We start from the raw sequence: 53,041 nt of genomic DNA on the forward strand, positions 1-53,041 counted from the left end.
CCAACAGGACTCCACTGGCCATCCCATACAGTCCCCAGCTAAAACCCCTCCAACGCATCATCAGGGATCTAAAACCCATCCTGGACAATGATCCCACACTTTCACAGGCCTTGGGTGGCAGGCCAGTCCTTGCCCACAGACAACCTGCCAACCTGAAACATATCCTCACCAGTAACTGCACACCGCACCATAGTAACTCTAGCTCAGGAACCAATCCATGCAACAAACCTCAATGCCAATTCTGCCCACATATCTACACCAGGGACACCACCACAGGACCTAACCAGATCAGCCACACCATCACTGGTTCATTCACCTGCACGTCCACCAATGTAATATACACCCTCACATGCCAGCAATGCCCCTCTGCTATGTACATCGCCCAAACTGGACAGTCTCTATGGAAAAGGATAAATGGATACAAATCAGATATTAGGAATGGCAATATACAAAAACCTGTAGGAGAACACTTCAACCTCCCTGGCCACACTATAGCAGATCTTAAGGTGACCATCCTGCAGCAAAAAAACTTCAGGACCAGACTTCAAAGTGAAACTGCTGAGCTTCAGTTCATCTGCAAATTTGACACCATTAGCCCAGGATTAAACAAAGCCTGTGAATGGCATGCCAACTACAAAACCAGTTTCTCCTCCCTTGGTTTTCACACCTCAACTGCTAGAACAGGGCCTCATCCTCCCTGATTGAACTAACCTCATTATCTCTAGCTTGCTTGCATATATGTACTTGCCTCTGGAAATTTCCACTACATGCATCTGACGAAGTGGGTATTCACCCATGAAAGTTAATGCTCCAAAACATCTGTTAGTCTATAAGGTGCCACAGGATTCTTTGCTGCTTTTACAGATCCAAACTAACACGGCTACCCCTCTGATACATAACAATATCACACTGTGTTTTGCTGTCCTGTGCCAAATAGCCTGTCATCTCTGCATATCCCTCCTTGCATCAGCAGCTGACCTGAGCACTTCCTTTTATAGGCCTTTTCTTCCTGTTGCCTGGTTTGCAAGCAAACAACGTTGTCATTATTGTAGCAGCATCCCTTTAGCAACATAATTAAGGTTGTCTCACTGTGTTGAAGATACTATTTGAAGTGATGTAGAACTTCCAATGTACATAAAGTCACAAGATTTGGATTGGAGCTGACTGAAAACATTTCTAGAAAACTTCACATAGAATTTTTGACCAACTGGTATGGTAATGGGGACCTCATAGTCTCATGATTTTTTCCAGCATTCAAAATTTCACACTGAAATACCATGGCAGCCATTACAACACTGGTGAATTATGAAACATCACTGTATCGTCATCCCAGTCTAATCATGACTGAGGCTATGTCTGTACCTGGAGCTGGAGGTGTAATGGCTTATGTAGCGGTGGGCAGCAGCACAAAGCATCTGACCTGAGTATGTACCCATGGGGTCTGGGTGAGTTTGTACTCGAGGCAGCTAGCGCATACGGCTGCTCATCACTGCCCTTGCTACCTCAGTGACACTACTATTTTTATCACACTAGCTCTCATCAAGCTAGTGTGAGTACCTTCTTCAAGCTGGGAGTGAGACCCTGAGCACCAGGTGTAGACATAGCCTAAGGATACATCTACACTACCCGCCCGGATCAGCGAGTAGCGATCGATCTATCGGGGATGAATTTATTGCGTGTAGTGTAGACGCAATAAATTGATCCCTTATTGCTCTCCCATCGACTGCTGAACTCCAACAGTGTAAGAGGTGGAAGAAAAGTCAACAGGGGAGCCATAGCCATCAATCCAGTGCTACGAGGATGCGAAGTAAGTAATTTTAATTCAATCTAAGATACGTTGACTTCAGCTACGCTATTCTCATAGCTGAAGTTGCGTATCTTAGATCGATTCCAGCCCCCCCAGTGTATACCAGGAGTCTGTCAAGCAGTCCTGGGTTGTATGCCCATAACAGGTATTTTACTGTTTTGGTTCAGTTTTCTTAATACTTTTCCTGGCCCATTTACAGGGAGGAACGTTGTCTGACAACTTATTTATGTCACTTATGAGGAACACATTTCTTTATAGCTATGAATGATATTATGTGAACAATAAATTATAGTGTCTTTCCAAAATGTGTGACACCGATGAGGTTGTTTTAAGTGAAGGGATTGTTTACTAAAATATCTGGGTGTAACCCAGAAGGAATGGCAATGTCTTGCAAGCAAATTATGTGAATCTGGTTCTTTTGGAAAACTGACAAAAAATTCTCTTTAACAGCAGATCAGCAGTATGAATTCCACGGCTCTCCAGCATGATGATGGTCCTTATCTCTGTAGGGATAAATCATGGACCTCAAAGCACCTGCAGAAGATTGAAGTGTTCACCAGGAAGGCCGAACCCTCTAATGTACCCTGGGTAGAGCATGCCATATGAAAGCATGGCTTCCACAAGTTCACACCATCAGTTCATCCCTGTCTGCAGCTTACTCCAAACTCTCCTCTGAGGCAGTGTGAATGCATAGAAATGAATGCTGAAAACTACTGATTTTCCCACTTCACTTCTACAGTTCTGCACCATTTACCCTCAACTATATCCCCATGCCCCAAGGAGCTCCAGCCATGCATAGTTTATATGGAAGATTTTCCAAAGGGTCGGAGAAAAGATAGATATAACTCCACTTAAGGCAGCCTCTTTTTCCATGGATAGATTTGTAAACAGTGGGTTTTCCTACTCATGCTATCAGCTTTTGAAAAAAAAGTCAGCATTGCACATGTGCAGTACAATATTTCCACTAAATTCAGTTACCGTGCAGGACTGCTTACTGCAGAATAATATAATTTACTCAGAGAAGTGAGAGAAGTCTCACTGCCATTAAAACGACTTGCTGCATGAGAAGTAAGAATTATTCATGTAAGTAATGGTGCAGGACTGGGAATTAGCTATATAAGTGTAGTTTTGCAATGCTAGAGTTTTAATACTGGAGCTAAATAGCTATGTATATTTTGACTACACAGCTGTAGAAGTAGAATGTTCAAGCATTTATAACTTTTTAATTTGTAAATGGTAATTTTCAAAACTTATCTTAGCAAAAGAAACAAACAAACAAAAAACCAGTGCTCATTAAGGCCTAATTACTGTAGTGTATAGGATATCCTTTTAAATAGCCTGTGAGTCCACAGTTGGCCTACCAGTCTTTTGTATGTTTACAAACAGCTAACAAACATGGTTATTTGGAACCCAGCTGTGTCCATGAGGTTTCCTCACTCAGTATTGTGTAGAAAGCAAAGACCCAACATAGCCATTTTTTAAGTTATCAGATTTTAAAACCCAACAGAACCTAAGTATTATTCATATGATGCAATTTCTACTAACCAGTGGAAATCTGACTCTATGACCTCAAAAGCCAAGCTACAAACAATCTGTGGCCTCAATTTAGGCACGCTAAGCACTTAAGCATATATCATGATTAAGTGCTTAGCTGAATAAGGTTGGATTTAAGCACATGCTTGAAAGTAAACATATGCTTATATCCTTTGCTGAATTGGGGCCTATAAAAGGGGGAAATATCTTGCTATATGACACACTTTATAGGACATACAACCAGGGCACACTGAGTAAGCAGAAAATGAAACAACAAATTTGCCCTAACAATGCTCTCTGTAGTACTCATCTAAGCATAATTGTGTTTTCCCTTGTTTTATAATTTTTACTCTTGTTACAATATTATCACTGGGAGGTGTTTGTTATTTGGGACAGTTACTGACTGGTGCAGCGGGAGAGGAAAAAGTTAATGGATTTTCAAGGAGAACTAGCAGAGCAATAGATAACTGCCTGGATTCCAGGCTATGGGCACAGACACGATGGTAATTCTGTACCATTCAACAAATTTTGGACTTATGATGAACTGTGAATTCATAATGTAACCCTTCTGCCCCTCTGAGTTGGCAGAAACAAGGGCCGGGTTCAGTATCCAGGGGTTCTGTTTCAATAACACAATGTATAACCAGCTCGAGCCCCCACCCAGGGACCTGGAACACTTACATACCACACACCCCTGGGCGCCTCTAGGAGGCAATACTTCCCCTCTCTCAAGCACGGAGTCTGAGTGTAGCAAAATCCTTTTAATAAAGGAAGGAAACAATGCGGCATCCCACTGGAGAAACACCACAAACAGGATTATAACACAAACCATAAGCAAAAACCCACCTCCAAGTACTTTTGGTAATGTCCTTTCTCCCTTAGGGTCTTAAGCCCACGTCCAACAACCCGAAAGTCTCTGGTCAGTGCTACCCCAGAATTCAAAAGTTTATCTGCAGAGTTTTACCCCTCCCAGCCTGGGTGGAAATGGGGGGGAGTCCACACAAGGTGTTAAGGGGCACCTTACGTGGGCCAGGGCCAACTGCTCTGCCTCTCCGTGGAGTTCTGCTGCAGCCTTCACCACGACCAGCTCCACTACACCAGCTGTGCCGCTCCTCCAGCCATCCCTGCAAACCGCTTCACTCCGCTCACTGTTCCATAGGCTGCTCCAACATGTTGCAAACTGCTCTGCTCTGCCAGCCACTTAGCAATAGGTCTTCAGGCTCCCCCACTCGTTAACACAGCACTCAGTGATCTCAGTTCAGCTCTTCCAGTGATTTCAGCTCTTAGTAGGGGAGCCCCGGTGCTGGTGCACCATTGGCACAACATGAATTTAGCTCAGCAGTCTCTAGATGGACTCCTAGTGGAATCAAAATTAGCTCTGCTCTTCAACAGTGGAGAGAGGAGGCCGTGCAATTGGTGTTCCAGGCCCTCAAAAGGGGCCCATACCATCAGACACACACACACACCAATCCCCAACCTCTCTCAATTCACTGGGTTTTGGAACCCATGTCCCTTGTCTAGCAAGTGTCACTTAATTTATATTGAGACATCTCTGTCATAAAGCAGTCTCATAGTTCCTCATTCACATAATCAGGTGGCAACACTTTATTTATCCTGCCTCAATAACAAAGAAATTGGAGATCCCAGAGCTGTCAAAATAACCATCCCAGGCTGCCTTGGGCTATGCTGGGCATGCCCATGCAAATATCTGAGATGTCACACTTCCTGAAATTCTTTCCACACTTCCCATAATTCACCACCAGATGTCAGGGTAGAGCTAATCCTGACTTTGCTTACATCAATGACCTATGAGTTAGAAGGCGGTATTAGAAATATGCCTGTGGAATTCCATAGTGTGGAGTTCCATAAAAGATTTTAAATAACATGAGACTGGGATGGACGCCTGGCTCCAACACAAGGTTAGTTAAAATCTTTACGCTATATCACAACATATTCCAACATGCCTCAAATGTAATAGAGATAGTCCGACAAGTACTGAGAAATCAAGTAAAAGCTGATTGGTAAATTGTATATTATTGTGTGAATTCAGGTATCATCATGGAATAGCTACCATAGCTAGCATAATAAAAGCAAATGAGTTAAGGGTTTGTATAGATCCAGGAGATTTGAATGAAGTCCTCAAATATTTGCACTATCCCATGAGAACAGCTGAGGAGGTCATGTCTAAACCTCAAGATAGCAAAGTATTTGCACCTCTGGATTCAAGCCAAGGCTTGTGAGAGCTCTGACTCAATACAGAGAGTGCAACGCTCTACAGGGGAAATCCTGATTATATTGAAGTCGGTGGCAAAACTCCCACTGACTTCAACTAGGCCAGGTTTTCACCCTACACTAACTCCCCTTTTTGTCAATATATACTTAAGTATCTTCCTTTCAGGATGGCCTCAGCACTTGAGGTGGACCTAAGCATCAAATCCTGGATCTTCGGAGACCTGGCTGGGGTGGATATAATTATAGATGATCTGCTGATTTGTGATGAAAATGATAAACAACACAATTAGGAGTTGTGTTGTGTTCTGTGACATCAAATGAAAGGACCTGACACTGAATGGAATCAAAAGACCAGATCGATCTGAATGAAATTAGTTATGTGGGGACACACTTAGAGTAGGTCTACGCTTACTGTGGATTGACATTGCAGCAATTGATCCACCGGGGGTTGATTTAGCGGGTCCAGTGAAGACCCGCTAAATCGACCGCAGATCGCTCACCTGTCAATTCCAGCACTCCATCAGAATAAGAAGCATAAGCTAATTTGACCGGAGAGTTTCTCCCATTGACCCAGCGCGGTGTAACCACAACAGTAAGTCGACCTAAGCTACGTTGACTCCAGCTAGTGAATAACGTAGCTGGAGTGGTATAACGTAGGTCGACTTAACCCCGTAGTGTAGAGCTGTCCTCAGTGATAACAGAGTTCAAGTGAACACACCAAGAAACAAAAACAGAACGAGCTCATAAGCAAATGTATAAATGGAAATGCCCTGAAATAAGGAAGCTTTACTAACGCATCTCAGCAAATTCATTCCTAATTTATCCCAAGTGCACCACTTAGAGAATTATTTATTGTTTTATTACAGTAATGCCTAAAGGAGTCAACTTAGCTCAAGTCTCTTAGTGCTAGGAGCTGCACAAATACTTAGTAAAGAGCTCCTAATCTAAACAGATAAGACAGACAGAGGGTGAGAAGGAAAACTGAGGATCAGAATGCTGACGTGACTTTCCTGTGCACAGCTGGTGATCAGCACAGCTAGGAATAAAACCTGAATCTCATTACTCCCAGGCCCGTGCTATTACCCATTACCCTACACTTCCTGTCCTAGAAGACTACTTGAAGATATTCCAGTCCCACTGTGCACAGGTAAGGGGAAAAAGAAAAGTCTTGGAGAATTAAAAAAAGTTTTGTCACAGCACCACCTTTACTGACATATTTTTAAATTAACAAAGAGACTAAGATCTCAGCTGATGCAAGATCACATGAGTTGCTGGCTGTCCTTCTGCAAAATGATCTGATGATGGCATAAGCTTCTGCTTCATTGACTGAATAATAACAGAAGAAGGATAAAGAAAAAATAGTAATGGAATCTGATTGCAAATGGTTTTGTGAATGATTTTATGGGCAGAAAACAGTAGAAGCAGAGATCATAAAACTTTGGAAGCTACGTTACTAGAAACCTTTGTGCAAATCACTGGGTAACTTTCATATGATAACATTGATATTGCAAAAGCACTTGTTAAAAACAATATACAGGCCTGGAAAGAAATTTGTTATAGCAGGGATGCTTTCAAAGATGCCTATAAATAGTGAATGCGAGATGCTGCAGAACAGGAGGATGCTGTCAATTGGCACATCTGGCCTACAGCGCCCCCTTCTGCCTTGGTGTTGCTTTATAGCAACCTGCTTCAGTTCCCTTTTTTGTGTTCCATTAATAAACTACACCCAGACTTTATTTTTGTCCAATAATGCCCCTCCTGTTTCTCTAGGGTGAACAGCTGTCCCAATTTTATAGAGACAGTCCTGATTTTTGGGTCTTTTTCTTCTAGAGGCTCCTATTAACACCCCCCCTCCCACACACACACACACTTGTCCTGATTTTTCACACTTGCTGTCTGGTCACCCTATAGACTCATAGACTCATAGACTTTAGGGTCAGAAGAGACCAACATGATCATCTAGTCTGACCTTCTGCACAAAGCAGGCCACAGAACCCTATCCATCCACTTCTATAACAAACCCCTAACCTATGTCCGAGTTATTGAAGTCTTCAAATTGTGGTTTGAAGACCTCAAGCTGCAGAGAATCCACCAGCAAGTGACCCATGCCCCACGCTGCAGAGGAAGGCAAAAAACCTCCAGGGCCTCTGCCAATCTGCCCCAGAGGAAAATTCCTTCCCGACCCCAAATATGGCAATCGGCTAAACCCTGAGCATGTGGGCAAGACTCACCAGCCAGCACTCAGGAAAGAATTCTCTGCAGCAACTCAGATCCCATCCCATCCAACATCCCATCACAGACCACTGGGCATACTTATCTGCTGATAATCAAAGATCAATTGCCAAAATTAAGCTATCCCATCATATCATCCCTTCCATAAACTTATCAAGCTTAGTCTTAAAGCCAGATATGTCTTTTGCCCCCACTACTCCCTCTGGAAGGCTGTTCCAGAACTTCACTCCTCTAATGGTTAGAAACCTTCGTCTAATTTCAAGTCTAAACTTCCTAGTGTCCAGTTTATACCCATTTGTTCTTGTGTCTACATTGGTACTAAGCTTAAATAATTCCTCTCCCTCCCTAATATTAATCCTTCTGATATATTTATAAAGAGCAAGCATATCCCCCCTCAGCCTTCTTTTGGCTAGGCTAAACAAGCCAAGCTCTTTGAGTCTCCTTTCATAAGGCAGGTTTTCAATTCCTCGGATCATCCTAGTAGCCCATCTCTCAACATGTTCCAGTTTGAATTCATCCTTCTTAAACATGGAAGACCAGAACTGCACACAGTATTCCAGATGAGGTCTCACCAGTGCCTTATATAACAGTACTAACACCTCCTTATCTTTGCTGGAAATACCTCGCCTGATGCATCCTAAAACTGCATTCGCTTTTTTAATGGCCATATCACGTTTCTCCCAGAGTCTAATTTATTGGTATAAAACACAAAACAAAGCTCAGTCCCTGTCCTCTCTTCTCCCACCTCAAGTCTGCTCTCTGCGGCTCTTCTCTGCCTTGGCAGGCCACCCTCAGGAAGTTTTTCCTACTTCCCTGGAGTCTGCTTTTCCTGGCCCTCAGCCTTCTTCAGCCCTTTCTCTTTCACACCCAAATCTCTTCCCTTACCTCGCTGAGCTGAGAGAGAAGTCCACAGGTAGCAACTTCTTGAATCCTGCAGGGATCTTTCTCAGTGTCTGCACCTTTCTGCCGTATTCCCTCTTTCATAAGGCCCAGGTGCCTCCCCTTAAATCTCAATTGGACAGCATGTAATCAGTCCAGCTTCTTCTTAAAGGAGTTAGTCATTCTGTGATAGATGTATAAACAACGCAAAGATTACCCCATTCCCGAAACAACATTTTCCCAAGCTCAACTGAGAAACACAGAATGACTTAACCTTACAAGAGCTTGAAAAACTAGCTCATGATGAAACTAATGTAAAAGCACAGATACCTCCAACCACCAAATCCTGTTGGGATTATCAAGATAAAATTGCTGCATGTGATGGAAACATGTCATAATATCACACAGCCTGAGCTCAGAAATGCAACGCATAATCCACAGTGGGTATTGGGATGTGTAAGAACAGATCTCAAGATGTCCTGTTCTACCCAGTTTTCCATGTTGTCAGCAAATATAATGCAGCCAAGGGTGATAATCTGCAATAAATACTGGAAACAGAATGTTTAAGAAACACTGACATCAAGATTCCTGATCACTCTTGGAAGGAATGAGGTTTTGGAAGGAATGAGGGGCTCCAGGAGCAGGATGACTTTCCACCCTGTAACAAATTGCCCAGCAGACCCACTATGTTCTCATCCTGCAAAGAGTTAATGCAATTTAGCATTACTAAGCAGCTGCCGCGGGAACCCAACTATAGCAGCATGGGTCCGAAGCAATGGAACTATGGAGCAATGTTACTAGGGTAAGGGGTCTAGGCAAGAAGCCTATTTCAGCAAAGAGTGAAAGGCCTCCCTGATTCCCCCCTACCGAATTCTACAGAGCAAACAAGCTGGTAAGCAGAACACTCAGGGTGTGTCTACCCTACAGGATTATTCTGATTTTACAGAAACCGGTTTTTTAAAACAGATTATATAAAGTCGAGTGCACACGGCCACACTAAGCACATTAATTCGGCAGTGTGCATCCATGTACTGAGGCTAGCGTCGATTTTCTGAGCGTTGCACTGTGGGTAGTTACCCCATAGCTATCTCATAGTTCCCGCAGTCTCCCCTGCACATTGGAATGCTGGATTGAGATCCCAGTGCCTGTTGGGGTAAAAAACATTGCCGCTGGTGCTTCTGGGTACAGTCTCACCCCTCCCTCCATGAAAGCAGCAGCAGCCAACTGTTTCGCGCCTTGTTTCCTGGGTGAACTGTATAGGCGCCATTCCATGGCAAGCATGGACCCTGCTGAGCTCAAGACAGCAATCATGGACATTTTAAACACCTCACGCATTCTCGTGCAGTCAATGCTGAACCAGGACCTGCAAAGCCAGGCGTGGAGGCAGCGGCTACGGCAGAGCGGCAACGAGAGTGATGAGGACATGAACACAGAATTCTGTCAAACTGCGAGCCACTGCGCTTTGGAGATCCTGCTAGTAATGGGGCAGGTTCTAGCCACTGAATGCCGATTTTGGGCCTGGGAAACAAGCACAGACTGGTGCGACCGCATAGTGTTGCAGGTGTGGGACGATTCCCAGTGGCTGCAAAACTTTCACATGCGTAAGGGCACTTTCATGGAACTTTGTGACTTGCTTTCCCCTGTCCTGAAATGCCAGAATACCATGATGAGAGCAGCCCTCACAGTTGAGAAGCGAGTGGCAATAGCCCTCTGGAAGCTTGCAACGCCAGACAGCTACCGGTCAGTCGGGAATCAATTTGGAGTGGGCAAATCTACTGTGGGGGCTGCTGTGATGCAAGTAGCCAAAGCAATCACTAAGCTGCTGCTACGAAAGATTGTGACTCTGGGAAATGTGCAGGTCATATTGGATGGCTTTGCTGCAATGGGATTCCCTAACTGAGGTGGGGCGATAGATGGAACTCATATCCCTATCTTGGCACCGGAGCACCAGGGCACCCAGTACATTAACCGCAAGGGGTACTTTTCTATGGTCTGCAAGCACTGGTGGATCACAAGGGACATTTCACCAACATCCACGTGGGATGGCTGGGAAGGGTTCATGACACTCACGTCTTCAGGAACACTACTCTGTTTAAACGGCTCCAGCAATGGAATTACTTCCCAGACCAGAAAATAACAGCTGGAGATGTTGAAATGCCTGTAGTTATCCTGGGGGACCGAGCCTACCCCTTGATGCCATGCCTCATGAAGCCATACACAGGCAGCCTGGACAGTGGTCAGGAGCTGTTCAACTACAGGCTGAGCAAGTGCAGGATGGTGGTAGAATGTGCATTTGGCCGTTTAAAGTCGTGCTGGTGCACATTACTGACTCGCTCAGACCTCAGCCAAACCAAAGTCCTGATTGTTATTGCTGCTTGCTGTGTGCTCCACAATCTCTGTGAAAGCAAGGGGGAGACCTTTATGGCAGGGTGGAAGGCTGAGACAAAACACCTGACCGCTGATTACGCACAGCCAGATACCAGGACGATTAGAAGAGCACACCAGGAAGCTCTGCACATTAGAGAAGCTTTGAAAACCAGTTTCATCATTAGCCAGGGTACAGTGTGACTGTTGTGTTTGTTTCTCCTTGATGAAACCCACCCCCCCTTGATTGACTCATTCCCTGTAAGGCACCCACCCCCTTCGATCACAGCTTGCTTTCTAAGGAAATAAAGTCACTCTCATTGAAAAAGCATGTATTCCTTATTACTTAATTATAAAAAGAAGGAGCGAACTGACAAGGTAGCCTGGGTGGGGTTTGGGAGGAAGATAGTAGGGAAGGAAAAGGCCACTAAAAAAATTTCATAATAATGAGAGCCTTTTGGTTGGGCTGTCCACTGGGGTAGAGTGGGCAGGTGCACGGAGCCTATCCCCACGAATTCTTACTCATCTGGCTGGTGAGGAGGCTAAGGAACATGGTGAGGGGGGAGGGTGGTTATATAGGGGCTGCAGCAGCACTCTGTGATCCTGCTGCCATTCCTGAAGCTCCACCATACGCCAGAGCATGTCAGTTTGATCACGCAGCAGCCCCAGAGTTACATCCCGCCGCTGCTGATCTTCCTGCTGCCACCTCTCATCTCGAGCATCTCTCCTCTCATCTCGAACGTCTCTCCTGTCCTCACGTTGGTCCCTCCTGTCCTCACATTGGTCCCTCCTGTCCTCATGGTCACTGGCATCTTTCCTGTACTTTGCTACCAGGTCCTTCCACTCATTCAGTAGCGCTCTTTCATTGCGGGTCACTTCCATGATTTCCGAGAACATTTCTTCTCACGTCTTTTTTTTCCACTGCCTTATCTGAGAGAGCCTTTGGGACGGAGTAGGGAGGCTTGAAAAATTTACAGCTGCATGAGGGAGGGAAAAAAGGGAGAGAAGTATTTAAAAAGATACATTTTAGAGAACAATGGTCATACTCTTTCACGGTGAACAACACTATTCACCTTACATAGCTCATGTGTTTTCACTACAAGGTCGCATTTTGCATCTTAATATTGAGTGCCTGCGGCTTTGGTGTTACAGATCACAGACGCAGGTCTGGGCAGCAGAATTTGGCTTGCATGCAGCCATGGTAAGCCATTGTCTTTCGTCTTCTGCAGCCTTCATCTATCCAGCACCCTTCTTTCTCAAATAGCAAGCAAAGCCCGTTGAGTGCTGTTTCTTTCCTGTTAACGTGCAGCAGCAGAAACCACCCCGTGGCTGGTATCATGGAAGATCACTGCTAAACACCCCCTTTTCCTTCCTCCCAACCGCGTGCTGGTAGCAGGAAAAATCCCTGTTAGCCAAACATGGAAAAGCTCAGCGCCAATCGCCCCCACCTTCCCCCTACTTGGCTTTAGGGAAGGATTTATTTTAAGCCACAGGCAAACAGCCCAGTACGAATGACCATCTCTGTTTCCTGAATTTCAACCAGGTTGCCATGAACGATATCACTCTCCTGAGGATAACACAGCGTGATAAAGAACGGATGTTGCTTGAATGCCAGCAATCACCGGGACCATACGCAGCTAGGCTTTGTCATGCAATGATACCAGATGACTTGCTACATGCATGGCGTGGTCAAGTGTTCTACCATGGAGGACGGAATAAAACAGCACTGCCCAGAAACCTTCTGCAAAGGCTTTTGGAGTACCTCCAGGAGAGTTTCATGGAGATGTCCCTGGAGGATTTCTGCTCCATTCCCAGACATTTTTTTACACATTTTTCCAGTAATTGTACTGGCCGCGAATGCATCCCAAGTCCTCGGGGCAAATTAATCATTAAAAAACACTTGCATTTAAACTATGTCTTATATTTACAAGGTACACTCACCAGAGGTCCCTTCCATAGCTTCATTGTCTGGGATGGTTGCTTGGGAGGGCTGGGAGGGTAATTCCATCAGGGTGAGAAAAACCTCCTGGCTGTTGGGGAGAACGGAGTGCTGTGTGCTCTCTACAAGCTTGTCCTTCTCTTCCTCCTCATCTTCCCCGTCCGCAGAATCCTCAGCCATGGCTGCGATTACCACTCCCACCTCGGAATCCACGGACAGGGGTGGGGTAGTGGTGGCAGCCCCCCCTAGAATTACATGCAGCTCAGCATAGAAGCTGCATGTTTCCGGCCCTGCCCCGGACTTTCTGTTTGCTTCTTTGGTTTTCTGATAGGCTTGTCAAGCTCTTTAACTTTCACACGGCACTGCACTGAGTCCCTGGTGTGGCCTCTCTGCATCATGGCCTTGGAAATTTTTTCAAATGTTTTTTCATTTCGTCTTTTGGAAAGGAGTTCTGTTAGCATGGAATCCTCTCCCCATACAGCGATCAAATCCAGTACCTCCCGTGCAGTCCATGTGGAGCTCTTTTTCGATTCTCAGGAGACTGCATTGTTACCTGATGAGCTCTGCGGGTTAACCTGTGCTGATGATCTCTCGACGCTGGCCAAACAGGAAATGAAATTCAAAAGTTCACGGGGCTTTTCCTGTCTACCTGGCCAGTGCATCCGACTCCAGATTGCTGTCCAGAGAGGTCAAAATGGTGCACTGTGGGATAGCTCCCGGAGGCCAATACCATCGAATTGCGGCCACACTAACCCTAATTTCACATGGCAATACCGATTTGAGCGCTACTCCCCTCGTAGGGGAGGAGTACAGAAATCGGTTTAAAGAGTCCTTTATATCGATATAAAGGCCTTCGTCGTGTGGATGGGTGCAGGGTAAATCAGTTTAATGTTGCTAAATTCAGTTTAAACGCATAGTGTAGACCAGGCCTTAGAGAAGGGAATCAGCGTGGCTAAACCTGAGACTACACACATATCGGTAGATGCATTGTGCAGCTGTGTAAAATTCTGAAATGACACCCAGTTAAATGGTGTGGATCAAATGGAGGCATTACCTGTCATATTTTGTTTGTTTTTTGAATTGCCTGTAACAGTATTATAATTACACTGTTACTTTTATAAGTGGTTATAGAACAAGTTTCATAGAAATGACTTACACTTCAAACTTGAAACAAGGGCACCAGTACCTCCTAATGAGGACATGTCACTGGTTAAGTTTGTAAACAGGAAGGGGAAAAAAAGGAGGGGAGGATTATAACCAATTAAATATTTCATTTATAGCTTGCACCGTATTAAGTCTATTAATTTTTGAGGTGCGTAGTCTCTGATGGGGACCTACGGTGATGTAATTGTGATGGTTCTCAGGGTACCCAGGACTGTGAGTCACCTTATTACTCCCTGCCTTCACTGTGAGGGAGATTTGTTTGCTTAGCTGGGTGTCAGCTTCTTAACACCCCTAGCTTGGTTAGCCACTCAAGCACCCCCTTCTGGGTAATGGGCTTACTTTGCTTTGCAGGTTAACAACAGGTGCACTCCGGTCCCCAAGTACCTTTCCCTGTGATATCCAGCCCCCACATGGACTACTCACAGAACTACTAGGTCTGCTGTTCTCAAAGGAATAGTATACACACCAGCTTGTAAGATTCAGTTCAGGACCAGCATTTTGCTTAGCAACAGCACAGCTGTATTTATCAAAGGCTAGAGATCCAGGAGATAGTGAGTAAGGATATTGAAAACAAATGGTTACACATAAAACAACCATTATGTGCTTTCTAGAGACTAAACTTAACTATCAGGTTAGCCACCTGTCTAAAGAAGTTTATCTCACCCGAAGTCCTTTGCAGCATTTTCACCCAAGGTTGGCTGAGATCCTCTTTCAATACTGTAAACGCATTGTCTGTTTACTTCCTAGGTGCATAACGAGAGGGTGTCATCTTTTTCTCCTACATACACCCCCAAAGTTGTCTGCACTCAGAGACAGGTAACCACCTGCACATTGTTTTTTCTGCGTACTGCTTCCCCATCGGTTTCACATCTCTTCACTGACTTCATATGGACCTAGGCACCCTTTGTGCTACCTTACAATGCTTAATTTATATCTAGATAGTCAGAGAGGTGAATAATCATCTTGTCTGACAGAAAATCTCTTTTTTCACCTCTGCTGGCGAGTCATACCTTGATATAGACTCTAAGCACCTATTTTCAGTGTATATACACATAACTCCTTACATAATATCAGCACATACATTTCACAATGATATTAATGACCCGCATGACACCAGCTTTAATTTAAGACCTCTCTTTACATTATTTGATGACCCAGAATCAGGACAATCCCATAATGTCCTTGCCAGTAGGCATTACGGAGTTCTTGGGTCACAGTACTAAATTCCACTGTGCAACTCTGTAGCAGTACAACATGATTAGACCCTCCCCAGAGATAGAATTCTAACACTGCAATGTTGCTTCACCTCTCTATAATTAGAAGTTCAAATAAGAGATGTTCTAATATGCAAATACAAACGACACGCACACGTTTATTCTTGTTTGTATATACACGCATACAAGACTTTGAATGAGGGCCCACATCCCTGTATATTTGTTCTCTGGGCCAAATTTTACCACTCTTTCAAATGAAACAACTCCACTGATGTTTGCCAGCAGTCAGCAGGGCCTCCCGTGTTATTTCTTTTTTCCTATTCATGTGTATCCTTTCATTTCCTTCTCCTTTCACTATTTTTCAAAAACAGAGAAAACTCCATGCAAAGAACTATATCAATTATCTCAGAGATAAGGCTTCCCTTGGCACCAAGTCAGGAAGATGACAGAAAGCTTTCTGTCATATAAGACTAGCAGAGTGGTGACATTAGATGCAGCCAGCACCTCATGGTCTTAGAAGCTCTGCATAGCAAAATAAAGGGCAAAAACTCCCAGAACAGAGAAAATTAGTCAGAAGTGCTTGTGCTGCCTCTCATCATCACATAGGTTAGGCTCTGCCAAACAGGAAACCAGTGTGTGACTTGTGCAACTTGTGACTTATTACTGTGAGACTTGTGTGACCAATCTCAATTTTGAAAAATTTCCTTCTGGATTCTGAAAAATGTTGCAACATTGAAAACAAAGCTTTTCTTCTAGAACATTTTTACCTAGCTCTGATAAGGATGCCCCTCATGGTGGGAGTGTAACTTAAAGCAGGGAGCTGAGGCGGCTTTATTTTGCACTTCTCCATTAGTCACATAGTGACTATTTATGCCACCACTAGATAGCTTTAGCAGATCTTGCCCCTTGACAAGCCCCTGGATTGGCCACCCTGCCTTTTCCAGCCACGCTCTCCAACCCTTCCTTACCAATCCTGCTGAGTGACCATAGGACATAGACTCCTTCTGCTGAAGTTTCAGACTGGCACATCTTGAACTACTTTGGCACAGAGGTCTTTTTTCTAACTCACACTCAAAATGCTACTTGACACAATGATTTGCATCACTAATCAATGTAGCGTAGAGACCTTGTGCCAAACTCTGCTCTGAGTTTCACTGCGGCACTCCAGATTTACACAAACAGAATTTGGTTCCCTAATTCTACATTGCCTGCCTTTGGACTGCTTGATTTTTCAATTTTAACCTTGTATGAAAGATGGGTTTTTTGCACGCAATAGAAATAAATAATATGTCAGATAAGAATTAAACAGGAAATATCTTAAAAACCTCAGCCGGCAACTCAAATCAAATCTGAATTAAACATGGCTTTCAGATTAAACAAAGGTTTTTTTTTAAGTTTGATTAACTCCTTTTTTCTCTTACTCCTCCCACCACCACCCTCACGCAGGGTACGTCTACACTACAGGATTATTCCGATTTTACATAAACCAGTTTTGTAAAACAGATTGTATAAAGTCAAATGCACGCGGCCACACAAAGCACAATAATTCGGTGGTGTGCGTCCATGTATCGAGGCTAGCATCAATTTCTGGAGTGTTGCACTGTGGGTAGCTATCCCGTAGCTATCCCATAGTTCCCACAGTCGCCCCCGCCCATTGGAATTCTGGGTTGAGATCCCAATGCATGATAGTGCAAAAACAGTGTCAGGGGTGATTCTGGGTAAATGTCGTCACTCATTCCTTCCTCCATGAAAGCAACGGCAGACAATCATTTTGCACTCTTTTTCCCTGGATTGCCGTGGCAGATACCATAGCATGGCAACCATGGAGCCCATTTTGCCTTTTGTCACTGTCACCGTATATATACTGGATGCCACTGATAGAGGTGGTACTGCAGCGCTACACAGCAGCATTCATTTGCCTTTGCAAGGTAGCAGAGATAGTTACCAGTTGTTCTGTACCATCTGCTGTGCCATTGTAAATTGGCAATGAGATGATGGTTATCAGTCGTCCTGTACTGTCTGCTGCTGTCATGGGTGCTCCTGGCTGACCTTTGCTGAGGTGGGCCGGGGGCGCAAAGACAAAAATGGCAATGATCCCCCAGGTCATTTCCTCCTTATGTTGTATCTAAAAATAGAGTCAGTCCTGCCTACAATCTAGGTCAAATGTACTAGAGAACCAGTGTATCAGAGAACCAGAGAGCACAGCCGCTCCGTGTCAGATCCCACAGAAATGAGGAGCTGCATGCCATTCTAGGAGGAGTCCGTGCAACAACTCCACCCTCCTCCCCCAACCCTTCTGGGCTACCATTGCAGGGTCCCCCCATTTGTGTGATGAAGTAGTAAAGAATGCAGGAATAAGCAACACTGACTTTTTAGTGAGATAAAATGATGGGGAGGCAGCCTCCAGCTGCTATGATAGTCCAGGCAGGACATTAAACGGTGGAGGGGAGAGGAGTGCAGCATCCCACTGCTATGATAGTCCAGGCAGTACAGAATCTTTTCTTTAGACATGAAGGGGGGGGAGCTGATGGAGTTCAGCCCCCAATTGCTATGATGAGGACGGTTACCAGCCATTCTGTACCATCTACTGGGAATGACCAGGAGTCATTCTTATTTTTACCCAGGCGCCCCCGGCCAGCCTCACCTGAGCCCAGCCAGGAGCACTCACGGGCTGATGATGAGGATGGTTACCAGTCCTACTGCACTGTACCATCTGCCACCAGGGAAGGGAGGGGAGAGGATGCTGCTGTTCATTGCCTCAGCACCATGTCTACCAACAGCATGCAGTAGACATACAGTGACATTGAAAAAAGTCAACAAACGATTTTTTTCCCTTTTCTTTCACGGGGTGGGGAAGGGGAGTAAATTGATGAGATATACCCTGAACCACTCCGGACAACGTGTTTGACCCTACAGGCATTGGGAGCTCAGCCAAGAATGCAAAAGCTTTTCGGAGACTGCGGGGACTGTGGGATAGCTGGAGTCCTCAATCCCCCCTCCTTTCCTCCATGAGCGTCCTTTTGATTTGTTGGCTTTCCGTTACACTTGTCACACCGCACTGTGCTGTGGACTCTGCATCATAGCCTGGAGATTTTTTTCAAATGCTTTGGCATTTCGTCTTCTGTAGCGGAGCTCTAATAGAACCGATTTGTCTCCCCATACAGCGATCGGATCCAGTATCTCCCGTACAATCCATGCTGGAGCTCTTTTTGGATTTGGGACTGCATCGCCACCCGTGCTGATCAGAGCTCCACGCTGGGCAAACAGGAAATGCAATCCAAAAGTTCACGGGGCTTTTCCTGTCTACCTGGCCAGTGCATCCAAGTTCAGATTGCTTTCCAGAGCAGTCACAGTGGTGCACTGTGGGATACCACCCGGAGGCCAATACCGTCGATTTGCAGCCACACTAACCCTAATCCGATATGGTAATACCAATTTCAGCGCTACTCTTCTCGTTGGGGAGGAGTACAGAAACCAATTTATAGAGCCCTTTATATCTATTTAAAGGGCCTCGTTGTGTGGATGGGTGCAGCATTAAATCAGTTTAAAGCTGCTAAAATTGGTATAAACGCGTAGTGTAGACCAGGCCACACACTAATCACTGTAACATGATTTTGCCCCTATGATTCCTGCTGAAACGCTGCAAGAAGAGCTTGTCTTGTGGAATTTCTGGCCAAGACCAGAAGCAGGAAGAACCAGAAAAATCTCACAAGAAAGCTTGTTTTCAGAAGATTTCTAGCTCATTTCTGTAGATCCAAGAAGTTCAGACAGTTCAGCTAACCATCTGGGGCTAATTAATTCCTAGCATATCTTCTACATCAATGGGTTACCAAAGGAATGAATCTTGGCAGATAAAGTTCTTGAGTGCTTTTCTGAATCAAGTTCCAAATCTTTATCCAGTTTCAACCATCATTAATTTCAAGCCTTCCAAACAACAGAACCATCAGCATCTTTGTGAGTAAAACACTAACAACACTTCTAATGTAATATTAAGTCCATATCTTGCATATCTTGTGCATCTAAAACTTTCATTAATTTCAGCTAGAGCATGGAATTGGGCTAATTGCTTACTAAAAAATTCCACATATGTACATGTAACACATACACACACATACCCCACTCCCTCCCTCCCCCACACACACAATGGCAAGAAGAAGAAGCAGCAAAAACACACTGGAAAAATTTCTACAAATCAAAGGAACTGCTTGCAATCTTCATTTATACATAGATATAAGAAATTCATTCCAATTAAGAAGCACTGGAGAGAAGGGAAAAGCAAAATAAAAAAAGAGGGGAAGAATTGGTATCTGGAATCTATAGTCCTCTTTGTGCAATTACATGTTAATTTAAATATCTCCCTTTGTAAATTGTTCTTTTATTTCCAGCATTTTCTTCCATTTCTCTCAAAAATATATCATTCAATCTATCAAAAGAAAGCAATCTTTTTAAAGAGGTGGATTTGGATTCCATCACCTATACAGCTGCGCATGCATATTCATACATAGAGCAGCTAACACAATCCACTTTTTGTTTGATTGTGATAATTCCTTTCCCCAGTTGAAATCAAGTGAGGTATTTTCATTGCTCATGTAATATCAAAGTATTGCATCTCTGGACATAAATAATACTATTACTTCAATACCTTTATAACTATGATTACTGAAAATAATACCTATACACCTGATACTACCATGGCTATACACTGAAACCAGCCACTGACACTACAGAAAGGTTGGATGATAATTATATAGTTAGCCTGGATTTTTTTTTTCCAAAACCACATTTTAAAAAATATCACAACAACAACATCATCAGTTCATACACAGTATCCTTTATAAGCGTGTCACTGGGTACTTCATACTAAAAGATGATTAAAGCCCCAGTCCTGCAAACATTACATATGTGTTTAACTTGTACCTGGGGCTGCTCACATGCTTAAAGTTAAGTGCTTGCAAGACTGGATTTTAGGGATTTAATCCTACTCCTGTTGGAGTCAATGGCTAACGTCTCTTTACCTGCAATAGCAGCAAAGAATCCTGTGGCACCTTATAGACTAACAGACGTTTTGGAGCATGAGCTTTTGTGGGTGACAAAGTGGGCATCCGACAAAGTGGGCATTCACCCACAAAAGCTCATGCTCCAAAACGTCTGTTAGTCTATAAGGTGCCACAGGATTCTTTGCTGCTTTTACAGATCCAGACTAACACGGCTACCCCTCTGCTACTTTACCTGCAATGGAAACGAAGTCAATCCCTAAAACAGTAAGCAGAAAATCCCGCCTTCATTTTCATACCATGCATCCCCATTAAAGTTAATGAGGGTATGAGTCAGGGCAGAATTTAGCCATAAACATTTTTAAAACCATCAAAAGGAACCACAGACACATGACTACAGTTTAGTTTTGATAGCCAATGACAAGTGCTACTGAAAATTGATAGATTGGCAGATAGGTAAGCTGTTACAGCCTGGACACAAAGAATACAAATGGCAAGTAAATTGCCACATAATTAAAAGCTCTTTCCCCTTTGATGGTTTAAATTGTAGCATATATCAACAATATGATATGTCAAATTTTCCTCAGTGGTTGGCAGTGAATATAGTCTCAGACCCAGACAGCCATAACCATGAATTGACCTTAGGATTAGGTAACAAAATACTGAAGTCAATACAGGGTTTGCTGGGGTGACAACGTTGAGATCTTAAAAGTGGGTTGATGTGTTCAATCATCTGATTACTGCTAAAAATGCAGGCGGCTGGGGTCTGCCCACATGGTAAGTATGTACAAAGAAACAGAGGAGGGGTACTATGAAAAAGGAGAAGTGTTTCTCAAGGATTTCTTGTTAAATAAAGGTCTTAACTTGATGTCTGGAAACAATAGCAATATATTCTAGTTGCAAAATAGGAGAGCAAATCCTTTAACAATTATCTCCTTGTGACATCCAAACATTTTGTTCTGTACTGCAGTTATTGGGCTCAGGGAAATATAAATAAAAGGAATCACCAGTTTAGATGGTCCATTTGAAAAGTTGATCAGAAGCTGCCAGCAGAGAGCCAGATTCTGCCATCCCTACACTGAGTAGTGGCTTATTCATGGAGTAGTCCCACTGAAATGAACTCAAGAAGTAAGGTACTACATAATGGGACTAAGGGATGCAGAAATCAGGCTTATATTTGGATGTAATTTTGTGAAATTGCCTGCCCATGCTTTAGCAGACATCTTGTAAGCAGCTAGAGGAGAAATCTCAGCATGAACATTAATAGAAGCAGGAGACTGTTATGCAGATGATGCCTCAAACTACAAAATAAAGAATCCGGTCTCAAAAAATGGCATAGTAACAGGTAAATACACACAACTACCCTAATCCTCATCCCAGAAGCAAGCCTGTGCAGGCTCAGATATGCTCAGATATGAATTGAAATCAAGCAAAAGATGTAGCTGGGAGCCCCCAAAAAGACTGTAGGCCAGATCTTAGCTGGTGTAAATCAGTATAGCTCCCCTATGTGCCAAAAGCATACTCGGCTTGCTAGCAGAACAATCTGAATGATATTCACTAGTTACTCCATCCATTGTCACAGGGCTGGCTTTAGGAAGTGTGGGGCCCCATTCAAACAGTTTCGACTGGGCCCCGACAGGGATGACTAAAAAAAAAAAACCAAACCAAAACAATAACAATACAAACCTGTAAAAAAACATGTGGGGCTTGTATTCACCAGACGGTGCTCTGAGTCTTCGGCGGCGGGTCCTTCACTCGCTCCAGGTCTTTGGCGGCACTGAAGGACTCACCACCGAAGTGCAGCCGAAGACTCAGAGCAAGTGAAGGACCCGCCGCCGAAGTGCCGCTGGAGACCCGAAGCGCTGCCAGGTGAGTAAAAATTAAAAAGGCACCTCTAGCCAGGGAAGGGATTCTCACTGGGTGCGGGGCCCTCTTAGGCGTGGGCCCTGATTCGGGGGAATTGGTGGAATTGGCCTAAAGCCGGCCCTGCATTGTCAGATATTTTCCCCACACTATAAACCAGTTGCATTAATGGTCAAACACTGTTCACCACATAAAAAAATCCCATAATACTTTCTGTCAACACTCATCCTGCCTCACTTCTCCCTACATTTCCATGCACATGCACTCTGCAGCGTTCCCCTCCCACCTAAACTCCACCATCCCCCGCTGTCACACACCAGCTCATCCCGGCCCTCCACTTTCCCCTCCATGCACATACAAAATGTCCCCCACCTTCCTGCCCTCCCTGTTGAGCTGATGATGGTAGAGGGAATTTTTGAAAGGAAACATTTAGGATTAATGAGATGGAAAGTTTATCTATCAGCAGTGGCCAAGAAAACATTTTTTTTCCCTAGAGAATTCCATGAAGAAATGCCTTCTTTAAATTCAGATATTTTAAAATTGGTTTCCATCCTGAAATGGTGAGGATGAGAAGCTTGATGCCTGAAATCCGGGTCAGGTATTCAAGGCGGTGGGATGGTATATTCAACACGGGCAAGAAGCTGATTTAGTGGCAGCATGTGGATGGATTTGAAGGGAGATGAGCGAAGAGGAATGTGTAGTACTGATAAGAGAACATTTGGCAGGAGCAGGGGGAATAGAGAGAGAGGGCATGAGAGGTTTCAAGTATTAAATAACTAGAGCTGTCAGGAACTTGTGTCATTCAATTCCCCACATGGTCAACCTGCTTACTCAAAAAAAACCACCACTCCACCTTTTTCTTTGATATGACTGGAGTTTATTGGGACGTATAATAAAGTGGGATCTGTGGGATCTGGTCTAGTGTTTGTTTGCTCCAACCAACATGATGCAACACTAAATAATAATCTGGAAGGATTGCTTTGTGGCTAAGGCATTTAGGGACATGAGATCTATTCCTATCTTTACCACAGATTTCCTATGACCTTTGGCAAGTCACTTAAAGAAACTGAATCACAGAAAGACTATCTGTAAAATGGGTTCATAATATTTATCTAAAGGACAGTCCGTGTTTTAAGGCTGCATTAATTCATGTTTGTACAGTGCTTTGAGAGTCTTAGATGAAACATGCTGTATACATGTAAAATAATATAATATGCAAAGCTAAAATCTGTCCACCTCCAGATTCAAACCATCAAAACACAAAATAAAAATAATTAGCTCTGAGGTGCAAGTGTAACCCACACACCTCCTAGGTGTGGCGTTCTGTCCCATCTAGTGGTGCGGAGAGAGAGAGAGAGAGAGAGAGAGAGAGAGAGAGTCTGTATACACACTCTGGTCTCCAAAGCGCATACACAATCTCTGAGAGCCAGGAGCTCCTTGCACCTAATGCACACATATGCCACCCATGCGTAGGGCAGGTATGTAACCCACACACCTCCTGGGTGTGGTGTTCTGTCTCATCAAGTGGCACTGAGGCCACTTAGAGAGCGAGATTAATGAGTCTGCTCTACAGCTTAGCTAATAGCTGTTTAGCTCCAGAACCCAGGTTCGATCCCACCCACTGACGACCGAGGTCTGTCGGTGATACACAAGCACTGTAGTTCCCCAAATCTCCAGTTATTTTTTCCAGGCAACTTCAGGTAGGCGCTATTAGAGAGTTGAAACTGTCTTAAATTCTCAAAACTGATTAGTGATTTTGGATGCCTCCATTTTTTGGGTGCCCAGACTGAGACAACTTAATGGGTCTGAGCACTTCTGAAAATCAGACCCCTTTACTTATTTCTCAGGTTGGGCACCCTAAATCACTAGTCACTTTTGAAAATTTAACTCAATGGATTTTACTCACCTAGCCCTATCACCTGTTGCAATGAGAGGATCATGTGGAAACTGCAGTGGTAGTACTATAGTCAAAAGTATATGCCACTCTCATAGCCACAGAAATCCCCCATGCTCACAATTTAAAACTCATACTCCCTGCTCCTTCTACCAGCTGTTATGCAATTTGCCCTTGGGCCTTGAGACTAATTGGAGACAGGAGAAGTAGAGCAGTCTTTGGATGGTTGCCTCACTTCGTTCCTTTTCTCTGCTGAAATTAAAAAGCAAGCATCTGGAATCAGCCGTTTGCAGTGTTGCTGTAGACTTGTTGGTCCCACGATACTGGAGAGACAAGATGGGTGAAATAATATCTTTTATGGGATCAACTTCTGTCGGGGAAAGAGACTATCTTTCGAGCAAACTAAACTTGGTTTCTCCTCCATACAACTCAGTTGGAATGGAGAGTTTGCAGGGAAAGTGTTCTGCATAGCAAGGGTCTCAGAAACTGTAGTATTGGGAAATCTCACTTTTCCCTCCAAAGCTGAAATATTAAGCTGCAAGTGTTAAGGCAGGAAATTATTTTTCCATCACCAAATATTTTTTGAGGAGGAGTTTTGACTTCAGCTCTCAGTTCCTGCAGACTGCCTTTTCAGCTGTGGAAGGTGAAGCACTTCTGTGAGGCTCTCCCAGGCACCAGACATGGTGAGAGTATCTGGCCTTACGGGAGTCTACTCCTTGTGGGAGAGGCACCTTTTGAAGCAGGGAGAGCCATGCCCCTGAGCGGAGGGCTATTATCCTAGCAGTAAGGAATGCAGAAAAAGGTCTTCTTTACTCTTCTTCCTTTTCTTTTCTTTTCTTTTCTTTTCTTTTTTAACTGAAAAAATTTAGAGCAGGCGTGGCCAAACTGTGGCTCCGGAGCCACATGCAGCTCTTCAGAAGTTAATATGTGGCTCATTGTAGAGGCACTGACTCCATAAGGAGTAGCTCTTCCCCTTACTTCTCCCCTGTTTCCCAAGCCGAGCAGAGTTCAGCCCTACGGGTCTTGTCTACCGTAGCCTGGCAGACTTAAACACGGGCAGTAAACACGTCAGAAACTGTAGTGCCAGCAGGGCTGTCAAACTCTGAGCTCTGCCTACAATACAGCTTTGGCTGTTACGGCCACTAATGCAGCTGCATGAGCTGTGAGTTACGACTATGAAGTTTGCTGGCATAGACACAGGCACGGGGGGGAAAGGTGGGTGGGGGAAAGTAAGGGGTGTTTTGCATGTCACCATCACTTGTCTCCATATCTTCTGCAGTCTGCACACCTTCATACCAGGCAATAGAGGGGACCATGGGCTCCTTAAGAAACTGAGATGGTTTAGTCATAGATTGCAGTAGCTCAAGTGAGTCCAGTTAACTCTAATAACGAAACATTTCTAAAGTTCGCTCCGGGGCAGATTTTAACAGGAACCCTGAGGGCAAAAATAGGAGCGACTAATCCCCTGAATTGACCAAGTGCTCAAATCCATCACTACAAGCATTTCAGATTCAGTTAAACTTTATAATGTTCCTACATTATTCAAATCTTCACTGGTGACTCAATACGAAGATACCTGTCTAGCTTTCCCTTTAGCTATTAGTTTTCACAGTGCTACCAGCTGCACTGAATTATATGTTCCTGTGTTAATTATTTCAGATACCTGGGTCCAGATTCTAAACTGACTGCAGTGGAATTACTCTGGATCTACAACAACGTAATTGAGGTTAGAATCTTATCTGTGGCATTACGTACTCTCTGTTACAATCCTTAAACTCCATTGATCCCTTGGAAATTAATCAGATTCTGTACCACTTAGGAATTTTAATGAGAGAAGAGAACTTTGATAAATGTCAGAGAAGGTAAAACATTATCTCCTTGAGGCAAGGAGCGATAAGAAATGGTTTTGATGTGCCATAACTGGAGAAAAAATAAAACCCCGCTTAGATGACCACAATGTTCCCTTGCTCTCTTGGATTAAAATTACATTCTTTCTGCCGCCAAAATGCCAGATCACATACTCTCTGCAGTTACATCTCTGACACTGTGAAACAAAGCAAAAAGAGAGTAAATGCTTACATTCAAATATAATACATACACATTTTATTTTTTCTCTTTTTAATATAACCTGGTTACACATGTGGGGAGACATCCTGTGCTGTTCTTGCAGGAGGAACAGTGCCAATTGCAGCTCAGATGAGGGAGGGGCAAAGGTGGCTATAAACTACCCTGGCACTACCCCAATTTTGGGCTGACCTGGGGCTCCCCAAGGATGACCTTTGGGCTGGGCTGCAGCCCAGAATCTCTGTTGCATGTTTCAGAACTTCTCCCAATTAATCTCTCCCATCCTACAAGCATATTCCCTACTCCAGTAAATACCCATGATGCTGTCGCTAGGACAAATTGGAGGACTGCGAACTGATAGTGGTTGGGACCTACTTTAAACTAAAGGAAGCGTCTGCGTCCCTCAAAGATGGTGATGTGAAAGCATGCATCCTTCAGATTAAGGGCGGTGTACCAGTCTCCCAGATCCAGGGAGGGGTTGATAGAGGCCAGGGAGACCATGAGGAACTTCAGTTTCACTCAGAATTGGTTCAAATCTTGCAGGTTGCAGACTGCCCTTGGCCTTTGGGATTAAAAAGAAACAGGAATTGAACCCCTTGTTCCTGTACTTTGGAGAAACGACCTCCACCGCACCTTGCTGCAATAACCCCTCTACCTCCTGCACGAGCAGACTCTTGTGAGAAGGGTCCCTGAAGAGAGATGGGGGGAGGAGTGGGAAGGAGGGGTAGAAAGCAACTGACGGGTGTTGGTGTGGGAAAATTCACAGATGTAGAGGAGTGGGACTTTGAGATGAAGGGGTGTTGGGCCTGGCATGAATGGCAGAACCACGGGGCAGGGGGAATTAGGTCTTTTATGTCTGTGAGTGGCCTTGTTAAAATTGCCTTCAGAAACCCTAGTCCCATCTATCAGCAAACACGGGATTTTACCCTTTATCTCACTTCACTAATCTGACTGCATAAGCCTCAAATTCACATTGTTTACCTTTCACAGCCAATCATTTTGGACTTTTTTCAAAATCAATTACATTTGTATTCTCACACTTAAAATGCACAGCCCCTGCACAACAAAACAGAGCCTGAATTATTTATTGCAAGTTTAGGGCCCAATCCAGTGCCAGCTGAAGTCAATAGGAATTAATTGACCATTGGATCAGTCCCCACATGATCTCGTACAGCTTCATGCAAAGCCATCTTTTGTTTGCATTGGTGTTGTACAAACACAGAGTGCAGAAAGATGGTCCCTGCCCACAAACCATACAGGCTAAAGGACAAGGAAGGAATACAGCATACATGCAAAGCAAAAGCTATTTATATTTCTAATGACCACCATAAAATATGATGCAGGATCTCAAAAGAAAGAGCACCAGCACTTAAAAGCCACTTAATAACTCTTCATAATACATTTATCAGACCCTCGACAATAAGAGTCTGTCTTTATTTGGGACGTTATCAACCTGCTGGAAATCACAAACATTTAAAAATTAGGCGACAGAAGGCTAATGGTAACAGTGTATTAAGAAAAGTAGGTCCTAGAATGAACTAGTCAGATTATGTGGCTTGGAAAACAAGAACACTGATTCTAATCAGCAACGGCTATTGATAAAAGTGCAAAGGTTCGCGTTTACATTTTATACGGGCTATGATTTGAGAGGACAGCACTATAGATACTGATGGAAGATTGTTTGATAACAGTGAGTAACTGGATTTTAACTGGAAGTATTAGGGAGAACAGATGAAGGTCTGAATGTAATAGGGAGATTTTACACTTCTATAGCACAGCATGGGCAAACCCAAACTTTCAAAAATCATGATTTTTGGAGCCTAATTTATGAGTGGCTTAAAAATCATGAGATTTTTTAAAAGAATGCATTTGGAGTCCTGTTTATTTGCCTTCCAGCTTTTGAACCTTTAGGTTTCTTGTTTTCATGTGCAAGAGCTAGAAACTTACTTTTTAAAAACAAAAATAAAAGCTGAGATTCTGTTGTAGTCACAGGATGCCGAGTCCTACAGGCTACAAGGAAAAACATCACATTTTGCAAAACTCACAATAAATTGGTGAGAGTTTAACTGGATTAGGCCTTGAGTTACCCCTTCAGCAGCAAGGCCCAATTATTGAAGGACAACTTTGTTTAATCTTGGAATTCAGACCATTTTGTGAGAGTCTCCTTCAGCACCCAGTGACCAATCCAAGTCCCCAAACAGCAGCATACACTGGTCAGAGGCTCCTGTGAGGGACCAGTCCAAGTGCCCCCCACACTACTTTGAAACAGAGAGCTCCCAGCTTACATAGTTTACATAGCTAATCACACACCCACCAATAAAATATTCAAACAAATTCAGAACTAAGTATCAGCAATATGAACCCACTTCTAAGACCCTCCTCCAAGGCTCTCAGGCTTGCAGTCCACCCGCCAGCCACACACACACACACACACACACACACACACACACACACACACACACACACACACACACACACAAAGCAGATGTGCATGGCTATACCCACAGCATCATACCAGTGGGTCAACCTGAGGCACAAAAAGCTCAAAGGTGACATTTTCATACTTAGGTGGCAAAAGTTCGGCATCTTAATCTAGACAGAGGCACTGAAATACATGTGCCCTGGCTGTCAGAGATGCTAAATAGGCATAGCTCCCACTCAAGTCACTAAGTCCAGGTCTATATCACCATATCCAAGATCAGAGGCTAGCCACCACTGGCTAACACATGAGAGTGGGAAAGGTGGATGTCTCCAGAGTGCCCCCTTTGAAGCAGCGGTGGCCTGCCAGCATCTCTGCCTCAGTTTCCCTTTAGTCAGTCTTCAGCCTATTCTTGCTTTAGAGACAACTTGCTGCCATAGACATGACTTGGCCTTCCTGCCAAGCTGCTAACAAAAGACCACCCATTCCAGGGTGTCCAAGTTCAAACCAAACTCAGTGCAAAGTCTTCATTCCACTCCCCAAGTGGGCCTACCCCCACCTCCCCAAGGGGTCTGTCTTTTCTGTCCTCGAGGCTCAGCTTTCACCCTTCCCAGGCTTCTTTCACCTCTCCCCTCAGTCCTGCCTAGGCTCCTTTGGGTTGCCCCCTGTGCTTTCCTGAACAGCCACTCCTCAGCCTTCCTGCCTGGAACCTCCAACAGGCCTCTGTCTGCCTTGCACTATCCTCTGGCTCCCCAGAGTCTTCTGCGCTCCTCTTCAGCCAACTCCCCCCTACTGGGCTTCCTTCCTCTGAAGTCCGACCCTGTCCAGGCATAGCCAGCAAGGCTAATTGAATAGAGCTGACTGGCCCCAAGGCTTCCTCGCCTTAATGGCTCAGGCTATCCCGTTACAGTGTCCAATGGAACAAGGTGCACTGTGGTTTTCTCCTCTCTGCCCACTCAGATCAAAGCAGCCATATTGTGTGCCCATATTCCCACCAGCAACAGTCCTGCTGACACCTGTCTACCTAGGTTATACCTGCTGGGAGAACAAAGTCTTCAGAAGAGAAAGCATAATTCTCCACCAGGTCCTGGTGTACATCCCCAAAAGCACAGACCAAGTCCAGCTATATTCCATCCCAGAATGTTCCTCCCTCTGTTCCCTCATGGGGTTTTCTGGAAACCTGAATCAGAGCAGACATATCTGTGCCTTGCCCCCCTTTCATATGATCAGCAGCTAGAGTAGCTCCCTCCTTTTCTATTTCTTATTCTATAGTATGGGTTTTTTGGTGGATTAGGATAATGCACAGATTTCATAATGAACTGGGATGTTGTCTTCAGCAGCTCAGCTCTTAAAAATAAACTCGGCTCATAAACTGGGAATATGTGAAAGAGTTCTTGTTTAGATCTGCTGGAAGGTGTATGTTTACATGCGTTAGCCCATGCCCTCTGAAAGGGCTGGGCGCTTAAGTTCCACATAAGTACTGGTGGTTTTGGCCCGAAGCCCTGCATGTTTGGAAAATCTGACTCTCCAGACACTAAAGAGTTAAGAATATAGGCCAAGACCTTTGAAAGAGAATAGATATTTTGACCAGTTCCATTTTTGGGGTGACCAACTTGTGACATTAAAAAGGGGCTTGAATTTCAGTCAGTGCCGAGCATCTGTGCTCTGAAAGTCAGGTTCTTTTTCACACATCTCAGGTTAGGCACTCACACAATCAGCAGTCCCATTTTTGGATCGATACTTTTTTTGCATGTGTAAAACACGTTTCTGAAATAGCTAAGCATATGCTGGTTTCTTTTTTGAAGACCGGGAGCTCTGAATGTTCATTGTCTTCAGCCGTATATCAGATCAAATGCCATGTTTTAAGTCAGCTGGAATGATCAGACAATCCAGTAAGGTCAACCTCTCTATTTAAGTACCTTTCCAAAAGAACTAAGCAGCCTCAACTACAAAGTCACACTGGTTGGTACATTTGGTTTTTCCATTGGTGTAAACAGAAAAGAACTGTAGACTGGATGCTTTTGCAGTCCCCTCCCCCCGGCCCGATGACTCTCATAGTGCTAATTTAGGCCATTAAATAAAAGACAAACTATGGGAAGTGTATTCAGTGGAAAATGTGTCTGTCTAGTGTTTCTATCCTCCACGACTAGCCAAGGATGCGGTCACTTTAACAAGCGTCCTCTTCCATTAGACTGAAAATTCCCCAGCCCATACATCTATCTCTGAGCCACTCTGAGTTTTTATTGTGTACCTAGTCTCTGTATTAGAATGGTGGATTTGGCATGCAGGCATTTTAAGCAATGGGGCACTAGGTAACAGCACTTCCATGCACACCGCTATATAAGCCTTTCAGTTTCTGTTATCGCTACCACAGGTCTTGATCTTTTCGCAATGTAGAAGTATTTTTAGTGGAAGGGGAGGAAGGAGGGAGAATGGGTCATTTGTGTCGTTCATTACTTTAACTGATTTTTTTCAGGTTGGCAGCCAACACTGGCACCACAGCTTTTGCTCCAGTAATATTATTTTTTTGGACAGCGTCCCAGTAGCACTTGAATGTTGCCGCAGATATGGCGACAGTGCTGTTATGCCTCTAACACGCCATGTGATCGTATGAGACAATCCATCAAGCCTTCCACAGGGAAATCTGTAGCGGCTGTCTTAGCCCATCTCTGTTCATTATGTTTCAGAAGAGAATGAGGCTGCATTCCCCAACTTCATGCTCTGCAGCAAAAGAGCTGGAGAACAGTGAGATGGCAATAAAGTGCATAAAACAAAACATTAAACGCTAGCTCCTTCCCTGGTGTAAATCAACTGTACCTTCCCTGGCATATGAGGATCTGGCCCTAAATGTGCCTTTAAAAAAAAGTAATGGCAAACTTACATTGAAACCTTATAGTTTAATGAAATGAAATCATGACCCAGTGTGACAAGTCAGTAGAGCTGAGCAAAAAAATGGATTTTTCAGTTCAGGGACCAAATAAACAAAATGTCAAGTTCAGTTTGAACCAAAACCAATTTTTCCAATATTGTTCATTTCTTCAAAAACTTTTTTGGAATCAACCAAAATAGTTTCAGTCAACTCAAAATGAGGAGTTGGGCTTTTTGTTTTGTTTTTGTTTTTGTTTTTAAGTTTTTCATTTCAGTTTAGTCCTTTGGGGTGTTTTTCTTTTTCTTTTTCTTTTTTAAACTGGCATAATTTGGAAATGAAATGTCATTTCAAAATGAAGCATTTCAAAACAAAAAACTCAAAACAAAGTATTTCCAAATGGTCCAATCAAAATATTTTGTCTGTTTTGAGAAAATATTTTTGTTTTTGTTTTTCTTTTTGGCCAAAACTTATTTGCAAGTATGGGTTGAATTTGACAAATATTTGAGTCCCTCAAAATGCATATTTTGACAAAAATTCTATTCACTGAAAAAAATCACCCAGCTCTACCAGTTAGAACTGAAAGGGTGTGCAACTAAAAACCCATGACTGGCCTCTACCAGCTGCCTCGGGCTTGCAGGACTCGGGCTGAGGGACTTTTAATTGTGGTGCAGATATTTGGGCTCAGGCTGGAGCCCGGGCTCTACAACCCTGCAAGATGGGAAAATCCCAGAGCTTAGGCTGCAGCCCAAGCCTGAATATCTACACTGCAATTAAACAGCCCTATATCCCAAACCCGCAAGCCTGAGTCAGCTGGCACAGGCTAGCTGCAGGTGTCCAATTGCAGTATAGACATATCCGGAGAGTCCCAATGGAAACAAATTCCCAGGCAAAAACTTTGTAAGAGAAATTTTAAAAGAATATTCATTTAAATTAGATGTTAAAACTAGGTATATACTACAAAAGTCACATTTGTGAGCAGTGATTCCAGTTACCAACAGATGTTTACTTCTAGCATGTTCACATCACTTTTAATGGGCCATCATGAACATTCAGGAGAATAACTGGTTGATATAAATGTCTGGGGAGTGGTTATTCTTCTGCTGTATTCACACACACCACACATCAGGGAATACCTGCATGAATTAGAGTAAATCCTTTCCATTATCCACCTTTTTAATTAGCTCAGCCATCCAGTCAGGAAACAGAAAGACCATCATGCGCTCAGGTGATCGATCCAATCACACACCATGACTAACATTATGAAGAGCTCAAGCACTCAATTCCCAAATACTCCATGGACTGAAATGTATTTACACTACTGTTAACTGAACAATCACTAATAACATATACATTCAGACAAATCAGGGTTTGTTGCTGGATAATTCACAAGGAAAGAAAAGGTCTAACTTTGTGGGTAAACTAATGGAAAATTGGATCATTGCTTTTAGAGGTTAATATACTTTGTACTTATGTAGATCGCCTTTCACCCAAGATCTCAAAGCAACATATAAGTATGAAAATAAGCGTCACAACATCCATCCAGACTATCTGCCCTCCTAAATAAGGACTACTAGAGTGAATAAGGATGGCATGATCAGGCTGTCAGGCCCAGAACCTGCAAGGTATTGGCTCCTACCTCCTGTTGAAATCAATGGAAGTTAGGGCTTAGATACCTTTGAGAATCTGGGCCTCAGTTTTTAATTAGTCATCTATCTCTTAGGCAAAATTCCATGGAAGTGAATAAGTACTTCAGTATTTGGCCCAATTTTTCTATAATGTGCTTTGAAACACAGTGCTCAAAACAACACCATTATGAAGTGGAATCTAGAGTTCAGGGTTATAGGCCAGATCTAATTCCCACTGAAATCAGCTACAGTCTTTCCATTGACTCCAATTACAGTTAGATAAGGTCCATAATATCATTGCTTATAGATATGAGCATCCATCAGCTTTATTTTCTCATCCAGTATAATAAAAAAACAGATGTCATAATAGCCATCCCATCATAGACTAGTTTCCATCATGTAACAGCCAGACAGCAAATGTATGCTCAGCTCTCAGTCAAAGGAGGGGACCAAAGCAGAAGAGACAAGCTACCCTTTTAGGTTAGATTCAGAATAAAGCTTTCATTTACTCTTTGCTGAGATTTTTACTGATCCGTACACTGTTAAAATGTTGCTTAAATTAAGGGGAGGGGCTGGGCGATGAGTCTCAGTGGTGTATTTAATGAGCTTTTATTTTTTTTTAAATTACTCAGAGAAATACAAACCTCCCCTAGTTCTTAACCTTTTATCGGCCTAGGTATCAAATACCGGTTGGCCCAAGTACATTTTGTGCAGTCCTTGTTTCTTATGCAAATGCAAACATCTATAGACCAATCTGCACTGTAGTCGAATTTGTTTCATTCTGTTTTGTACTTTTCACCTAAAAGGAGTATCAGGTAGATGGAGGTTCCCCCACCTCCCCAGGAGATTGTGGGAGATTTATTTTCTTTCTAAAATTATTGAGATAAATCCATCTGGGTGCAATTTCACTGAAGTCAGTTGGGTTACCTGAGGGGTGAATATTTTTCATCACCCTGCTTCAAAGAAAAAGCAATACTATGTAGGTAATCTTCATGTATTTTAAGTGTTTCTACTAATGCTATAGGATGATCAACCAAAAATATAGATGCTCCTGTCTTTGTCAGTCAGGGTGTTTGTATTATGCCCTTACCTATGTAGGTCTTGACCAAATCTCAGTTAAACACCTTGAGCCAAAATCAGCCCAAATTCAACTGCTCTGAAGTCAATGGAGTTGCACTTTGTCTACCACAGGGCTGAATTTGGTTCTTGAGTCTGAAGAAGTGGGATAGGCAAACTTGAGAGGACAGGCTTCCTCATGAGTTCCTTCCTTGTGTTTGGGATGCATGTACCCTGTCTCATGATGTTTTGATACTTATGCTTCCAGTCCTAGGCAAAGCTAGGAAGTAGAGAATAACAAAAGCAATGAAAACAATAAGCTAACCACTCTCTATTTCAATCTCTCTCTCTTTGTTTGTTTGTTTGTTTGTTGTTACAACACACACACACACCACAAATGTTCCATTTAATTTTGGATCAAGAAATGAGTAGACATTTGGATTTGGGCTTTATAAAGTTACTTACAGATCTGGATTTTCAATATCACCAATTCCAGGATTTCTGGTCAGGGCCCAGGCTCATCTGTAATTGGATTAAACCAGCTGACTCATGCTCTCTAGTTCTTGTATAATGGACTACTCTTTAACTCAGTTGCAATGACAGTGGACTAGGGTCAAGTGGCCTGATCTTGCATGTCAATACATGTGTAAGTAATTTCATTTTAATCAATGGATAATGATTTAGGGAATTGGGCCCATGAGGGCAAAAGGCACAGTCTATTTAATATACTCTGGTCTAGTCTTGCGATTCTTATGTGACTAAAGGTTGCAGAGTCAGGCTTGTGGCTTATTGTTTGAAATATGGAATTGGGAATTATTAGGTCCAGTATTCCACTATTTTTACTTTAAATATCCTGGGCTATATTGTACCTTCACATTGTAATGAAATCATTGGGGAGTTCTGCTTAAAAATCCATAGCCTAAGATGACCCCAACGTTTTTACTATTAAGAAAATAGTGTTTATATTACTATAATTCCACATTAGAGAGACAAGGTGGGTGAGGTAGCATCTTTTATTGGACCAGCTTCTATTGGTGAGAGAGACAATGTTTCGAGGTTACACAGAACTGAAAATTAGGACTCAAACTTGTCTCTCTCTCTCACCAACAGAAGTTGAGCCAATAAAAGATATTAACTCATCCACCTTGTTCCTCTAATATCCTAGAATTCCACATAACTTATTGCTTATTTTTAGATCAAGTTCCCATCCAGTACACCCCAAGGACAAACTGCTTGTGATATTTGTGACTAACTCATCTCCTTAGGAATAAGAAGGAGAAAAAAAATGGCAGGAGTAGAAAGTATTATCCAAAAGAGAAGAGGGAGTTGCACATCACATTAGAAATGCTAATACACATTAAAAACTTCCCTAATACTAACTCACCATGTAAGGAATCACTTTAGTGGTATACATTTTATTGGGAAAATCTAGGCTGTTTTTTTGTTGGTTTTCTGGAGGGAAGTTTTATGAAAAATTCAAAATGTGGAAGTTGTTTACATTTTGCAGGATTCAAAATAGAGCAATTTTTTTCCATTTTTGCAAAATTGTTAATTGACATTTTTATTGATACCATTATCAAAACATGTAGCTTTCTGAAAATAAGGTTTTCAGACAGCTTAAATATTTCAATCAATGTTTTGATAGCAGTTTTCTAGTGGTTTCTGATACAAATCTTTGACAAAAATTTGTAATTCAAAAAAGTCAGCAAGAGTTTTACAAACAAATAAAAGGGATGGGGGGATTTTTTGCATAATTTTCATTTTGAACGAAAGGCTTTTCTTTTTTTTTAATTTAACTACTTTTCTTTTGAAAAATTTCAACCAGCTCCAGGAAAATCCTCACTGGACATCTGCACCCTCTGAAGTCCCCAAATACAGTGAAAATGCCAACTTCCTACTATGTAGCAGGCTAAGTAAGTTCCCTGTAATCTGCGCTGCTGCAGGCTATCAAGAGCCGCACAGGGAGGGAGAGGTACCACTCCCCAGCCCAGCCCAGCCCAGCCCCACTGGAGCTGCTGGGAAGAGGAGCCCCACCCCACCCCCCCAGCCCAGTCTGGCCCCACCAGAACTGCCACAGCCCGGGAGAGGCACCTCTTTGCCAGGAACTGCCAGCCCAGCCCCACCGGAGCTGCCGTGGCTGAGGAGAGGTGCCTCTCACCTTGCCCAGAGCTGCTGCAGTGAGAGAAGGCTGCGGGGAGTCCTCTCTCCCACCATAGCCCCAGAGCAGTCTGCACCCCCAAACCCCTCATCCCACCCCATCCCAGAGCCTGTACCCCCCCCCACACCCCAACCCGCTGCTCTAGCCCTGAGCTCCCTCCCACACCCTGAACCCCTCATCCCTGGTCTTACCAAAGAGCCTTCACCTCTAGCTGGAGCCCTCGTTCCCCTGCATCCCAACCCACAGCCCCAGCCCTGACCACCCTCCCACACTCCGAACCCCTCGGCCCCACCCCTACCGCACATCACCTGCATATTGGTGCCCATAACAAAATTCATTCCGCAAATGGACGCAAGAAATTAGAGGGAACACTGGTAGAATGGCTGGGGGCAGACTCAGCACCTCCTAGTATACAGTCTGGTAAAGGACAGAATGTGGATGAGCTACAGTCATGATCACTGGGTCTCCATATGTTCTACTGTCATGAGGAAGCCACAGGTTACATGTGCTGCTACCCACATACATTTGCAGCCACAGCTGGCCACAGTGCATGGTGTATATAGGCCTTTTGATCTGGCTCTCTGCACAAGGGTGACTTTTACCCATTATGGATGCTTTTCCGCGATTAGATGCAAAAGGCAAGTCCCTCCTAAGGGAATATATTCCAGTTTGGATTCATGTGAGCCTCTGTTAAAGGATAATAAAATCTACTGACATAAGAAAAAGCCCCAACTCTGGCAGATAATTTATTGAATATTCTCTCCTGTGTCTGAGTGACATTAGAGGGTGGGATTTTCAAAAACACCCAAGTGAGCTAGGCCCTAACTCCCATAGATATTCAATAAGAGTTGGGCATGTAGCATCTGTGGCCAGGATGTGGGCAGCCAGGCCTAGTGGTCAGGACAGAGAGGTGCCCAAGCCAAGGATCACTGACAGAGGCAGAGCCCAGGGTCAGAACTGAATTCAGCAGCCAGATGCCAGAGCCAAGGTTTGGACCCAAAGTCAGAGGTCAGGAATCAGAGACAAGGGTTAGACCAGGTAAGGCAAGAGCAGGGCTGGACCAAGCAGGGCTGCCCGGGGGGGGGGCGGCAAGTGAGGCAATTTGCCCCACAAGCCCTGGCCCGGTGGCAGTCTGCGTCTTCAGCCGGCATTTCGGCGGTGGGGGGCCCTTCAGTGCTGCCGAAGATGTGGAGCGACTGAAGGGCCCCCCGCTGCCGAAGTGCCGCCGAAGACCTGGACCACTGCTGGGTAAGTATAAGCGCCACAGCTCTCTCGCTTTGCCCCAGACCCTCAGAATCCTCTGGGTGGTCCTGGGACCAGCAGGCACAGGACCTATCATAACTGTGGGAAATTGCTTTGAGCAGCCAGTGAACTGCTGCTGCAGCTGGTCTGAAGAGCCAGTCTGCTGATCCGTCCAACCAGCCAGGTGATGGAGCGGATCAGGCAGCCTGCTAAAGACTAGCTGCACTTATTAGATTGCCTGGAGAGTGAGTCTGCTGCAGGTCCTGCTTCCTGACACATAGTTACCTTGTTTCTGTTTGACATTCTCCCCCAATGGTCATTCAGTGTCTTTTAAGCAAGCAGGTTTCAGTCAGCAAACTGGCTTTCTGCCAATAAATAAAAATCCGCATACTCTCTTCCAAGTTAAGATGTAAAACAAATTTGGTGCAACTTTGATACTGTTAGCAGAACTCTGTTTGAAGACCTTAATAAATATGTTTAAACCTCATTCAGATAGCATTAGTAATGTCTAATTTAGAGCAGAGAAACCGAACTTTCCATTCAGTTACTTTGTACAATTCTTTTTGACCATCCTACCCTATTGGATACTACTGCTTGATTGAGCTTTAACCAGAGATGGGTCCCTTTCACAAGATGGCCTATATAAAGTGACGATAACGCCAGCTGGATTCATTTGAAAGAAGGACATCTTGGGAAAAGCAGATACACAGCTAACAGAATAAAACAGGGAGAATGAACACCTGAATCCTCTGTCTGTTCTTGTCTTGTAGGTATTATATTCCTTAACTTCTTATAGGTGCATGTGATTTTTTTTAAAGGAATTGCCACTTGGATATACAGTTTAAACAGTTTATATATTATTAGAAAAACAGGCTGATTGATTGAAAATATTTTTGTGTTGAAAATACTAATTCCAAGGGAAAAAATCGTTTCTCTATCGGGGCACATTATCGGCTAAATGCTACTTGTTATTTGTGTCTGCTGAGCGATCTGTAAGCTAGAGGAATTACCTAAAAAGTGTCTAGTGTGGAAAAATACAAGTATTTGATCCTGCAAGCTGGTCTGTGCTGGGACATGCCTGCATTGGGACCGAGCAGCTTGCAGGTGGCTGAACTCTTAATACTATTAATTCATACTGCTATTTTGCAAACCCAAAGGCTAATATTAAAGGAGAAATTGCATCGTTCTCTCAACAGCTTTGCATGAGTGAGAGAGATATATATTGCAGGATAACAAACAGTCGGACTGAATATGGCAATACTTTCTCTGGTTGGCTAAGTAAAGTATGTATGTTTACTCATCTCTACACTTCTTCCTCCTTCCAATTAGCTCTTCTCCTTTCTTCTTATTTTCTTGCTTGATTTTGTTTTTCCTGCTTGTCTTTTTTCCTTCATATTCATTGTCTAATTTCGATTCATTCATATTTGTAGCTCTTTTGTTCTGTGACTTTTACAGGAACCAAAAGAAAAAAAACAAAAAACCCTAGCTGTGGTACAGATCCATTACTAGACTCAGATGCTAAAATTCTCAATAATGATGCCAAAGAGGCAGAAGTGCTCGGTAAATATTTCTGAGCGGTAATTGCAATCAAGCTGGATGACATATCAATATCACAAAATGAGTTTTCCTACAGTGACTAAGGAGTATGTGAAACCACATCTACAATTCTATGATTGCAATTAATGGAAAATTTCATAGACATTTTGTCTTTTTTAAAAAAAATCAACATTTAAAAAAAATGTGTTAAGACCCAACAGTATTCTAAAAGACAAACTCTGCTTTTGTTACCAGTGTATTCTCGGCCCCTTGGAAGAAATGGTGATTGTTGCTCTTTATCTGCTGGACATCTTGGTTCAGGCCTTTGCAGCCCCTTGCAGTCCAAATAAAGCAGGTAAAATAACTTTGATTTATTTTTCTAAATAAGATCTTCTCTCACAGTTAAAAGAAGCCAAAGGGTTTCTGGTTAGGTAGCAATGAAATATCCTATCTTGAGGGATTTAAATTATAGGCTTTCAAGTTTTTAATTCTGGCACCGTTTTTATTGGTCTGACTTTAGTCTCAGCTAGCACAGAAAACAAACTAAAGACACAGTCACAGTGCATAAAGTTACGCATGTGTGCATCTCTGCAGGATCAGGGCCTAAAACAGCCCTGAAAATAGAAATGAATATAAAGCATTCTAACATATCAAGGGCTACATCCTGCACCTTGCCACATAAGCAGGCTTTACTCATGTGAGTAGTTTCATTGACTCCAGTTGGGCTACTGGCGTGCCTAAGGGTTTGTAGGGCTGGAAACCTCACATATATAACCAGGGTATGAACCGGGGGGAGGGAAGTAACTTTCTGATCCTCCACTGAATTCTGCCTGGGAGCCCAATTGATTAAGTGCAGAACTGGGACCCTGGCTTGCAACTTTCAAAAATTAGAGAAAATGTATTAGAAATTTATCTAGGAGCCCTTAGAATATGAAGTATCACTTTATCTGCATGTCCATGGTGTTTATGTCAACAAAATGGATCAGCAGGAATCATTTCCATGAGCTATTGATGAATTTTAACAGATGCTCATGAGTAAGGAGCTTTACTCATGTGAGAAGTCCCACAGTAGGTCTACTAATGTGTGCAGAGTTACTTGTGTGGGTGCAGGATCAGAGCGCATTTACAGAGAGGATCAGGCTGGGAGTTTTGAATGTTCATTGATTTTAAAAAAGTGGAAATTATTAATGTCTCCACAACTACATTCTCAATCCTGTCTTCCTTGAGCATCTACAACTCAAAGCAAAGCCGGTGGATATCCAGTGAATTCAGGATCAAGCCCTATGTATCCCATAAGCAGCTGTGTTCTTTGGTTTGGGTTTTTTTTAACAATATTTTGTTTCTGTAACTAGCGGTCTTATTAATTTTCAGCTCATCGGTGTTTAGGCTGCTTTTAATTTTTATATATTCAAATTCATGCAACCTGATTCCGTGTAAATAAGACACACTATCCCTGCAAGACCAAGTAAGCAACCCTATAGCTGAGATGTGTAATATCTGTACTTCATCTTCATGGTCTAGTTCATGTTCATGTCTCTGTATTGATCATTATTAAAAAGGTTGGTCTGTTTGTTTCATCCTTTGCGCACTGCATTTTGGCTTGAAAATTGTGGCCATTATGTTTACATTGGCACTGTATCTACAGCGATGGGTATTAATATACAAACTTTTAGTAATGGTATGGCCTGGATCTAAAGCTGCTATGAATAGATGTAGGTCTACTGAAGACAACAAACACACTTGCCCAGATTATTTCCAGTGAAGTCAATGGTGATATGCTAATTGACACCAGCTAAAGCTCTGGGTCCATAACATTAACATACTCTAATCTGACCAATTTCATTATAGTACGGTTTCACTTCATTTTTTCTTTGTTCTTTGATTAGCTGTTCTGATTTTAATAACATTTGCACAAAAGGTGAAATTCTGCCCGCTCCGAAGTCAAAGGCAAAACTCCCCCAGACTCTAATGGGGACAGAATTTCACACAAAGAATTTAGATTATGATGGTTTGCTTTCTAGATTTAGGCTAGTGGATTGGATTTTCAAAGACACCTAAAGGGGTTTAGCCAGGCAAATCCCAATAGATATAAATCCAATGGGATTCAAATGCCAAACTCCCATAGGCCTCAAACAGGCTTCCTTTAAAGTTAGTAGATAAACTTCCAGTGACATCAGTGGTCCTGAATCAGATCCTTAATCCAGTTGGAGGTAAAGGCAGGTCCAAGTGTAAACTCCAGCTGCAAACACTACCCACAAAGTTCAGATCTAGATCAATCTCAGCAGGAAAATGCAACTTAGAATACCTGTATTTTTTTTCCTTTTAGACATCATTTTGGTGTATTGCTATCCTAAAACCATCATTACAAAAATTCCCGAATGTCCCTATGGATGGGAGGTTAATCAGTTGGCTCTTGGAGGCATTTGCTACAATGGAGTTCATGATTCGGGATATTACCAATTCACGATTCCAGATTTATCGCCCAAAAACAAGTCCTACTGTGGAACTCAATCAGAGGTAAGTACGTCATGGGCAAAAATTCACTTCCCAAGAGTTGGCATTCCAAAGCCCACTGAAGTCAGTGGAAAGATTCCCATGACCATTAATGTTCTATGGGTTAGGTTATATGTGCATATATATCACTGAGGCAGACAGGACATAAACTCTGACGATTTGTCAAAGGCTCTAGTGCTTTTCAATATCATGGATCACTGACACTTATGTGAGAAGTCAGATGGTCCTACTCCCTGGCACAGCCAAAATGCACATGGGGTTAGGTCCATGTGCAATTCATCTATGTGTGCATGTATTAACATTACAGTTTTCATTACTTGTGTGTCCAGCTCTCAGCAAATGGGGCCTCAAGGTTCTAATTTAACACAAATGCATGAAGAACCAGAACAGACTGTTTTGCTGATCATTTATGATAGGAGAAGTGCCTTTTCCTGTTTCAAACGTCGGGCAGAGGTCCCAGTTTGCATCCAGCTTTCACTGCCAGCATTTCTCTCTTTGTCCCCCTGACTGCAGTTTAAAAACCCTATCTATCACTTCTACAACTCCATCGTCTCCAACGACAGCTCGGTAATTGTGAAGAGCCAGCCTGTGAATTATTCATTCACCTGCACTTACCATGCAAACTACTTGGTCAACCAGGCTGCCTTTGACCAAAGGTAACTCCACCAGGAGGAACGGACTCCCCTGTTTTCAGCACGGGGCTGGATCCATTATCAATAGCATATGTTGCAGTCATACGAAATTTTCTCAATTTTCTAGAGTGGCGACAGTCCATGTGAAGAATGGGAGCTCCGGTTCATTTGAAAGTCAATTATCCCTCAACTTCTACTCTGTAAGTGCTCCCTGTCATCCAGTATTTAGTCTGTCAGAGCCTGCACACTGGGGTGAGTTCACTCACTTCATGGGAGCTGTTCCATATTTCCCCCAGCATCCGTGAGAAGGGAATCCAGCCATAAGAGCCATGGGAAAAGGAGCACATAGCCTCTGTTTTGTACGGTACTGAGCACACTGTCACTATGTAGCAGCTAATTAACATGGGATTTATAGGGTGGCCTTATTTCTAATTAATTAATAAGGATCAATCTAGATGGAACAGAGTAGTTCATATACCATTTTTAAAATATGTTAGGTCCCTTTGTGGCACAGATTTCACTGACTAGAGGCGTGTTTCTCTCTTGCATGGTTACAGATTTGATAGGTGTCAGAAGAAACAGCCAAACTTTGCTTTTAGCCTAAACAAAGAACAGTGTGAATCCGCAGCCACTGCTGCTTTCCTCCAGTCTCACTAAATATAGAAGCCCCTTTCATTCCTCCTGAAATTTGCTTAGCTGTTCTCTGATGAGCTGGCTATTTAGTGTTCCCCTGAGAACTTTAGTTCACACTGGATTAGATTTCCAATGTTTGCCCCATGCCAGCAAGATTTTCTTTTAAAGTTCTACCGCCTTTTCAGAGGGTGGGAGGGTATGTCTGTATTGGCAGAGCAGCAACCAACCCCATAATCTATTTCCATCAAATCACAGGGTAAGTGGACGGTAACCCAGTAGCCTAGATTTTGCATGAATGAAACACAACACTAATGACTAGTAATGACATGGAGCCAAATCCTGAGGCCAAGCTATGGGGCGGCTTTGCATATGGATCCTCTGCAGGGCTTGGATAGATGGAATCTTCCCCTATACATAGTGGATTTAGGGTAAAAGTGGAATCTTCCCCATCCCCGCTGGTTTTAGGGAACCGACAACCAAAGGCATTGGTCCCCGCTTATGTTTGTTATTTGTGGTGTGTGACTGATCTGTTAAGTACCACAGCACTGTTGCTAGTTCCTGGCTGAATGATGGGAGAACAACAAATGATGGAGAATGAACAAGGTATTTCCAGTCTGTGCTTTAACCAAGTTAATTATTGGAACTAAATTTCTTGAGGCTCCAAGGAGGGGTCACAAACAGCCAATAGTCCTCCAAGAGTGTTCACAGACCATAAATAATGACCACTATGAATAAGTGTAGAGCTAACTCATGACATGTATTGGCAAAACATAAGTGAATCACTACTTTGTTAGGGCTGCTCAAAATATTCTGAACAAAACATTTTCTCTTTAGAACATGGGAAAAAAGCTCAGTTTTGGTGGAACTTTCCACCAGCCCCAAAATAGCTGCCATGGTGCCTCATGGGAGTTGTAGTTCCGGATCACTCATGCCCCCATTTGCCCAAGTTGGCCCAGCTTCCAAGCCAGACTCATTCTCTCATGAGACAGTGCAGTTTCTTTTCTCCTCATTGCTGAGCTACTGTCACAACCAGAGTGGTCAGACTTAGTGGTCAGAGCAGGAGTCAGGCCCGGCTGGGTCCCAGAAAGCCGGAGTCCAAGACAGGCCAGAAGGCAAAGCAGGAGACAGGTGCCAGGAGACAGAAGCCGGAGTCTCGGGTCTCTTACACAGAGGGTCTGAAGCAGAGGCAGGCAGGCAGTCTATGTTGTTTCTTAGACAGCTCCCTGTAATGGCTTCCTGGCTTAAGTACTGGTGCCAGACAGTCAGTGGGCTGCGAGGAGCTGCCACTCAAGTCCTGCTTGGCGTTACCTTCTACTGAGCCCAGCATCTAGGGTGACCAGACAGCAAATGTGAAAAATCAGGATGGGGGCGGGGGGTAATAGGAGCCTATATTAGAAAAAGACCACAAAATTGGGACTGTTCCTATAAATTTGGGACATCTGGTCACTCTACCAGCATCACAGGGTCCTCCTAAGCCTCCTGTGGTGATGCGATGGCTTCAGTGACCCAGAACCCCCAGGTTCTAGCATGGCAGGTTCTTACAGCTATTGTAGTGCAACATAGAGCAGGGATAGACCAGCTTATAGTTTGGGGGGACATACTCTGTACAGAGTAGAGGGCCCATAGGGAAAAATAATAGAATGAGGGACCCAGAGCTACAATCCCCACGGGGGCACTGCAGCAGCTCATAGATTGACACTGAGCAGAAAGGAAATGAAACATTACATTGGATTGAAACATTCAGTGAAAAGCTTTGATACTTCATTTTTACCCCAATTGAAGATGAAAAGAAAAGGTCAAAATATCAAAATGTCTTGCAGGATGGAAATTGTTTTGCAATCAGCTCCATTCTTTGTACTATTCAAACAGCTCCAGTTTGGGGCATAATCTTGTTTTATCACTAAATGGATCCTTCCACCTCTGCTAATCTCTCTCATGGTGATGCCAAATGGCTCAGAATGAAACTAAAAGGCGTAAGGGGCTTGAATTTTATAACCATTTGCATGCAGATACTTTGATTGCCCAAATGGCTCTTTGTGCACACAGACTCAGTAACAATACGCCCACAGAAACATTTTCACCTGCACAATTTGGTGTGGGCACCTGTGAAAGTCATAACGAAATAAACAAACCGGGGGGAAGAAACGAATAGAAAAATCAATGTCAAGTGATAGAGGTCAGGAAAACTAGCTTCACAAGTGCAGCTCATTGGAGGGTTAGGATTAATGATGCTCAGCCCACTTGTAACTTCAGCATTACGTAGAGATTCCTTCTGTTTCTTGGCAGAGAATGTCATAGTAAATGCTGGCATCTTAAAACAACATGTTGAGTTAGGCTTGTGGCTGTCTCATGCCTTCAGATATGTTAATCACCTCAGGCCAAAGATAACAAATACGTTCCCCAGTGTCTTCAGGATGCTTAACATTGGAGGGGAGGGATAGCTCAGTGGTTAAGCATTAGCCTGCTAAACCCAGGGTTGTAAGCTCAATTCTTGAGGGGGCCACTTAGGAATCTAGGGCAAAAATCAGTACTTGGTCCTGCTAGTGAAGGCAGGGGGCTGGACTTGATGACCTTTCAAGGTCCCTTCCAGCTACAGGAGATTGGTATATCTCCTATTATTACCTTGTGTTGTAAAAAAGGCTGTAGAAAATTCTGCTTTCTCCCAGCAGAGGGCAGCATGGAGCCCTACATTTTCCCTTCCAAGTCTTAAACCCTGAGGAATGTGCCAGACCCCTCCAAATAGAAAGCACCTGCTGTTTTACCAAAAAAAAAAACAACCATGTCAATAGGTTGCTACTGGGACAAGGCCAATGCAGCAGATGTGGTGGAGTGAGTGTACTTGACATGAGGGGCAGGAGTGCGCATTTCAGCGGTTCACTGCAAGAGGGATTTTGCCTGACTCAGAATTCTTCCGGCCACTCCTGGGCCACACTGGAGCAACAAGGCTAAGCAATTATAAACCAGTGTAGAGTCTTAATGTCATGGAGCATCCCATGGTTGTTAGCCTAGGTACAGTCTTTAGGTTTAAGTTCAATACAGGCAGCCTATTGGGTATTTCAAAGCTATGGCTACAAGGGACAGCTGTAATGTCTCAAGGCTTTTTTTGTCCAGAGGAATGTGTGAGAGAGAGAAAAGTGCTAGAGAAAGAGAACATTCGAAAACAAAGCGAGGGAAGAAACAGATGAAAGATGGCTCTGTAGAGCTTTGGGGCCGTGTATCTATTTAACCAGACAGATAGCACTTTGAAATGTACACCACACTTCTTTTGTTTACACAGTTTCAGTCTCTTACTCACTTTGTTTTGCTGCAGTGCAAGAGAAGCTGTGAGGCTCAGGGTCCAATGGACGTGAGCATGCAAACCTTGTCCGTTCAGCAAAACACACTCAGTCTGTCTTTTGCAGAAGCCTCTTCTTTCTTGCTGGACAAAAACATAAAGTAGCCAGCTAGCCCCTTTCCTGACAAAAGGAAGATGGTTTCCTGAGCCGTCCTGCAACTCAGCTTGGCAATTTAAGCCTTAATCATGTCAGTGACTGTTGTGATCTGACATTATGGGGAAAATGCTGTTAGCAAAGATGGATGGATACAGTGATATGTAAAGCTAATCGTGTCTGATCCCATATCAGAGCACTCCTGAGCAGGGGAATCCAGACTTCTGAACTCCATTTTTCTGTTCTTGGCTTTATTACATAATCATGTCTTTGCTTTGGTGGTGTTATTAATGCACGCTGCCTCTTTCTCTCAAAGAATGCCAAGTTTTCAAGTAAAAAAGAAGCTCCCTTTGTCATTGAAACCTCAGAAATTGGTTCAGATGTATTTGCTGGAGTGGAAGCCAAGGGGTTAAGTAACAGGTATGAAACATATTGATTTACATCCGGAACTGTTGCTGACAGATAGTTTGTTGCTGATGTCAGTGTATTGGTTGGTTTCCTCTCAGGTTTAAAGTAGTTCTGAACAACTGCTGGGCAACACCTTCATCTGAGTATTTCTACCAAATCCAGTGGCCACTGATCACAAAAGGGTAGGTAATTGCATGAGTGAGACCAAACGATGTGTTACTTGGATGGATTACATGAATATTAAAGTGGGTGTTTTTAGGTCATGTTTGTTCTGGTTGGTAAAGCATGATATTAGGGTCTACAGTCATACAAAGTGTGCACAAGAGGGACTGGTCTTACGGTTTGAGTAGCAGCCTGGGAGATATGGTACTGAGGCACATAGTCCAGGACAGATTAATAGGTAATATCTTGTTACCTAGAGGACTGTGTTGTCCCTCCAATGTTTGTAAAATCATCCAAGGATGCCAAAAGTAAGAAGGTTGCATGAAAAAGCTGTATGGAAGGGATCACATTCTGCTTTCACTGACACCCAAGCAACCCATGTATTCCCCTACATGTCATAATGGTGCAGCTAAGAGCAGAGTGACTATCAAGATGGGCTCAAGCAGAGCATTATGAATGCCTGTCTCACTCCAGACTCAGTTAAAGGGAGTATCCTGATACTGCTATTCGGAGCAGGCTAAAAAAGCAGAGCATCAAATATCTAGGGCCGTTAGGCCTTGCAGCTGTTTCTGTTCTCATGATGCTTTTCAATGTGCAATCTAGGTGCGCAACGGACAATTCTATCTTAGTGCACGAAAATGGGAAAAACAGCCGGGCCACCTTCCAGTTCAATGCTTTCCGGTTCCAAAACATCCCCAAACTGTCCAAAGTCTGGCTGCACTGTGAGACACACGTATGTGACAGTGAAAAGTTTTCCTGCCCTGTGGTAAGTCCTTCCACTAAGAATTAGAGATGGGCCCAAGCTAAAAATTCAGATCCAAGGTCATCAGCCCCCCAGTCAAGTGTTTGGAATCTGGGGGTCTGGTCTGTTTCTTCGCTCTCAAGAGAAGTTTCTTCATGGTTATGTTCTGTCCACTAGAGGGAGCCAAAGCAATGCACTTGTCAGAGCAGCCACCGGAGTCAACACATACTGTCCCTGTATTGGGTAGGCTGATGTCTGCATTTCAAGTTTGATCAAAGGTTTTGGTGCAAATTCAGTTGGGGGCGGGGGGGGGGGAAGTTCAGTGAAAGATTTTATAGAATTTTTTTCAGGATTTTCCACCATCAATAGAGCTGAGTGAAAAAAAACTATTACAATTTTGAAAGAATCAGTAAAAGAAAACAAAGATCAAAACATGTTTTTCAAAAAATGTTCAGTTTTTTCCAACCAGCTCTATGAAACTTTTGTAACCCTGACCCATGACATGTAACTAAGTCCAGGAAACAGTCTCCTACCAGTCCTCCTGGATGTCCCACTTATCATCACATGGAGCCAGAAGTAAACAAAATCATTTATGAAAATAAAGCAAACAAAGCTCCTTGAATGGATTCACCAAGGGCAAGTCATGCCTGACTAACCTAATTGCCTTCTATGTTATTCCTTGACTTTAGCAAAGCTTTTGATATGGTCTTCCACAGTATTCTTGCCAGCAAGTTAAAGTATGGGCTGGATGAATGGACTATAAGGTGGACAGAAAGCTGGCTAGATCGTCGAGCTCAATGTGTAGTGCTCAACGGCTCCATGTCTAGTTGGCAGCCGGTTTCAAGTGGAGTGCCCCAAGAGTTGGTCCTGGGGCTGGTTTTGTTCAATATCTTCATTAATGATCTGGAGGATGGCGTGGACTGCACTCTCAGCAAGTTCGCAGATGACACTAAACTGGGAGGAGTTGTAGATACCCTGGAGGGTAGGGATAGGATACAGAGGAACCTAGACAAATTAGAGGATTGGGCCAAAAGCAATCAGATGAGGTTCAACAAGGACAAGTGCAGAGTCCTGCACTTAGGATGGAAGAATCCCATGCACTGCTACAGACTAGGGACCGAGTAGCTAGGCAGCAATTCTGCAGAAAAGGACCTAGTTACAGTGGAAAAGAAGTGGATGAGAAGCTGGATATGAGTCAACAGTGTGCCCTTGTTGCCAAGAAGGCTAACGGCATTTTGGACTGCATAAATAAGAGCATTGCCAGCAGATCAAGGGACGTGATCATTCGCCTCTATTTGTCACTGGTCAGGCCTCATCTGGAGTACTGTGTCCAGTTTTGGGCCCCACACTACAAGAAGGATGTGGAAAAATCAGAAAGAGTCCAGCGGAGGGCAGCAAAAATAATTAAGGGACCAGAGCACAAGACTTATGAGGAGAGGCTGAGGGAACTGGGATTGCTTAGTCTGCAGAAGAGAAGAATTTGATAGCTGCTTTCAACTACCTGAAAGGGAGTTCCAAAGAGGATGGATCTAGACTGTTCTCAGAGGTACCAGATGACAGAACAAGGAGTAATGGTCTCAAGTTGCAGTGGGGGAGGTCTAGGTTGGATATTAGGAAAAACTTTTTCACCAGGAGGGTGGTGAAGTACTGGAATGGGTTACCTAAGGAGGTGGTGGAATCTCCTTCCTTAGAGGTTTTTAAGGTCAGGCTTGACGAAGCCCTGCCTGGGATGATTTAGTTGGGGATTGGTCCTGCTTTGAGCAGGGGGTTGGAGTAGATGACCTCCTGAGGTCCCTTCCAACCCTAATCTTCTATGATTCTATGAATCCCTGGGCCTGGAATGGAACCTGACAGACAGCCAAGCTGGTGGTTTCAGTACATCCAAGTATTCCCATTATCAGGGTTCAGCTGCCACAATCTTCTGCAGCTGACCTGAGGGTGTACGATGGGGATTGTTTCATTGGCAGAAACAAAGAGTTCCAGGAGTCTAACAGCTGGTGAAACCCATTCTGACCTGGAAGCCTTGCAGCCTGTCTGCTGCAGATAAGCTTGAATGCTGGTGGTGGCTCTGGGGTTACAAACAATGTATTTTTCTGGAAACCAAAGTTACCATGTGCAGTTTGTGTAAAAATAAACAAGTTATGCGATCTGGAAGGGCGAGGAACAAGCAAGATGATTCAGGCTGTAGTGCAAGACCTATAGTGACAGAAGGCATTATGCTACATATTTGGTGGTCTATGAGGAATGAATTTGCTGGTCTCAGGTGGACGGGAATCTCAGCTGGCAATAACCATAGCAGTATCCTCAATGATCACCTGATAGAGCAGCCAAGGATTGAACACATGGTGATCAACCTGCTTTCCCCCTCTAGAGGGGGTTTCTCTAAGCTATTGTGGAGAGGGCAGGTTGGCCAAGCCTGTGGTTAGATACAAAGACATGGGTCTTGATGGCAGCTGTCATTTCAGCACCTTAAAGCAGCAGTAAATTAATGTGAAGGTCATTTTTAAAAGACTGCTCCCTGTGGCCCATTTGAATCCACTCTGGGATTCTCAGAAAATATGGAACAAGGATTCTCTTTGAAAAGTGAGCATTGGTCCTGCTCTGCCTCTCTCAGGAGTGATGCAAGGAGCTAGTAATTGGAGGCCAGGGCTGTTCCTACCCATACGCAAACACGCAGCTGCATAGGCACCAGGAAATTTGATGCCCTATGCAGCTGCATGCTGTTCCACTGGCCAGCCTGATCCCTCGGCCGGCCGAGCCAGCCAGGAAAGCAGCCCCCGCCCCTGTTCTGCATCTTCTCCAAAGCCCCAACCCCTGCTCCACCCCATCTCTTCCCCAAAGCCCCCACCCCTGCTCTACCCCAGCCGTGCTTCCACTCCACCTCTTCCCCAAAGCCCCTGCCTCTGCTCTGCCCCAGCCCCACCCCCACTCCACCTCTTCCCCAAAGCCCCCACCCCTGCTCCTCCACTCCATCTCTCCCCCAAAGCCCCCACTGCTGCTCCACCCTAGCCCTGCCCCCACTCCACCACTTCTCCAAAGCTCTTGCCCCGCCCCCACTCCACCTCTTCCCCAAAGCCTTTGCCCCGCCTCCACTCCACCTCTTCCCCTAAGCTACATCCTGGGGGACTGCAGCAGGGGTTGGGGGGGGCTCCATAGTGGGGGGGCTGCATAGGGGGCACCAAAATATCTAGGGATGGCCCTGTTGGAGTCTGTCGGATTTCCTTTTAAAATGCAAAATACAAGGACTGGCTGAGATTTCATTTTCTAACAAAGTAAAAGTGCAGGGTTTCTTTTTTAAAATAAATGACTGTCTTCTTTTGAGCCATGTGAAAAACAAAAACGACGCACCGAACAAACTGGAGGAGTTCTAGCGGCGGAATTCGCAGTGCACAGTAAGTGTGGATGTTTTCTATTTGGAAAAGAGTTTCTCTCTCTTACGAAGTGTCACAGGGGAACAGTCAGTCATTCTCTGGGCAGGGCTGACAGTAAGAGGGAGAGGTACTGCTTCCATATAAATTTGTCCCTAGACAGAGAATGGAGAAGATTAGCAGCAGTTAAATAGCAATCTTTAGACTTGGGTGGTTACTTGGAAGGGTAGAATTTTGCTACAATTGCTGTAGAAGGACCAGTTCCAAAGTCCCTCCATAGATAAAGCGACCATAGAGTTCAGCGACTATAATCCTGAAATGCACGTGCAGCCTGGGTTAAGGGGCTGCATGCAGGGATGGTCCACTGTGGTGGTGGAGGAGCGGGGGAATCCTCCCCTAAGTCTGCTGGGTGCCAGTGAAGCTGTGCTGCAAGTGTTTCTATGAATAAGTCTCTTTGGCTGATGGATCTGCACAACTGTGGATCCACTGGCCAGTCCTCCCAGCAATATCCCCCCTCCCCTACACACACACACACACAATTGTGGCTCAAACCCATCACATCTGTCCACCTGTGCCTACTTCTCCCTAGAGGAGGGCCCAGAAGTTAACACTCTTAGGACTGTAGGATCCAGCCCTCATGTGCAAGTCTTTTGGTGCGGATTCTTTGAACACTATGGGCCTAATTCTCATTTTCACTAGTGGCCCTTTACCCCAAGGTGATAATTAAATCAACACCAACTTTACAACCCCTTTATGCTACCTGAGTGATATAAAAAAGTCTTTAAAGTAAATGAGAATTCTCCTCTCACTTACCCTGATGTAACTTCACCCACTTCAGTGCTCTTGTTCCTATATGCACACTTACCTCAATATAAGCAAGAGGAGAATTAGGCGCTGGAGACGGGAGGAGTTCACCATGAAGTTCACAGCGGAGATGTTAAAGCCATGAGAGAAAATACTTGGCAAACTGTGACATACTTCCTGCATGTTATCTGTTCTGTTCCCCCTAATCACACTGCTGGATTTTGCCTTCCTTTAAACGATTGTTCTCTTTTCTAATATTATACAGGTGGAGGTTTATCCAGTTCCTACAACTTCTCAGGTAAAGAGAAAATAAGGCACCAAAAATGCCCATCCCAGAAAGCAACTGTCCATATTGATCCCATATGCTTTTTTAAAAACTTGTAAATCTACTCAGAGCAAACAGAGTTCCTACAGAAGAAAGAATTTTCAACATCAATTTTTATTTTGCAACATTTATGTGGTTTGTTTCCTTTTTTGGCACTTGAGGTACCTTGGACAGTGAAACTAGACCTGGCAGTTGCCCTTTCTGTCTAGTGTTAGTTTCACTTGTATTTTCAAGCACGAGCTCTATGCCGCTGTTTTTGGGGGTTTCCATCACTGCAGAAGAATGTTCAAATGCAGAAACAAACCAACGTTTTCCCTAACTTACACAAAACCACAAAAACATTTCTGTTCCTGGTTGGATTTTTAAAACACATTTCAAAATCTAAATATTAAGCCTAACACACGGACCGCGTCACTTTAGGGAGCTCAGATGCCAAGTTGATGGGCACAGGATAAGAACCTAAACAGAATTTAATGTAAGACATCTGAAGGTTTCAGCTGAGAACTTACCTTACTCTTTGTGATTTCCTTGCAGCTATTCTCAGTCATCTAATCTTCATGCTTGGAATCTGCGCTGTTTTACTGTGAGACACAGCCCAGCTGCAGTTCTTAACATGTTCCCCTCTCCCCGCCCAAACACACTTTATAACTGTACTTTACTACTTAAAACAATGTTTATTTTACTCACGGGGAGGGGCGGGGAAACTGTATTGATTTACAGGAAATATAAATAAAGCATGGCTTGATTTTTGTTTCTATCATAATGGGAAATGATGACACTGATCTTTCTTTCCCCGGTCTCTGCAGTTATGTTATAAAAGTGAATGGCAAGGGCTTACACGTGCTGTTCACTTCTCCCCTTTGAACTGGGGTGGTGGGAAACAGGGCTTGTTTCTATTATGTAAGAAACACAGGACATGCTAACTCAGCACTCTCCAAAGC

The 53,041-nt window shown here is 43.7% G+C and overlaps 1 protein-coding gene across 1 annotated transcript; it reads left to right on the forward strand.

The window, feature by feature from the left end:
* Positions 1-38,236: 38,236 nt before the first annotated feature.
* On the forward strand, positions 38,237-52,718 carry TECTB (tectorin beta). Its single transcript, XM_030570828.1, has 11 exons — positions 38,237-38,314; positions 39,340-39,439; positions 41,411-41,601; positions 42,112-42,254; positions 42,358-42,430; positions 46,608-46,711; positions 46,798-46,881; positions 47,465-47,627; positions 50,926-50,995; positions 52,041-52,073; positions 52,635-52,718. Exons 2-11 carry the CDS (start codon positions 39,364-39,366, stop codon positions 52,685-52,687), a joined length of 990 nt encoding a protein of 329 aa, XP_030426688.1. The 5' UTR covers positions 38,237-38,314; positions 39,340-39,363; the 3' UTR covers positions 52,688-52,718.
* Positions 52,719-53,041: the final 323 nt, after the last annotated feature.

Source organism: Gopherus evgoodei, chromosome 7 (genome assembly GCF_007399415.2).
Source record: "Gopherus evgoodei ecotype Sinaloan lineage chromosome 7, rGopEvg1_v1.p, whole genome shotgun sequence".
NCBI classification, from domain to species: domain Eukaryota; kingdom Metazoa; phylum Chordata; order Testudines; family Testudinidae; genus Gopherus; species Gopherus evgoodei.

Coding starts and splice junctions, on each gene's coding strand:
- TECTB (XM_030570828.1), top strand. CDS start 39,364: ATGGTGATTGTTGCTCTTTATCTGCTGGACATCTTGGTTCAGGCCTTT. Junction 42,431..46,607: donor TATCCCTCAACTTCTACTCT/GTAAGTGCTCCC, acceptor TTTCTCTCAAAG/AATGCCAAGTTTTCAAGTAA. Junction 46,712..46,797: donor GCCAAGGGGTTAAGTAACAG/GTATGAAACATA, acceptor GTTTCCTCTCAG/GTTTAAAGTAGTTCTGAACA.